Below are 67,936 nucleotides of genomic sequence, written 5' to 3' on the forward strand. Positions count from 1 at the left end.
TCAGTTTTATGCTTAATATTTCTTTGATTGCCCTGGAAGATAAAATACATAATTAGATAGAAAAAAGGGAGGCTGTGTTTTAACCACTGTCAGGATTGTTTTAAATGCAACCATGAAATTTTAAAACTCTCCCATCCATCTCCTTGTGCAGCTGAACTAAATTTCCCTCCCGTCTAATTGTTTGTCTTTTTCATAATTTAGTTTCTAATCTCTTCTTCTCATGCTCCTTAATACTTGCTTCTAAATTATTCAGAATTTGATCTGCATCGACTTTTTACCAACTTTCTCAGCCTCAACCAAGCCTTTTGCCCTTCTTTTTACTAATATTCTTATTGTCACTGTCATTGTGACTCTCATCTTGATCCCCTCTATCTCTGGGGCTGTTATCCGGAGAGCCCCAAAGCATAATCGCTTCGGAGGCTCTCCAGGTGGTTAGATCACAACTCCCATCCTCCCCAGCCAGTTGATGATGGTGCAGACTGCAGCCCAACACACCTGAAGATCAGGTGTTTCAGAAAAGCTGAACCAGGTTCTCTGCTTGCACTAGGAGAACCTCCACTCTCTGCACAGTTGGCTGCAGTTCGATCGACAGGTGATTGCACACTTATTTATTGATATTATGAATATTTGATGCTGCCTTTCTACAGATCCACCAAGCTGACGTACAGCAGTTGCACTGATAAAAACAGGACCATCAATAAAAGCATCCTGAAAGATTTAGAACCATAATAAATTCACACAAAACAATTTTAACAGGCCCAAACAAAAAAAGCCTTTCATTCTGAAAAAACAAACGAAGCATTTTGTTCTTCGGTGTCTAGTGGTTACGTGACACCCTGAATCCTTGTTTCCAAAGCTGCGCCAAGTGTGGGTCTTTACAGAAACTCTTCATTCTTCCTCTGTACCCAGAGACTACAGGGGTGGGGCTGGGGCTGGGGGGATCTTCTGGCCAGTGCAGCTTGGCGGCCGTCCCCTTTCGCTTTGGACCGGGCGGCTATTTTGGGCCATGAGCCCTCCAGGGCAGGGATTGCCCAACCCATGCGGGGGTTGGATTCCTGTTTGGCTGTTTGTTCCTCTTGCAGCAGATCCTGGACCCCCAACACCTCCCCTGAGAAAGGCTTGTTGTGCTGAAGACCCGGTCCTCGGACTTCCCAGGGACCTGCTGGAGTCTTGCCTGCAAGTCCGGCATCAGGAGGGCAGTGTTTTCCTCGGGGCCTTTTGGAGACTCTATGCCGGAAGGTGGAAGGAACAATGCCAGCAGTTGGCATGGTGGGGTGGGGAGTATGGGTCCTTCATAGCCTCCTTCTTGATAAACTGAAACCGCATGGGATGGACGGTCTCACCAGCAGATGGATTCACAGTTGGCTAAGCAACCGTGGTCAATGTGTGGTCCTTAGTGGTTTCTGTCCATATAGCAGGGGGTTATGCAGTGGGGTACCTCACGGTTCTGTCCTGGGTCTAGTCCTCTTCAGCACCTCTGTAAATGACCAAGATGGGGGAGAAAAAAATGCTCATAACATTTTTAGATGACACAAAGTTGGGGGGATTGCTAGAACCTCAGGAGACCAGCTCAGGGTTCAAAAGGACCTTGATAGACTTGGGCTGAACAAAATGTTGGTCAGTGGTGAAAAATGTTAACTTCTGCACTTTGGCAGAGATACAAGAGAAGGGGTCCCTGACTGAAGAGAGTAAGGAAGAAGACCTTGACGGAGATAGTCCAGATTTGTTACCAAAGTCACATAGCTTAAGTCCAGAATGATCAGGAAGTATGTGGAAATGGCTCAGACACCCCGCTAATTCACATGGGTGTAAGAAGGGGCAGTCATCCAGCATAATCCGACTAGCAAAGTTCTGTTATTTGAGCCACTCTCAATAAAAGTAGTTTTAGCCTTACCCTGGAGTGGATTCCTGGTCTGGTCTGGTCTACCTGGCGGGGCTGACACTGACTCAACAGCAGCACTCGTAAGAAGGAACTGGGTCTCCTGGTGGACCACAGATTAAGTTGGAGCCAGCAATGTGCCACAGCTGCCAAAAGAACCAGCACAATCTTGGGCTGCATCAACAGAGTTTAATGTTGAGATCACAGGAACTAACAAGTCCACTCTCTGCCACTCTGGTCAGACCATACCTGGAATACAGGATCCAGTTCTGGTCAGCACAGTACAAGAAGGATGCTAAAAGCTGGAAAGCATGCAGAGAGGAGGGACAAGGATGGTGAAGGGCCTATCTGCCAGATCCCAGGCAGAGCAGTTGAAGGAACTTGGCTTGAAGAGGAGAAGGCTGAGGGGAAATGCAATGGCCGTCTTCTGATCCCTGATGTGATGCCACAGGGAGGAGGAGGAGGTGGATTCTTTCTCCAGAGCACCCAAAGGTAAGACAAGAGCTGGTGGGTGGACACTTTGCAGAGGGGGATCCAACCTTGGAACCTGGAGGAAGTTCCTGACCACCCAGCTGTTATGTAGTGGAGCAGCCTGCCTCTCAGCCTCCCGGGAGGTTTTCGGGCCAAGGGTGGGCAGCCTTTTTTCTGGGATGGTCGGAGGGTTCCTGCCCTGGGCAGGGGGTGGACCAGATGACCCGCGGGATCCCTTCCAACCCAACAGTCTGTCTACCCCTCCTGCTCCTCATAGCCTCCCCTCCGGCAGTGGGGCAGGTCCCTTTTGCAGTTTAAGCCCGCAGGCAGTTTGGCTCCGGGGGCAGGGCAGGGCAGGGCAGGGCAGGGCAGGCAGCCTCGGCTGGGCGAGGAGCGCGGGTGGGGATGGGGGCGCCAGGCAGGGGTCCTTTCCTGCCCAGTCCGGCCCACGACCCCCGGGGGCAAAGCCGGCCCCCACCTGCCCTCCGCCAGTCTCCGGGCGAAGCCTTTCCGCAGCCTTATTTTCCCAGTCCACACCGCCCCCGCCCCGCAGCCCAGCAGTCCTCTCCCTGCCCCGCTCTGCTTCCGACGCCCGCCACGCGATGCCCTCCCAGGGAGAAGACTCCCGAGCAGAGGCAAGTCCGGGCAGACCCGCCCCGCCTTCCCCCCCGGGGGGCCGCGGGCCGGCGAGGAATGCGCGCGGGGTCTCGGGGGAGGGCAGCCCGGGCAGGGGCGGGGGAGGCGGACTCACTCCCCGCCGGCCCCTTTTGTGTCGCCAAGCCAGCCGAGCGTCTCCGGAGCGGCCCCCGACGCCGCGGAGTTCAAACGCCGCCGCGCCAGCTGGACGGAGCTCTCCAAACAGCCGGGCCGGGCCGTGGGGCGGAGGAGGGGCCGCCTGGGAAACGGCGGATCCGATTTCGCCCTTTGTGTCCCGATTCCCGCCTCGGGAGGGGAGAGGAGGGGGGAGCCGAGAGGGGAAGCCGCGGGTTCGGGCCGGCGCGGCCGCCGCCTGGAAGCCAACGCAGCGGGAGCCGCGGGGCCCCAGCCTGGGGGCCTCCCTCTGGGCAGAACTTTCCAGAAGGAAGGTGCGCCCGGCTCGGCCTCCCGGCCAAAGAGGCCGCCTCCGCCTCGCCTCGCCTCGCCTCGCCCACACCCCCCGGCCCCGACCTCAGCCGGGCTCCGCTTTGGCCCCGGGCGGAGCAGCGGCGGGTCTTCCCGGTCCCCGCTCAGCCGCCTCGGACTCCGAAGCAGGGAGGGGCGCGCTCCCCTGGCTGGACCCGCCACCCGAGCCTGGCCTTTGCCGTGGCCTCGAGGTGGGCGAGCTGGGCCCTGGCATCGGGGGCGGCGGCCGGGCCTTCCCCCAGCCCACCCACCCCCCTCTCTCTCTTTCTCGGCCGGTGCTGCGTTTCGGCCATTCGTGCCTTTGCCCTTCAGGGGTCGGTAAGAGGCTCCAAGACGAGCTGGCGCAGCGCAGAAGCCCCATGGATTGGTTTTTACTCTTGATTCTTGCAAACTTCCTGCTTTTGATGCTCGTGTGTAGTTGCCCATATTGAGAGGGGGGAGTCCCATTCAGAACCTGAACCCACTTTGGAGGAAAAGATCCACCTCTAATTTGTGGCAAAAAAAAAGTCAGGAGGAGCCTGCCTGGTAGCACCATTTCAGAGTCACAAATTTAACAGAAAGGCCGCTCCCTTCATCAACTGCCAAGAGTGGCAGGATTGAAATTGGGGTGGGGGTGAGGGGAAGGGAGGGGAGGGGGGAGGACAGGTTGGTTATGCAGATGTGGGTTACATATAACCCTCATCTGCCTGGCCAGCCTGGCCCTGCCTCATCCTGATTTCCCTTCTGCCTCTCTCCTGCCACTCTAGGCATCTGATGAAGGTTGCTGCCGCTCAAGAAAACTTCTGCCTTTTAATAATATTTGTGAGTCGGAAAAGATGCTCCCAGGCTCCTTCCAGTGTTTGGCCACTGTTCAGCAATGCATCTCTCCTCCTACAAGGTCCCTAATTTCGGAAAAGGTCTGAGGGGAGGGGGCAAGGGGGCAGGGAGAATCCTCTTCTGCTGGAGACGGCTCTGCTCCTGCACCACCTCCTGCGTGCATTCAGCCCTATTCCTACTGGCCTCAATAGCAGTGAGAGGTGTAGCCTTTTTTGTGTTTTTTGTTGTTGTTGTTTATTCGTCCAGTCGCTTCCGACTCTTCGTGACTTCATGGACCAGCCCACGCCAGAGCTTCCTGTCGGTCGTCAACACCCCCAGCTCCCCCAGGGACGAGTCCGTCACCTCTAGAATATCATCCATCCATCTTGCCCTTGGTCGGCCCCTCTTCCTTTTGCCCTCCACTCTCCCCAGCATCAGCATCTTCTCCAGGGTGTCCTGTCTTCTCATTATGTGGCCAAAGTATTTCAGTTTTGCCTTTAATATCACTCCCTCCAGTGAGCAGTCTGGCTTTATTTCCTGGAGGATGGACTGGTTTGATCTTCTTGCAGTCCAAGGCACTCTCAGAATTTTCCTCCAACACCACAGATCAAAAGCATCGATCTTCCTTCTCTCAGCCTTCCTTATGATCCAGCTCTCGCAGCCATATGTTACTACGGGGAACACCATTGCTTTAACTATGAGGACCTTTGTTGTCAGTGTGATGTCTCTGCTCTTAACTATTTTATCGAGATTGGTCATTGCTCTTCTCCCAAGGATTAAGCGTCTTCTGATTTCCTGACTGCAGTCAGCATCTGCAGTAATCTTCGCACCTAGAAATACAAAGTCTTTCACTGCTTCTACATTTTCTCCCTCTATTTGCCAGTTATCAATCAAGTTGGTTGCCATAATCTTGGCTTTTTTGAGGTTTAGCTGCAAGCCAGCTTTTGCACTTTCTTCTTTCACCTTCATCATAAGGCTCCTCAGTTCCTCTTCGCTTTCAGCCATCAAAGTGGTATCATCTGCATATCTGAGATTGTTAATGTTTCTTCCAGAGATTTTAACTCCAGCCTTGGATTCCTCAAGCCCAGCATGTCGCATGATGTGTTCTGCGTACAAGTTGAATAGGTGGGGTGAGAGTATACAGCCCTGCCGTACTCCTTTCCCAATCTTAAACCAGTCCGTTGTTCCGTGGTCTGTTCTTACTGTTGCTACTTGATCGTTATACAGATTCCTCAGGAGGCAGACAAGATGACTTGGTATCCCCATACCGCTAAGAACTTGTTATGGTCCACACAGTCAAAGGCTTTAGAATAGTCAATAAAACAGAAATAGATGTTTTTCTGAAACTCCCTGGCTTTTTCCATGATCCAGCGGATATTGGCAATTTGGTCCCTAGTTCCTCTGCCTTTTCTAAACCCAGCTTGTACATCTGGCAATTCTCACTCCATGAACTGCTGAAGTCTACCTTGCAGGACCTTGAGCATTACCTTACTGGCATGTGAAATGAGTGCCACTATTCGATAGTTTGAACATTCTTTAGTTTTTCCCTTTTTTGGTATGGGGATGTAAGTTGATTTTTCCCAATCTGATGGCCATTCCTGTGTTTTCCAAATTTGCTGGCATATGGCATGCATTACCTTGACAGCATCATCTCGCAAGATTTTGAACAGTTCAGCTGGGATGCCGTCGTCTCCTGCTGCCTTGTTATTAGCAATGCTTCTTAAGGCCCACTCAACCTCCCTCTTCAGGATGTCTGGCTCTAGCTCACTGACCACACCGTCAAAGCTATCCCCGATACTGTTATCCTTCCTATACAGGTCTTCTGTATATTCTTGCCACCTTTTCTTGATCTCTTCTTCTTCTGTTAGGTCCTTGCCATCTTTGTTTTTGATCATACCCATTTTGGCCTGGAATTTACCTCTGATGTTTCTAATTTTCTGGAAGAGGTCTCTTGTCCTTCCTATTCTATTGTCTCCTTCCACTTCTGCCCATTGCTTGTTTAAAAATAATTCCTTATCTCTTCTGGCTAACCTCTGGAATTTTGCATTTAATTGGGCATATCTCCCCCTATCACTGTTGCCTTTTGCTTTCCTTCTTTCTTGGGCTACTTCTAGTGTCTCAGCAGACAGCCATTTTGCCTTCTTGGTTCTCTTTCTTTGGGATGTATTTTGTTGCCGTCTCCTGAACAATGTTGCAAACTTCTGTCCAGAGTTCTTCCGGGACCCTATCTACTAAGTCCAGTCCCTTAAATCGATTCTTCACCTCCACTGCATATTCCTTAGGAATATTAGTGAGCTCATATCTAGCTGATCTGTGGGTCTTCCCTACGCTCTTTAGTCTGATCCTAAATTGTGCAAGAAGAAGTTCGTGATCTGAACTACAGTCAGCTCCAGGTCTTGTTTTTACCGACTGTATAGATGTCCGCCACCTTTGGCTGCAAAGGATGTAGTCAATCTGATTTCGGTGTTGTCCATCTGGTGAAGTCCATGTATAAAGCCGTCTCTTAGGTTGTTGGAAGAGAGTGTTTGTTATGCAGAGTGAGTTGTCTTGGCAAAATTCTATCAGCCTATGTCCTGCTTCGTTTTGTTCTCCCAGGCCATGCTTACCTGTAATTCCAGGTGTCATTTGACTGCCCACCTTAGCATTCCAGTCTCCCGTGATGAAAATAACATCTCTTTTAGGCGTGTCGTCCAGTAGGTGCTGCAGATCCTCATAGAACTGCTCTACTTCAGCTTCTTCAGCATCTGTGGTTGGGGCGTATATTTGGATCACTGTGATGTTAGATGGCTTGCCCTGAATTCGAATTGAGATCATTCTGTTGTTTTTTGGATTGTATCCAAGCACTGCTTTAGCCACTTTATTATTAATTATGAAGGCTACTCCATTTCTTCTGGGGTCCTCTTGTCCACAGTAGTAGATCTGGTGGTCATTTGATGTGAAGTGGCCCATTACAGTCCATTTCAGTTCACTGACGCCCAAAATGTCTATCTTTAAGCTTGACATCTCACCAAGAACCACATCCAATTTGCCCTGGCTCATAGATCTTACCTTCCAGGTTCCACTGGTGTGTTGATCCTTAGAACATCGGCTTCGCCGTTCACCACCAGCACCGTCGGCCGCTAGCCGTCCTTTCGGCTTTGAGCTAGCTGCGTCATCACGTCTGGGGCTAGTTGAACTCATCCTCTGTTCCTCCCCAGTAGCATTTTGACCAACTTCCGACCTGGGGGTCTCATCTTCCGATGGTATACCGACATATCTCTGGTTGTACTGATCCATTTAGTTTTCACGGCAAGAATACTGGGGTGGGTTGCCATTACCTTCCCCAGGGATCACATTTAGTCTGACCTCTCTGTCATGACCTTCCTGTCTTGGGTGGCCCTTCACGGTTTAGCTCATGGCATCATTGAGGTGCTCAAGCTCCAGCACCACAACAAGGTAACGATCCTTTGCTGAAGTTTTTGTGTTTAGAGTGTGTTAAAAATACTTTACAAGCCTTGCCTTGTCACCACTGCAACAGCCACTTAGGATGGGCCAGAACAGTCATCCCCATCCTTCACATGGGAAGACTGAAGTTGAGGAGTTGGCACCAGGAGTCTGTGGCAGAAGTTTAAAGGGGGGATCAAAATTGCAGAGTGAGAGAATCTGCTTGATGCGGCAGATTTTAAATGCTTCCCCCTCCTCTGTGGTCCCCAACCTGTGGGGCTTCCTGTACTGGTGACCGCCGGCCCACTTGGGGGTCAGGGACCCGCCTGCCCTTAGAAGTGGCCGCAAAGGATCAGAACCCCATTTGTTGTCTACCTTTTCCCTTCAAATGTGTTGGGACCAATGTTCCTGCATTTCCCAGGAGAGCTCTGCCTTATGGGTACTGTAGTCCCAGAGCATCTGAAGGCAGCTAGGTTGGAGCAGTCAGGACCATGGCACAAACCAGGACTGGCATAAATGTGATTTCCTTTCCTTCCTCTGCTGTTGGCAAAATTACTCCTCAGGCACCAATGTTTTCCCTTTTCTGATGCGCCTCCTGTGTTCAAAAAATGGGGAAGGTGGTGGTGGAAGCAGAGCAGCCACCAAGGGGTGCAGGAGCATAGTGGCCCGCTTAGCAAACAGCCCAGCGGGCTGGCAGGGGGCCAGGCTGCCAAGGCCTGGCTGCAGAGCCTGGACAGGGAGCAAAACACAGGAGGGGCTGGAGGAGGAGCCTCTGCGCTCCTCAGCTCTGCAAAGCGGCTGCGCGTCACCTCCACGCAGCCAGTGCTCCCCGGGGTAAAAGAGGGTCTGTTTCGGCAGGCCACGGAGGACAGTGGCTTAAGAAGGTGAGGGTCTGGGCACCCTTCCCACCTGGTGTGGTGCATCTTCCCAGTTGGACTCACTGCGTGAACAGGCCCAAGACGAGATCAGCAGGGGTTTCCTCAAAACAGTTATGTTTTTGGATGACCCTGCTGGTCAGTGAGATTCCCAGAGCAGAAAACCCTGCCTCTGTGGCTATGTTCACATGACACACTAACCCTTGTACCCACCCACAATAGCTGTGTGACACCCCAACAAAGCCCCCTCTGCTGGCTTCTGGGATGGCCTGCTTCATGCAATGGCGGGGATCCCCCGATGCTACCCCTTTATGCTGCCACAGGTGCCGCCTGGGCACCAGTCCTGCATGGCCCACAAATGGGGGCTGCCCTGGGCAGGGGTGAAGGCTGATGCAAGGGAGCTGGGTGGGCAGGCAACGATGAGTGTGGGGCTGCCTCCACCTGGCCAGACTTCTCTGAAGTTTTGCAGTGGGGGCGGGCAGGGGTGTGCCTTAATCCCAGTCACTGGGGCTCAGACTGACCGCAGCAAAATGATCCGGATGCCCCCAGTAGCCCTTTGGCTGACTTCCAAGCCCTTTCTTCCTCCTGGACCCTGCCCTCTAGAGCCACAGGGTCAGGTTTACCTTCTCCAGATGTGCTGGGCTTTCTTTCCAGAGGTTGGGTGGACTAGAAACTACGGATGCCTCAGTGAAGAGATTGGTCAAGGTGGCCCGAGAGTGGGGCCAGTAACTGGCTGCAGTGACGGGCTCTTACAACACCCCACCCGCCCCTCGGAGCCAAGTGAAGGGTGGCCTGTGTTTACACCATGGGCCAGAAATGGGCCGTGCCTTGGGGGAAGGTCTCTGGGGCAAGCATTGCCCAACGCACCCAGAGGGCACCCTCTTGGGGAAGGCTTTTCCAGGAGCAGAGCTTTCCTCCTCCCCACCCAAAGGAATTGAATCCTGCAAGAGTCAGGACAGGTAAAAGTAGTCAAAGTTTGGAATTCACTGCCCCAAGATGCGGGGCTGGGAACCTGCTTGGCTGGCCTCACAAAAGGGCTGCGCCAATTCAAGGAAGTTGTGGGGATGAAGGGCTCTTAGCCTGGATGGCTGTGGGGCTGCCCCTAAGGGCCACCTGCTGGGAGACCGGTGGGCTTCCTCAGGCCGTTGGTGGGCCCCTGGGAGGACAAGCTGATGGATGAGATGGAACGGGGCCCCATTCAGCAGGGCCCGTCTTCTGTTCCGATGTTCCTCCCAAATAACCCTTGAAAATGTTTTAAATGCTCACAAGTCGAAGGGGGTGTCACGGTTGCCTGCAAGTGCTTCTCAAGGGGGGGGGGGTAGGTTGCCCCAAATGGCCATGCAAAGTGGCCATTGTGCCACATGCAGCATCAGTTTCATGCAGCCAGCTGGAGGCCATGATGGCCAGCAGCTCCTGGGGCTGAGCCTCGGAGGAAGACCCCACAGCTCTCCTTGCTGGGCCCAAGTGGTCATCTCCAAGGGAGGACATTCTGCCTTTCCTTCTGCCTCAGGGGCCTGAAAAGGACTTTTACAATTCCAAGGACTTTTGTACCGCATCACTCAAGCGTGCAAACGAGCTGACCCTTTTTCCAACCGCCAACTCCCCTACCCCAAGATTATACATCAACCTCCCTCAGCTGCAGGGCCCTGGTGAGGAAGAAGCAGCGGTGTTAAAAATTAATTTCTTTTTAGAAAGTTCCACATTCCGCCCACGCATTCAGCTTGTCTGAACAACTTATTTTCAAGCGGCCCAGTCAGTTTCACTTCCCTTCTTTTCATCATAGCCGCATCGGTCAGTTTCAAAAATATTCAGATCTCCCGCTTTGGAACGGATTCCATTAAACGTGAACCCATTTTCCTCGGGAAATATCTGACACGATCTTTAGGATGATGGAATCACCGGGCAGTTTGAAGGGGAGGTGCGGGGCAGCCAGGGCGGGCTCCTCCGAGAACCGCAGAGTGAGGAGGAAGGGTCTCCGGTCGCCCACCACTTCCCCGGCGGCAGCGGGAGACGTCGCCGAAGGATGGGGCGGAAGGGTCCCTGCCGAGCGCGGAGAGGGGGCGAAAAGGCAGAGCCGGGGACCCCAGCGCCGCCTCGCGCTTCCCGGCCACGGGGGTGGGGCGGCGGCGAGGGGCTCCAGAGGCCCCCTCTGGAGTATTAGGCTGCGGCTCCCATCATCCGCAGCCGGGCAGAACCGCACGGGCCGCCGCGGGCTCCCGCGAGTCGCGCTCCAGAGAGAGGGGAGGCTAGCGGCAGCCCGAGGCACCTCGGCCCTCTGCACGCGCTCAGAGGCTGCCCCCCAGCCAGGGCAGCGGGCGCCCGGGCGCACGCAGGAAGCGGCGGCCGGAGCGGGAGGCGGCCTCGGCGAGCAGGCTGGCGGGCAGGCGGAAGGGGAGGGCCGGCGAGGGAGGAGCGAGCGAGCGAGCAGGCGAGCTGGCTGCGCGGCGGGGCTGCAGCGCCGAGTCCTCGCCGGGCCTGAACTTTGCTCCGCCGCCGCGATGCGCTGAGACCGGGGCGCCGCGCCCGAAGCCCACCGGATCGCCGCCGCCGCCCCGCAGCCCGCACCTCTCCGCGGCGCGCGCCATGGCCGCCCGGGACGAGGAGCGGCCCCCTCCCCGCCCGGCGCCCCCGGACCCGCCGCGCTGCTAGGCGCCCGCCTCGCCCGCCTCGCCGCGGGGCGAAGCGGCGGGGGCGGCGCCCGGGGGTCCGCCCGCCGCCCGACCAACTCCAGAGGGGCTCGCGGGGCGCCCGCCCAGCTGCTGCGCCGCGGAGGCGCCCCCGCCCTGCCTGGCCGCCCGGAACCCGGAGTGACCTCGGCATAACTTTGGCTGGCCGCCCCGGCCGGGGCCCCTCGCCGCCTCGCCCTCCTGGCGCGGGACTCGCCGCCGCCCCCGCCCCCGCCCCCGCGGCGGCCGGCTGTCCCCGCGGGAGCGAGTCGGGCACGGGAGCAGGGCGGCGGCGGCGGCGGCGGCGGGAGAGTCCCCCGCGGCTGCCCGGTCCCGCTCCGCCGGCCTCCCCTGCTCGGCCGCCGCCGCTCCCGCCGCCGCCGGGCGGCCCCTCTCCGCCGGCCCCTGGCTGCGCCCCGGGCGCTATGGCCATGGTGACCGGCGGCTGGGGCGAGGCGGACGGCGGCGGCGAGACCAACGGCGTGGAGAAGGGCTACCCGCGCCACTCGGAGGACGACTCGGCGTCCCCGCCCGGCGGCCCCAGCGACCAGGAGCACGGCGGGAGTGGCGGCGGCGGCGGCGGCGGCGGCGAGGACGACAAGGCGGCGGTTCCGGTGGACTGCGTGGTGTGCGGCGACAAGTCCAGCGGGAAGCATTACGGCGTCTTCACCTGCGAGGGCTGCAAGAGCTTCTTCAAGCGCAGCATCCGCCGCAACCTCAGCTACACCTGCAGGTGCGCGGGGGCGGGGGCGGGGGGGGCTCCACGGGGCTCGGCGCCGCGCGCCCTGCCCGGGCCTGCCGCGCTCCTGGCGCCGGGGCGGCCGCCCCACCTCCAGACCAAGCGGGCGGAACAGGCCGCGCCGCCGGGAAGGCCTTCGTCGTGGAGGGGGAGGGCGGGAGGCCCGGCCTCTGCGGCTGCGGGTCCAGGAAAGGCCGCCCCCGCCCGCGGCCGCCGCGGAGGCGCTGCTGGCCCGGGGAGGGCTCAGCGGCCAGCCGGGCTGCGGCGGAGCGGCCTCGTCTCCCCCTGCGGCCGGGGCGGGCTCATCTCGGGGACTGGCGTTGCAGGGCACTGAGAAGGAGAGGGTGGCATGCATCCCCCCCCCCCTTTTGCATGTCGCCTGTGCTTTCGGAACAACCCGGCCTGGCTTTGCGCGGTCCCGGTTTTCTACGGTGCTGCAGGGAGCTTCGCCAGCCGGGACAGCCCCTTCGCCGGGCAGTTGCTTCCTCGTCAAGGGCCACATCAAGGCTGGAGGGGGGCAGCCTTTGAGGACCGTCCACTGTTTTAGATGTTTTGGGTTTGCAAGGCAGTTTCCTTGGCTTGGCCACAATTGTGCCACAAAGGGTCCGGGGGCGGGGAGCCTCACGCAAGCGGGCCCTGGGGCCTTGGGACACCCACTCCTGCCATCACCTGGCACTTGATTGGCCCCCAGAAGCCGCCTGAAGCTGCAGGTGCTTTGCCAGTCACACACCTGCTGCCCAGCTGAGGGCATGTGGAGCTGCCAGGAGAAGCCGCTTTGCTGTGCTGCAGGTGTGCCCCTAGGGGCCCCCTCCTGGGTCCCCGGCTGCCTTCCCATCCCCCTGTATGCGTCATTGCCCTACTGATGCCATGTGTGGCTGGGCAGTCATGTGGATGGTGGTTTGTTTGGCGTGGAAGGGATGTTTCCCCAGTTGTCCTGCCAGAGGGGGTGCATTTGAAAGGGCCACCCTTAACCGGCCATGTCCCTGTATCTCCTGTGCCCCGTGGGGGAGTGACCATCTGAGCGCCTTTCAGCAGAGCCAAGAGGGCAAGGGGGCGAGCAAATTTGGCAGGGGGGCCTGCGGCTTGGCTCAGGGCGGGGCTCTGGACGGTGAGCCGGACGTGCTCCTTCGGGGAGCAGCGAGGATGGGGCAGTTCGGGAGCTTCTGTCTTAGATGGTCAAAAATGGGGCAACTTGTTGGTCTCTGGGATGTTTCCTGGGGGTGTCAGAGGATTCTCAGCTGGTATCCCCCCCTCTACCTGCTCTTGCTTCTGTTCCCCACAACTGCCTCCCCACCCCCAGGCTGGGAAAGCGTTTTGTTTCTGAAAGACAGGATGGAGAAAGGCTGGGGTCCTTTCAGATGCTGTTGTTCTGAAGGTGGCGGTGGGGAGACACATCACACCCCACCCAGCCTGTTCTCTTGCCCAGGATTGCCTAAAAGAGACCCCTTTTTCCCAAGCTGGTCCTTTGTGGCCCTCTGCAGGCAGAGATTACTGAGGCCCTTTCCACAGTGTAACTGCAGATCAAAGTATTGTGCTGAAGTTAAGGCTCTAGTTCTCATTGTGCAAGGGGAATCCGTTATCTCCTTTTCTTCCTCAACTGCTTTTTTGTGCTCCCTAGCTAAGGATGGGAAGGGGGCAGCACGGCCAAGACCAGATAGATTTCCGAGAGCTGCCGCCCCAGTGGTCTGGAAGGCACCTGATTAGCAAAGGCTGTCTGTGCCTTGTGGCAAGTTTCTAGACCTCATGGTGTGAGTCTTGAGGTAGAAGCAGCCTCCCAGCCCATTGCACAAAATCTCTGCCCCGAGCAGGATGGGAGCTTTCCTGGCCCCACTTGGAGATTGTGGGTATCAAACTCGATGCTCCAGCTGTCATCAGGGAGCCCCTGCTTCTGCCCAGGCCTGGACTGTGCAGGCCTTTGTTTTTGTGAATGAATGGGAGATTCCTGCCAGGAAGGGCCTCGGGGGTGTCACCGGCACAGCATTTGCTCTGCTTGGAGGAGCCCAGCCCTCGGCATCAGGGCCCCGGGCCCCGGTCTGCCCTGCCCCGCCCCTTGGGGCTGAGCACCCTCTAGCCTTGGCTGCTGGATCCGGCACAGGGAAGGCCCACTTGGGAGAAGCAGGGGCCCTGTCAGTCTGTGTGATAATTTGCTTGCGGTTCTACTGAATTCCCCCCAGTGAAGGCCAGATCCTCCCCCCATGATCAAGAAGGGGCTTGCAATGGGTGCGCCCCACTTTTAGCCCTTCGGGACCCAATGGCTGCATCCACATGGGGGGACAAGCTTGTCTGTGGCTGTGTGCAAGTGACTTCCCTGAGCCAGTTTTATGGGTTTGCGCAACCCAGCGAGGGATAAACTGGCCGTGCAGGCTGAGTCCTCCAACGGACACGTCCATCTGTCATCCTCTTTTATTGACGGATTGATTTGCTGCCCCCCTTTTCTCTTTCTTCAACAATGAGAGAACTTCAGTGGACTAGTAGTACCTGGAAAGCCTTTTTGGGATTATGAACTTAACGGGCAGAAAAGCCGCAGGGGAAGCTGTGTCAGGCCGGTAGGGGTTTGGAGCTGGGAGTCCGGGTTCAAGCCCCCCCTCCAGAATGGAGGCTCCCAGGGTGAGCCCAGGCAGCTCCCCTCTCTCAGCCCGGCTGACCTCGGAGGGCTGTTGCGGGAGGAGGTGGTGCCTGGGCAGAAGGAAAGCCGTTAGGCAGAAGAAGAGCCGAGCACCATGATGGAGGTTCCCAGAAAGGCTGGCCTGGACGGATGAGACAAAGGCAGAAGGTCAGACCAGCCTCCCCCCAACCCATCGTTCCCAGCCAACTGGCTGGGGCTTATGGGAGCTGACACACAGTTGGAGTGAAGGGTCTGGCCATTTGGAGCCTCTGGGCAAAACCTGTCTGGGCTTCTCCCCGCGGTCTCTCCAGGGGGTTGGGAGTGGGAACCGGCAGGGGAGCTCCCCTGGGTTGGCCCAGCCTCGCTGGACTTGATATCCAGTGCCAGTCTGAGCTGCACCCATCATAGTTCCTCAGCAAGCGCCACCCTCACTTCTCGACTCTTCTGCTTCTCGGGGTGCTCTGTGGCTCGCTGGGGCAGGGCCACGCACTTGGCCCACCCGAGCAGGGCCAGCAGATTCTGTCTGCCTTCTGTGCCTCCTCGTGCCTGGCCTCCTAAGCCCAGTTCAGGGCTGGCAAGCGGCCATGGTCCAGGCTGATCCCCAGCCTGGTTCTGAGGCCGAGAGACGCAAAGCCGCAGACTGGATGTCCCCCTTGGGGCGTCCCTTTGCCTGGAGCTTTGCCTGTGGAGGGAGCCGCCTGAGGAAAGGGTGCAGAAGGACAGCTCCCTCTCCTTGCCCATTGCGGGGTTTAACAGAGGGGTGGGGACACTTTCGGCACTGGGGGGGATGCCTTCCTCTGTGCATTGTATCCGAGCGGTTCCTGGACGGAACGCCCTCCGGCCTGGGCCTCCCAAGCAACCGAGCATCTTGTGGGCCTCATTTCCATGAAGAATTCACTCCTTCGGATGGAAGGGGGAGGCCTGGGGGTGAGGGGGACGTCCGAGTGGGTGGTTTGGGCCTCTTCCATCCCCAAAGACGGGAAAAGAGAGTAAGCTGACCACCCAAAGGAACACAGCAGCGTGCCTGCTTGCTTCTTGCCAAATCCACCCAGGCCTGGGTCTTTGGGGGGCAGGGGGTGTTGGCTATCATAATCATGGGGGTGGAAGGGACCTTGGAGGTCACCTAGTCCAACCCCCGCCTAAGCCTCATCCCATCTCGGACAAACAGCTGCCCAACCTTTTCTTGACAAGCTCCTGCGATGGAGCGCCCACAGCTCCGGGGGGTGATCCGCTTTCCCCGCCATCTGGCGATTCCTGCAGGAAAGTGGGCCTTTCCACCTTCCTCCCACCTTTCTGATCCGCAGTTCTGCAGGTGACTCATCTGGAGAACGCAAAGCGCGCGTGTGAAAGAGGGAGAGAGCGTTCTCTGCTGTGGTGTCATGCCTACCGGCTGCCTCTAGGATTCCATTTCAAGGCCTGCACGAGGTCGCCGGTCTCTTAAAACACGGGGGTCTCCAGTTGCCATCGCTGTCGAGAGGGCAGCCAGAGAAGCCGACTTCGAATCGCTGCTGGACAGTTTTGGTTGCTCTCCCCTTCAGGGCTCACCCTGCGGATTCCTGATGTGTTGCAGGGACGAATGTTGTGTGTGTGGATGCCGTTTGGTCATTCGCCCCGACCTCTTTCCCAGTCGAGGCGGCAGGTGTGTTGATGCACACACAGCTGATAAAACCTCAGCCAGAAGAACTGCCTTTTGCGGATTTTCTCCCGGGGGGTGGGCTTCCTGTGAATGTGTTTTCATGTGATGAGTTTTTAATGGACAGGTGTTAATGTTTTCATTCATGCCTCATGTGGGCTTTAATTTGCATTTTATTAAACGCTGTTCTGCGGACAAAGGAAGGATATCCCTTCCATGAAATAAAACAAATTTGACTTGGTGCTGCGGCCTGCCAAGAACGGCTGCCACGTCGTGGTGTCTGAGGGAGGTTTCACCAGCCCAACTCTGCTCCCCGCAGGGTGGGAGCCGACCGTCGCCAGTGCTCAGGGGTCCTTCCTGTCAGGGTGAGCCTGCCTTTCCCACCCCTCTGTGGGGCAGGAGGAGGGCAGCCCTTGGACACGCTCTGGCTGGCACGATTGTAATGCCAGGGACGTCCCTGAGCCGTGACAGCTTGGAAGAACCCCCCGGGTAGTCAGTGTGGATGGGTTGCGTTTGCCCTTGGATGCCGGCACAGAGATTTCCGATGAATCTTATCTACTGGCTCTTCCTTTTTTTGAGCGGGGCGGGGGGAATCTTCTGACGGCGCACGGATATTTGGGGAGAAGAAACCTTCCAATCTGCTGAGCTCAGGAGTGGGTGGGGAGGGTGGCACGAGGAGCTTCTTCACTCTGGCAGGACCCCTGAAAAGGAGGCCTTTTGGAGAGAGAGAGAAGTGGGGTTGTTTGCAAAGCGCAACGCTGCGCAAGGCGGGCAGGTTGAACTGGGCGGGGTCCTGAAGAGGGCAAGCCCTTTGCTGTGGTGGCGGCGGTGGTGGCTGCAGCTGGGAAGGGATTCCCCTGGGTCTTTCCTGCAAATCCAGCAAAGCAGCTCAGAAGGTTAAACAGGCTGAAAGTAAAATGAAAATCATCTGCACATGGGAAGGAGGAGGGGGAGATGGTAAGAGAGGCTCCATGATCTCCTAAGCAATCAGGAGGGCCTGGCACCTGCTTTGGGCTCTGCCAGCCCCTTCCTGGCAGGTCACCCCCCAGGAATGGGATGCAGCTCCTGCAAACCAGGGGGGTCCTCGTGCTGGCCTGCCAAAGGGGCCCGGTGCATCCAGGTGGGCGGCGAGGATCAGGCAGGAACTTGGGCAGGGCTGGGCTGTCCCTGCGCCTCCCAGCAGCAGGAAGATGGGTTTTCCAAAAGGTGATTCAGGCTGGACGTCTGGCCTGGCCCGTGCCCTGGAGTTAAGAGGCGTCCAGCACAGAGTGGCCCCCTCATTCCTCACGCAGATGTTCCCGGTTCTCCTTCGGGAAGCGCCTCGAGTTCCTCTCCCATAGTTGGCCTGCGATGAGTCTGGACCGTCCCAGCCAGGAAGCCTAGCTTCAGGCTTAAAATCGAATAAATTCTGGCCGATGCCACGAGTGTTTGGCGGCAGCAGCAGCCGGCTCATCCGGGCGTCCGGTTTCTCAGAAGAGCTGATAGAGTCGGGGAGCGTCGAGGCCTTGCAAAAGCAGGAGGGCTTCCAAGACGAAATGGCAGCCTGAAGTGCTTCAGTTCCTCTGCTCTTTTTTTGTTTGTTTGTTTTACCCCTCTCAGTTTTCTGTTTTGGGACCTCCACAGCGAGCTGGCCTGCTTGTTTGTTTTCCCCACTTCTTAGGGGCTTCCCCCCAAAAAAAATAATTACCCACCTGTAAGCACTGGGGCCTCGCCTTGTGCCACCAGAAGGTGCCCCGTCACTTCCAGAAAAATCGGCACCCGGAGAATTAACTCGCTTTGCCGTTTGCAAGGCTCGCTCCCCTGAAACCGGGCGGCCCCCAATCAGGCGGCCCAGCTTTGCTCACACTTGGCAGAAAGCCCCCTGGAAGAGTCCCCAGTTATCTGGCAGGGATACCTTTGGGTTAGCAGACCCAAGCTGGGGAGGAAGAAGAAGGCAGGGCGGCACGGCTGCGCACCAGGAGGCGCCATCCACACCCTGCTCTCTGTAGCGGCTCTGAAAGGCCACTCTTCACGCCGACCCCAACGTTGGTTCTCCTCTTTCGTTTAGCAAATGTATCTCTCTCTCTCTCGTTGCTTTACTTTTATGCTTTTCACGCATGCTTAACCAGCAAAGCCGGTCACGATGTTCTTCCGCTGCCGCGCAATGCGCTGAAAGGGAGCCAGGCCCTTTCAGCCCCCACCCCCCAGTTGCTCATTCCAAGCGGGGCAGCTGTGGCCCTCTGTGCCCCCAGCCGCCACCACACGTCTCCCCCCGCAAAGCTGGGAGGTAGTTACTGTTTCCTCTACAGCCAAGGATACTTAGAAGCTTTTCTGCTGCTCAGCTGGAGTCCGGCTGGCACTGAGGATGGAGGCCGGGCTGATTTGCCTACGTAAAACTGATCTGCTTGCAAGTTGGGCTTCTGGGGCTGGTTGGCCGCCCTAATGAGCTCATTAGTGCAGCCCCCTCCCCCATGTGAAGGAAGGATGGGCACAGTGGGGCCCCCAAGCACGCGCACACACCCCCCCCCTACCAGGTCAGCCTGGCTTTGCACCAAATGGAGCCTCTTAGCCTTTTTAATTTTACTTTTGGATTTATGGAGGGGAAAATCTTGGGGGGGGGGTCCTTTGAAGGAGACCTACACCCTCCCTGAGCATTGGCCAGAGCCACATTCTCTTGCTTCCCCACAATCCCATTCCCAGGTGGATGCGGGTGAAAAGACGCGAGAGCAGTTTGGAGACGCGATTGGCCTCTCAGCTCGCATGACGTTAAGAACCAGCAATATCTGGAGCTGTGTAAATTTCCCCCTTGATTCGGTTCCCCCGGAAATCTGTTGCCAAGCGTTTGTCTCTCTCAAGGTGTTGGTTGCCCAAACAACGTCAGATGGCCGAGGGTTCCGTCCCCTTGAACTTGAGTACAAAGTTCCCATTGTTTTCCGTTTTAAATAAAGTCGGAGAGAGAGCCTGACCAAGGGGCATTAATGCTGCTGACTTTGGTTGATCCTGTTGGTTGGTTCTTGTGCGTGGAATTGCCCAGCCACGGATGTGCCTGTTGGGGGCTTGACCTTCCTTTCTCCCCTCCTATTCCTGCGGCTGGGCCCGGATGGGTTCTCCTTCCACGCTTTCCGAGGCTCAGGTTGTGCAGCCGGGGGTGGCGGGGAACGCATGAGTGCTGGGGGAGCATGGTGAAACTCCAAAGCCACCCCCCCACTCTGCCCTCTTGGGCCTTGTGAGACCTTCCGGTGTTCAAGGGAGAGGTCAGGAGCGCTGAAGTTCCCAAGAGGGGCAGAAAATGTGCGTTCTTCGAGTTTGGGTAATTTGTGAATGCCAGGAATTTGGATTAGCTGTAAGTGCAGCCCGTTGTTTGTTTGACGGCGCTGGTCATTGCCTGTGGCTGCTGGCCAGCTGTTTCAAGGGTCCGGATGTGGCTGGAGCTGAAGCCGTGCGACACAGAGCCCTTCCCCCTGTGCCCCCCACCCCCCGTGGCCTTTCTTTTGGGGAGAATCTCAGCTCGCTCTTCAGTCTTTCTCAAGGCCCTCCCGCAGGTCGTCCTGTCCCTGAACATGCATGAGGGATGACTTGGGTAGTACATATTTGCAACAGCACAGAAATATGTTTTGCAAAATAATCAAAGGGCAGGCCGCCTCCACAAAGCACGTGGCAAACAAGGACTGACTATATCGCGCAGCCGTCGACCCGCCCCGATGCAGATCAAGGGAATTCAGAGAAATGGAATGGAGTGTCCAGAAACTGGACAAAGGAGACTGGCCAGCCAGCTGTCCCCTTGCTGCCCTTCGGTGCAGAGGCTCCCAGTAGCGTTTTGAGTGGCTGTGGCACGTTTTGCAGCTGTTGCCCGTCTGGTTGTGTTAAGGAGCCCCACCCTGAGCAGCTAGTGCTTTGGCTCGGAAGAGATGCCACTTCACCATCCCCTTGCAGCTGCCCATCCTCTGCCAGCATGGTCCTTGCACTTCCTGGGGATGATGGGAGTTGTTATCCAGGAAGGGGACAGTGTTGGCCAATATATGGGGGGCATGGCTATAGCCTTCTCCTGAAAGATAACGAGAGAGACAGTCTGGTGTCGTGGCTGAGGCACCAAGCTAGGACCTGGGAGACTTGAGTTCTAGTCCCGCCTGAGGCACGAAGCCAGCTAGGTGACCTTGGGCCAGCCACTCCCTCTCAGCCCTAGGAAGGAGGCAATGGCAGACTACTTCTGGAAAACCTACCAAGAAAACTGCAGGGACTTGTCCAGGCAGTCTCTAAGAATCAGACACGATTGAACGGATTAAAAAAAATTAAATGGTATTGTTATCCTGTTTTAAGACCTCGGTGCTCCTTTCCAGCAGCTTCCAGAGCCAGACTCGCTGTTCCCACTGGAAAGGGGCAGCAGGGACCCCGGAAATGGGAGCAGCTCCTCAGCCAACCCAGAGAGGTTTCCGCTGCCGTGCTGGGAAGCCTCCCTCCATGGGCTGCAGTCTTGCCTCCTTGGGGAAAGGGGGCTGAACTGAGCACAGCAGGCTGAGGATCCCCCAGACCAGCGGACTGCAGCCGCTGCCAGGAAGCGGGCCTTGCTCCCTCCAGGCCTTTGGGGTTGCTGGCCTCGGGACTTCCCCAAAGTGCTGTCGGCTCAAACGCCCTCCTGGCAGAGGGTGGCGTGCGAAGGCCTGCCGGAGGGGCTCCAGTCCCTACAATGGGCAGTCCCGGGTCAGCCTTCCTGGAGAGCCTTGTTTTTAAAAAAACTTGAATGGAGGGACAAAGGAGTCGAGTTTCTTCAACCTGGTGGGCCGGGGTGGCCTTTTCCTAAGTAGATGGGAAGGATGGTGGCTGTAGTCCAGCCCATCAGATACACTCTGGTGTCCTCGAAGAAGTCGAGCTGGGTGCAGTGCGGGAAAGGCAGGTTTCTAAGAAGGGTTGAAGAGGGATGGGGAGCGTTGAGCTGGATCTTGGCTACGCGGTGGAGTATCAGCTGAACTTGATTGGAAGGAGGGTGTGGTTTTCACTCCCTTGGGCAGCAAAAGGTCATGCGCATGTGCAGAGTGCGCAGCCTGCTCTCCTGATGCATCTGTGCCACTGAAAATTGTTGCCTTCACCCCCATCTCTGCTACTGCAGATGTTCACAGCCCTTCATTCTCATGCATTTAGATGATTTGGCCCAGCAGCAAACAGGCCTGGAAGTTAGGAATGGCCGGGCCTTGTTAGTATCTGGACGGGAGACCACTAGGAGATCCCAGGGTGGTAGGGAAGACTGGGAGGCAGCAGAAACATCCTGGAAGCAGCTGGTTGTAAACCCCTTCCTTATTGCTCCCCAGAAAATGGCACGGAGATGTCTGCGTAGTCGCCAGGAGACAAGCTCAAGGGAGACTTGGCTTTAGGCTTTAAACTCTGCCACTTCTCTCTGTTTCCGTCCGATGCCCGGTGCTGTTGCTCCTGTGGATCACATGTGTCCTGGACTTGCACCAGAATAGCACCTCCTCTGTGGGCGAGCATTGCAGCATCCCTCCCCTGAAACCGGCCTTTGGCTGCTGTGCCACAAATGACAAAAGCAGGTGCTCCGGTGGGGTCCTTCAGAGGGATGCAAATGTGCGGGAAGTGAAGGAGGCCAATTTGGCATGGGGGGTGGGTCCCAGTGGGTGCGCGCATGAAGGGAATATGGGGAGAAGGTCCAGATCGGCGGACTGGCTGATGGCTGAGCTGGTGTCTTTATGTCTCTGCAAACCCAGATTTTGGAGAAGTTGTGCAGCTTGAAGCGAAGGACGGCTGTCTTTGGGGGAACAAGCATGCTCCCCTAGAGCTGGTGGCAGACGGGTCCCCCGGTGTCAGGAGCAGCATCCTCCTGGCCCCCAGCAGCCCCGACGGGCCCCATCCTCACGTGAGGAGCTTTGCAATGGGAGGGGGAGGTCTCTCGGCGCAGGCAGTTTGGGGGACGCCCTGTGGTCTGGCCCAGGGTGCTCTTGGGGTTGGGAAGGGGCACGCCCAGAGAGCCCTGCCCGCCCAGGGCCGACTCCCCAGCTGGAGGGAGCAAGGGCCGAGGCGGCCTTCCCTGCCCTGCCCCCCCTGCCCTGATAGCCCTTCCCCCATTGCTCCTTGTCTGGGCAAAGGCTCCTTGGAGGAATTGCTGGGATTCCTTTTCGCTTGCAGGCGCTCGAGTGTGCTTTGCGAGTGGGGGGTGCATGTGCTCCTGGCGTGGAGCAGGGAGGCCACCGGCCTGAGAGGGGTGTTTCTGGGCAGATTTGGAGTGGAGGCAAAGTTAATCCATCCCGGCGGTCACTGGCCAGCTCCCCCACTTTGTACCTGCAGTAGCTGGGCAGAGGCTTCTGAGAAGGGAACCGGAGAGGTGCCAACGCACAGGCCTTTCTCTGTTCCCCGGTGCCTGGTTATCCTGGGCTTGGTTGCTCTGGGCAGGGTGGGGAGCAGTTGTGGGATGCTCCTTCGTAGCCTGTGTGGCGATGGGCATTGTGGCCATCGATGGGATTGGGGGTGAGCCCGCTGCTCGCTCTGGCAGGCTCCTGACAGTTCCCTGGATGGAATTATAGAAGGTGCATCGAATTGGGCACTCTCGTGGTACCCTGGAAAACACCCCTGCAGGAACCCCGCCACTGGCATGGCTGGACCAGCGGCCTTTGGGGAAAGAACTGCAGTGAGGGGAGGTGTCCTGGCTAAGCAAAGACCATGCCGAGACGAGGAGGAAGCCTCTGGTGTTTTATTTAACTGCTCTAGTAGACAGAAAATCCTACCAAACTGAAGGAGTGTGGGAAAAGCCAGACAGAGAAACCCCAAAACTCAAGGCGGTTCTCTTCTGAGTTTCTTTGAATGACAGCTCCAAGTCTCTAAACTACGCTTGTGTTTTCCCCCCTGGATAGGGGCGCCCTCCTGCCCACCATCAGTGCTCACGACAGGAGGATTGTGTGGTTCGCAGCAGAACTCCTGGTTTCAAGGCTTGATAACTTCAGGCAAGATGCAGGACTGGCCACCCCCGGCTGGTGCTCTTAATTCTGGCTTTGGTTCCCCCCATCCCTGGCCAGCAGGGGGCCTGGAATCCCGCCCCGCCCCCCCTGCCTGGAGGCCCCAGCCGGGGGTGGGGGAGAGAGGCGATGCCAGATGTTGACTTCGGACATTCCTGAGGAGCAGGGGATGAGCCCCCGTGCAAAGGCCTCAATTGCCTCAGCCAGACCAGCTGGCCACATTCCCACAAATGGCCTTGTCTGGGTTCCCCAAAGCAGCCTGGTTTTGCAGATCCGGCTTGGGATTGCAAATGGGCGTTCACTGAACTGCCTTCTCGGAGAAAAAGTGATGGTTTAGCGATGGGGGCCAGCTAGTCTTCCTGCCCTAGGGGCTCCAGGATCAATGGTGCACCGCCAGGAGGAGAGGCAGGGTTAGCCTCTGAGCTTTGGTGTCCCCGACCAAGCAGCATTTTTGGAGCCAAGCACCCCCGAGATAGAAGTGAGGCCTGCTTGGGGGTGACCCCAGGGGAAGGGTGACTTTCCTTGGACCTTTCAGTCCGGCCCTGATGGTTCTGGGTCGAAGCGGGCTGTTTTGCTCCCACTTCGTTCTTGAGGTGCCAAGGGGCCTGGGTTTTTTTCATCGGATCCTTCAAATATAACAAGTTAATGCAGTTCATCTTGCTGGGCAAACAGCTTATCATTGCTTTTGATAAAGAAATGCTGTCCCTTCATCCTGCTTTTGCTTTTGCGTAGCAAATCTATAAACCTCCCACTTCCTTGGTGGGAATCCTGCTTCCTGCCGTCCGTCCACTGCCATCCTGCCTCCAGTCTATTGCGCCTGTGTGTGCTGAAGGCATTCTGCTCCTCTTCCTTCGCAGGTCGAACCGGGACTGTCAGATCGACCAGCACCATCGCAACCAATGCCAATATTGCCGGCTGAAGAAGTGCTTCCGCGTCGGCATGAGGAAAGAAGGTGAGACCTGCCCTGCTGGCCCGGGGGCCCCTGGGCAGCTCAAAAGAGGTGGCCATGTTGGGGGATGGTCCCCGGATTGTCTGTCCTTCCCACCGGCTGCTCCCAGGGCTGCTAATTCAGCCCCTCGGCCAGCTGGGTTTGTACCCAGAAGCGTTGGGCCCGGAGAAGCGAAGCCAGGGAGCAGACCGTGGAGGGGGACAGGGTGCCAAGGGCAGGCTAGGGCTCAGGCAGAGCTGTGCTGGGGGCTGAAAGCCCTCCATGCTCCATCCTGCCCTGGAGGATTCAGCGGTCAGCGGAGGTGGACTGAGCAACTCCCCACCTGGAAGCCCCCCCATAAGCTGCAGGTCCTGTCCCTGCCAGAAGGGGGCGGCCATTTCTCTGTAGGCATGACTGGCGAGGCTGCCCTGGGGAGATGCTCACGTGGGCCTCTCCAGAGCTGCCCTAAGGCCGGGCCTGTGGAGTTCAGGGTAGCATTGTTGAGTCCTGCAGAACCCCATCCTTGGCTCCCTGCCCAAGTGAAGGCCCCTCTGCCACACACACACACACACACAGAGTTATTACCTAGGAGCACCCCGGCCGTTAAGAGCCAGAGGAACAGGCGCCAACCAGCGAGGTCCTGCCTTTGCTAGTCGGACAAGCCGGAGCAAGAATCTGGTGCTCGCTGAGTCCTAAAGGAATGAAGTTAGACTGGCTGAGAAATTCTCAGCCAGCCCTTCCTTGGGGGAAAGAGGAAACCTCCCCCCCCCCGCTTGTTGGAAGAGAGCGGCTGCCAGCTTAGCTGTCCGGGAGACCGCTGGGCCCTCACTCGGCTGTGCCTCTGCTCCGGTTGCCCATGGAGGGACTGACCGTCATTGCTTGGCACCAGCACCTTGCAGGATCAGGCCAAGGCCCAGTTCTGTGGCAGCTGACCAGGGGTCCAGAGGGAACCCAGAAGCTGGATTGCAGGCAGTGCCACTCTCCCTGTTGCTCCCCTGCATGTGGGCTACAGCCAGGCTGCTCTGAGGCACCCGGTCTTGTGGATGACAGAATGTGGGGAGCTGCCCTCTGTTTGAAAAGCAGTGGGGCTATTTCTCCCCGATTTGAGGCTGGAGGTGACCGGAAACTGGTCTGAATGCTGCATTAGGCTTCACCAGGTGTAAAAGTGAAAGAAAGAAAGAAAAGCTGGCGGGTGGGGGGCTGTGGGAATGGAAGGGAGTCCTGGAGAGGCAAAAGAGAAGGGGGCTGACCCCACAAGGCAGATCCAGCTTGGTCCGATCCAGCAAAGAGGCCTTTGGGAGGAATCCATAGCAGGGCCCTGTGTCCCCCCAGGCGTGAGATGCCAAGCCTGCTTTAAACCCCTCCCACCAGGCTGCAAATCTCTGCCAAATGCAGTAGGGGAGTTAATTTGCTTCTACAGCGTGTATTGAAATGCCGTGTTGCTCAGCATGATGGTGGTGGCATGGGGGGGGGGGGCTGTCCACAGGCTGACCGCCTGTCCTCCTGCCATTGCTGGGATAGGGACCCATTAGCAAGTGACTGGATGGGGCATGGGCTAACTAGAGGGCAGAGTTGCAGCTGCCAAACCAGGGTGGTGAACCAGTGGGGAATTGCGGCCTACGGGGGCTGCTCTGGGGCCCAGGATTTGGCCTCCATCATGGAATTAAACTAGAAAATGCAAATGAAGTGGTTGGAAGTCAAATCAGTGCCTGGGGTGGTACCTTTCCTTGCTGCCCCCCAGCCTGCTGCTTCCTAAATTTCCCGCCTGCAGCCCTCACACACTGGGGTCACCAGGTTGCAGAAGCCAAGCATGAGCCAGAGAGGGGGAACAGGGTTCTTAGAGCCCCCTTGCTTAGGAGCACTTTACCTAAGGAGGACCAGGTGCTCAGGAAAGGCCCTGGGGAAGGGAGGGGCATGGCCTGTGGGGCATCGTTCAGAGAGGGTCTGAGCTGCCCAGATTGTGCCATGGAGGGACTGGTTCAGCAGGTGGTGCTTGAAGGGCACAGCTCCCTTGGCTGCAAGAGGAGGAGGAGCACCTGCGGGGGGGTGGGGGCGCACGTGACCCAGCTGTGTTAAAGGTCGCAGCTGGAAAACAAGGCCAAGTTGGGGAACAGCTCCAGAGGGCTGCCTGCCTGGGATCTTGGCACGTTTCCCGGGCAAATGCAGGCTTTCTCCAACCGATGCTGAATCAGGGCCAAAGGGCACCTTCCCAGCATGCAGAAGCTGCCCTGATTGGAGGCCCACCTGCACCCCCGTTGACCTGCCCGTCTTTCCTCCCCAGCCGTCCAAAGAGGCCGGATCCCCCCCAGCCACGCGAGCACCAGCCCCAATGCCCTGCACAGCGGGGACTACTTCAATGGGCAGCCAGTCTCGGAACTCATCTCCCAGCTGCTGCGGGCCGAGCCCTATCCCACCGCCCGCTTCAGCTCCCAGTACGCCCAGCAGGGCAGCGTGATGGGCATTGACAACATCTGCGAGCTGGCAGCCCGGCTGCTCTTCAGCACGGTGGAGTGGGCGCGCAACATCCCCTTCTTCCCGGACCTGCCCGTCTCGGACCAGGTGGCCCTGCTGCGCCTCAGCTGGAGCGAGCTCTTTGTCCTGAACGCCGCCCAGTCGGCCCTGCCGCTGCACATGGCCCCCTTGCTGGCAGCCGCTGGCTTCCACGCTGCCCCCATGTCTGCCGACCGCGTGGTCTCCTTCATGGACCAGATCCGCATCTTCCAGGACCAGGTGGAGAAGCTCAACCGGCTGCAGGTGGACTCGGCCGAGTACAGCTGCCTCAAAGCCATCGCCCTCTTCACGCCAGGTGAGCTGCCCCCCCAGGCTGCAGCATCCGGCTGGCTTTGTCATGCACAAGGGGTGTGTATGGGTGTGTGAGAGGAAAGGGAATCTGTCTCCCGTGCCAGGCTGGGCCCTTTCCAAGCGAACCAGTTAGACCTGGCTGGCACTTCGAAGCTGGGATATCTGGAAACTGCACAGATTTTGCATGTGATAAAGTCAACTCCTCCCCGCTACCCACATTTGGGGCAGGTCAATATCCCCCCCCCCGCCCCCGCCTTGCCTCCCACTTATCCTCCCACAGGATTTTCTCCTTTAGCCATTATTTCCACTGAGGACTCTTTGGTTAACAACTTTATTTTAAGTTTTGCCTAGACCAGAGAGTGGAAAAGCCGAAGCCATCACGGTTGGAAATAAAACCAGGGAGATTTCTGCCTGACCTGAGCCCGATAAAAACCAAAGCCATGGGATTGTTTAAGGGTGCAGAGTTCATGGGGAAATCCCACCCGCCCCCCAGAGAAGTTTAGAGAGGCGAAGTTTTGAAGTGGCCTCCCAGAGGAAGGTTTCACACAGCTGTGTGCAGAGTGCGCCCTGCCTCTGTCACCTTTTGTGACACGACAGGGGGGCTGCCGTGGCCTGGGCAGCGGGGGCTTTGTCCTGCAGTGGGTCTCCGTTCTACAGCCTGCGGAACTCCTTGCCTTAGGATTGGGCTGGGATGCCAAATTGACCATGGAGGCAGGGAAGCAGCAGGGCTTGAAAAAGGGTGGTTGGTCTGGCCTCAGACGTTAATTCCTGCTCTGAAGCGATGGAAATGTTCCCCAGCAGCATCCCACGCGCACATCTGTGTGAAATGGGCTGCGCTCTGGAGGAGGTTCGGTGGTTCTGCCCATGCTCTGCCCCTCCTCGCCCCCCAGTGCTTGAGGGGGAGGGTTTAGATGTGAAGGTCCCCCACCCGCTACAGTCTGGGTGTCCCTTCCCTCCTCTGACCCCTTACTTCTTTTTTAAAAATGGTACCTTGCTCCCTCTCCCTGCCCCGCTTTTCAAGCTGGCTTGGAATTAATAATAATTAATAATGGGTTACTTAGACGCCCCCTTGTGCCGGGGCAGGGGGGCTTGCAAGGCATCCGAGCGGCACAGCCTCCACTTCGGAGGAAGAAGCCGAGGGCAAAGCAGAACGAGTGTGTCTGTGGGGTGGGGGACAGCTGTTGCAAACTGGCCACGTGGGGCCACACTGTTTACTGTGTGCTGTTGGTGGTTTCTCTGTTGTAAAATAGAACAACATAAACTATATGGCTGCTCAGAAAAGGACAGCTAGTAAATATAACACTAGCTGAGCTTTAAAGCCTTCCGAGCCAACCACCTAACGCCTGGGGAGCTGAGAAGCGGGCAGACGCGTAGGTGGACGTGGGAGCCCTAACTCTGCCGAAGGACACAATTCCCACCCCCCATGCCTGCTAAGGGAGGGGTGTCTGGAGAGGTTTTGTCCAGCTTAGCCGTTTGGCGAGGAAACTATTTTTCCTGCCACCCAGCTTAGGAATGGGGGGGCTGCAGGGCTCGCTGAATGTCGGCTCAGTGACCAGACCCGTCGCTTTCACTGAAACTCAGCTGAGTAGCCATAAAGCTCGTCCCCATCCTCGTCGGGAGATGTTCCTCCTCCAGAGGGTCCCCAGAACAGGGCCAGTCTCAAAGGGGAGTTTTCCAGCCGACATGGCCCACCCCCACCCAGCGGTGCCTGTCCAGGGAACGACATTGCTTCAGGGCCTCTCTAAGTTGCAGCCAATCTCCGGCCCCATCACCTTTGCGCCTGCTGGGCAGGGCTTGCAAGAGGTCTGGTCAGGCCGAGCAAGGCCTCCTCCTGCCGGCCTGGGAGGGCCTGGATGGGATCGGCCTTTGCACCCTGTGGGGAAGAGGAGGCTCCAAAGTGCAGGCAGGCCCCCCTCACGGAGGAATAAATCCATTTCCACACAGTGGTGGATCAGAGGCATCCCTTTACCCGGATGGAATCTGGCTTGGCTGGCCTGCTCTCGAGAAACCCCAGGCAGGACTGAAGGCTCAGATGGCGGGGACAGAGGAGTGCGGCCGGGATGACGTGCTCAGACCACGAGCCTCACCAAAAGCATCTGGGCCTCAGTCCTCAGTTGTCAGCCTAGCTCCCCAGGCGTTGGAGGAGGAGCACAGCCGTGTTAGTCTCTGGCAGTGGTTTCCAACCTTAGCCGCTTGAAGGTGCTTTCAATAAAATGTGGGTTGGAAAAGGTTCGTCCAGACTCCTGGTTTGGGGATCCCATAGACCAGTGGTTTTCAACCTTAGCCACTTGAAGATGTGTGGACTTCAACTCCCAGAATTCCCCAGCCAGCCGGCTGAAAGCCACTGGTCTATGGGATCCCCAAACCAGGAGTCTGGACGAACCTTTTCCAACCCGCATTTTATTGAAAGCTTCTGCCTCTTAACCAAATTTGTGAGTCAGAAAAGGTGTGACCAGACTCCTTTGGAACAAACCCAATGGATGCAATGCAAAGGGCCACCACCCTTGACAGGAGGGCAAAGGGCAGAGAAGGAGGAAGTGGGTGTTTTGTTATTTATTTGTTCAGTTGCTTCCGACTCTTCGTGACTTCATGGACCAGCCAACGCAAGAGCTTCCTGTCAGTCGTCAACACCCCCAGCTCCCCCAGGGACAAGTCTGTCACCTCTGGAATATCATCCATTCACCTTGCCCTTGGTCGGCCCCTCTTCCTTTTGCCCTCCACTCTCCCTAGCATCAGCATCTTCTCCAGGGTGTCCTGTCTTCTCATTATGTGGCCAAAGTATTTCAGTTTGGCCTTTAATATCATTCCCTCCAGTGAGTAGTCTGGCTTTATTTCCTGGAGGATGGACTGGTTTGATCTTCTGGCAGTCCAAGGCACTCTCAGAATTTTCCTCCAACACCACAGTTCAAAAGCATCTATCTTCCTTCGCTCAGCCTTCCTTATGGTCCAGCTCTCGCAGCCATATGTTACTACAGGGAACACCATTGCTTTAACTATGCGGACCTTTGTTGTCAGTGTGATGTCTCTGCTCTTAACTATTTTATTGAGATTGGTCATTGCTCTTCTCCCAAGGATTAAGCGTCTTCTGATTTCCTGACTGCAGTCAGCATCTGCAGTAATCTTCGCACCTAGAAATACAAAGTCATTCACTGCCTCTACATTTTCTCCCTCTATTTGCCAGTTATCAATCAAGTTGGTTGCCATAATCTTGGTTTTTTTGAGGTTTAGCTGCAAGCCAGCTTTTGCACTTGCTTCTTTCACCTTCATCATAAGGCTCCTCAGTTCCTCTTCGCTTTCAGCCATCAAAGTGGTATCATCTGCATATCTGAGATTGTTAATGTTTCTTCCAGAGATTTTAACTCCAGCCTTGGATTCCTCAAGCCCAGCTTGTCGCATGATGTGTTCTGCATACAAGTTGAATAGGTAGGGTGAGAGTATACAGCCCTGCCGTACTCCTTTCCCAATCTTAAACCAGTCCGTTGTTCCGTGGTCTGTTCTTACTGTTGCTACTTGGTCATTATACAGATTCCTCAGGAGGCAGACAAGATGACTTGGTATCCTCATACCACTAAGAACTTGCCACAATTTGTTATGGTCCACACAGTCAAAGGCTTTAGAATAGTCAATAAAACAGAAATAGATGTTTTTCTGAAACTCCCTGGCTTTTTCCATTATCCGGCGGATATTGGCAATTTGGTCTCTAGTTCCTCTGCCTTTTCTAAACCCAGCTTGTACATCTGGCAATTCTCGCTCCATGAACTGCTGAAGTCTACCTTGCAGGATCTTGAGCATTACCTTACTGGCATGTGAAATGAGTGCCACTGTTCGATAGTTTGAACATTCTTTAGTGTTTCCCTTTTTTGGTATGGGGATATAAGTTGATTTTTTCCAGTCTGATGGCCATTCTTGTGTTTTCCAAATTTGCTGGCATATAGCATGCATTACCTTGACAGCATCATCTCGCAAGATTTTGAACAGTTCAGCTGGGATGCCGTCGTCTCCTGCTGCCTTGTTATTAGCAATGCTTCTTAAGGCCCACTCAACCTCACTCTTCAGGATGTCTGGCTCTAGCTCACTGACCACACCATCAAAGCTATCCCCGATATTGTTATCCTTCCTATACAGGTCTTCCGTATATTCTTGCCACCTTTTCTTGAACTCTTCTTCTTCTGTTAGGTCCTTGCCATCTTTGTTTTTGATCATGCCCATTTTTGCCTGGAATTTACCTCTGAAGGAAGTGGGTCCTCCGGGGGAAATAGCCCCCCCTCCCAGCATTTAGCAGGGTCAGCACCCAGGAAGCTGGAAACAGGAGCCAAAAATAGTGCATTAATGAGTCAGCAGGTGACTGGGCAGGGCAGATTTGAGTGGAGAGGCCCAAGTTGAGATGCTCAAAGGAATGGATCCGGTTCATAATGAGGAGAAGCCTAACTCCAGCCCCAAAGCTTTGGGTTCAAATACATTTCATTTAGGAGAAAGGTCATAGTGGGGCTTGGCTGGACACAAGGACAGGCGCCACCTGCTGGCGGAGTTGCATGTGTCTGCTGGCTGCAGAGCCAGATGTGTCTACCCTGCAATGGGAAACCTGGACTCGTCCTTTGGGGAAACGGGGCGTGCAACGTCAACACCTTGTGGCCGAATGGAAGTTGGCGCCAGAGGCTTTTGCACAGGCCGTTTCACCAAGAACATCTGAGTGCTGAAAGCAGTAGGGGCCCTCGGTCTTGCTGGAATGCTTTGGGCAGTCAAAGGCCTTCTCCAGGCCTGCCCAGACTGTTCTGCATGCAAAGGCAGGCAGCTGCCGCTGGGCTGCGCTCCTCCCAGGGGAATTGAGGGTGGATGCCAGGCTTGGTCTCTGAACCATGCACTTGCCAGGGCTGGGCACCGTTTGGGGTGCAGCATCCTGGGGGAAAATGAAAGCAGCCAGGGGGGTGCCCTGCTTTGGCTGCATGCCTGCCTGTCTTAATATGCCATCCTAGTAGCTGTTCTCCTGCTGCCTTGGAGGCTTTAGAATGGTGGAAGTGAATGCTGGTGCACTTTGGTCGGGCAGGGAGAAGAAGGCAGGGCATCTCCTGGCGGCCCTTCCTGCCCACCAGGGGGCAATCTTCTCTGGCCAGCTGCAGGGCAAGTGAACAGCAGAGAGGGACAAGGTGGACTGGCACAAATGGACTGGCCCTCCTCAAGCTGGATTGCTGGGCATCCTCCTTGGCAGAGGATGGCCCTTTGTGGCTGGCCCTTGGCACCCCCCCCCTCAACTTTGCTGTCATCTGAATAAGGCACCCAGGGTGGGCTGGCCCTTGGCAGGGAAGGACACGGCGCCTCTTGGCTGCCAACGCAATTCAGAAAGTCTCAGGGGTCGAGCTGTCTTGACTGCCATTTTTCTTTTGTAGGAAATCAGATGGGTAGCTCTAAGTTGGTGTTTCTCAACCTTGGCCACTTTAAGATGTGTGGACTTCAACTCCCAGAATTCCCAGAGTTGAAGTCCAGGTGGCCAAGGTTGAGAAATACTGCTGTAAGCAGTGCCAGTGTGGGAGGCAGGCATAATCCAGTGCGGGTTTCTGGAATGATCTGGAGAAAAGTGGTTGCCCAGATATATTCAAAAGCCTTGCACTGGATCCAGAAATCAAGCCCAATCCCCTTGAAGGCCAGTCTCTCGGTGGAACATTCACACTCCCATGATGATTAATCAGGACCATGAGGACTAGAATGCTTTAAGGGAGAGCCGGCAGTGATCTGCCAACCGGGCTGAGCACCACAATGCCAGCATTTCAGCCAGAGGGAGCGGTCCAGCTGGGGGGGCACACGGGGTGGCTGCTGCTGGCCCTCATCTCTTCCTCTGCCCTCCAGACGCCTGCGGCCTCTCGGACCCCGCGCACGTGGAGAGCCTCCAGGAGAAGGCGCAGGTGGCACTCACGGAGTACGTCCGCTCGCAGTACCCCTCCCAGCCTCAGCGCTTCGGCCGGCTGCTCCTACGTCTCCCAGCGCTGCGGGCCGTCCCGGCCTCCCTCATCTCTCAGCTGTTCTTCATGCGGCTGGTCGGGAAGACGCCGATTGAGACGCTCATCCGAGACATGCTGCTTTCCGGCAGCACCTTCAACTGGCCCTACGGGACTGGGCAGTGAGCCCTGCCGGGCGGGCGGGCACCTGTGCCCGCAGGCCTCCCGACAGCCTGGATGTCCGTTTTCGGCCGCCCTCCTCCCTGGCTGAGACTTTGAACGATGCGATTTGTGGTGCGATTTGGCTTTCGCAGGACCCACCTTTGGGGAGGGCCAAGGCTGGAGAGGCTCCCCCTCAGCGGCTGAGAACGAAGGCCTCTTGCCCACCCGTGCCAGAGAGACCGAGGCGGGACGGCCCTGAGTCGGCGGTTTTTCTCTCCTTCTGAATGGCCCCTTCTGCTTCTTCCGGGTTTCGTCCCAGCTGTCCCCGTGCCACATTTCCAGCTGAAGCTGGAGGGGGGCCTTGGTGGTCCAGGGAGGGCTCCGCCTCCCACCCCCCGTTGATTCTTCCCAGCATTCGCATGAGCACCTTGGATGGGATCCGGAACAGCTTGCTGGCTGTCTGGCAGCGTTCCAGAAGCCCTTTGGGTCCAGCCACGTCTCTCCCTCCATCTGTGTTCTGCCCCCTTGGTGGGGGGCTGGCAAGGCTCAGAAGGCTCCCCAAAGAGGCCAGCAAGTTGAGAGTGCGGGGTGGGCACAGCCGGCTTGCAGCCCCAGTTTGCGGCTGCAAAGGGCCTGTTGAGGGAGGGGCACCGTCCTGCCCACTTGTGTCCCCAAACAGCGACTGAGTCACCCCAAGGCTGTTCAAGCCCCCACTTGCATGGTGTCCTCATGCAGTCACGCCGCCCCCTTCAGGACCCCTGTGCCGCCCCCTCAGAGATTGCCCTCCCATCCTCGGAGAGGAAGCGCCAAAGAGAACAGGCGTCTTCAGAACGCTCCCCAGGCAAATGCAGGGGCTTCCTGCCCTTCTGCATCAGGCCCAGAATTCGGCTGTTTCGGGAGCTGGTGGCATCGGCTGAATTGTGGCATCTGCATTTAAGGAGCTGGGGCCCCATGAGCAAAGGCCACACTGGGACACGGCGTGCTGTCCTCTGCGCACGCGGGTTGCAACTGGCGGTGGAGGGTGCCCTGGCGTGTGTGGCGGGCCTGGGGCCTGGCCTTGCCCTGGTGGTGCTGGCAGCCTGGTCCCCAACTCTCCCAGGGGCCGTGTGGCCCTTGGCCGGTCAGCAGGGACAGCCTCCGCCTGGGCAAAGTGGTTGCCCCCGTTGGGCAAATTCCCTTGAACAAAACCTAGTGGGAGGCTGTTGATCCTGTCAGTTAGCTGCTGCTCTTCCTGCGCCCCCCATTTTAATTTCTGCCTTCCTTGTTCAAGGCCCCCCTCCCTCTTTTTAAAATCCGCAATGGAAACCCTCCTCCCCTGAAGCAAGGCTCTGGCAGGCTGTGTTTCTGCGGCCTGCCAGCTCCCCCGTTTGTGAAGACGCTATGCAAAATGTTGGACTGCATGCCCTCGGAATCGACGCGCGAGCCCACGGCCATTTCCCTCTCTCGCCCCGGTGTTCTGGCGGCCTTCGCTGGATGTCAGTTTGACTAAAATCTGTTTTCTCACTTGTGGCCTTCCCCCCCCCCTTTTTTTGTTCTTTTCCAATTACCCAACCTGCTTTCCGATCTCCGTGTGTATATGATGGTCTCGTCAAAGAGCCTGTGATGGAAATTGCCATTGAACCCATTTTACAGATAGAGGAAACTGAGGCCAAGAGGCTGGCTTTTCTTAAGTCACTGAGAGTGGTGGGACTCGATCTCAGGTCTCTGACATCTAAAGTACCAATTGTAATCTATGCAAACTTTCCTCCCTCCAAATTCCAGATCAAGGAAGCTCCAGTTCTGTGCTTGGAATAAAAATATTTGGGTATCGGATGTGCTTTATTTTAACCTGGTTGGACAAGGGGTTCTCTCCAGTGGAAAAAAGGGGTGCTGGACTTCTCCTCCAAAGTGGAAGCAGGTCAGGTCCAGCCTCTTCTGGCAGAGGCCAGGTGCTGCAGACCCTGCTGGCGAGGCCCCCCTGTTCTCCCCCCAGCCCCCCTCAGGTCCAGCTGCCATGGGGCTCAGGTGCCCAATTGTAGCTCAGCAGCTCTCTGGATGATGGTTGACCTGCTCCCCACCCCACCCCGTTTTAGCCAGTGGGCAACAGGACTGGTGTCAGACTGATCTGTTGGGTCCTTGCGGGGTGGTGGTGGCCTTGTCCTCATTGCTCGCTGTTGGGGGAACCTGAATGGGGGTCCCCTGCTGTGTGACACGCATCAAGAGAAGCCAGCCATTTCTGCTCCCCTTGAAAGGAAGGACGTCCATCCCGGTAGCCCAGCGGAGCCTCCACAGCCAGGACTGGCATCCCTGGGCCAGGGGGTGCTTTGCCCTCCCCACTCCCAGCTTATCAAGAGTCTGAACTGGGGAGCTGCTGCTGCTGCTGCTGCTGCACGTGGCTGCTGCTCTTCAAGCTGGGGGAGCCGGCCGCTGGGCAGCCAAGGAGCCGGTGCTGTTTTTTTTGTCCTTGGCCTTCAAGGACAGTGGCGGGGCTGAGGACACTCGCCTTCCAAGCTGTGGGGCAAATCACCAGACTTCACCTGCGCCCCCAGCCGGAAGCGAATCAGCCCCCCCCCATTTCCGGGCTGGACTTTGGCCGTGCCCTCCAGAGCAGCAGAGGCAACGCCTCCCTGGGCCCCCTCCTCCGCTTGGCAGCTGGCAGAAAGTGATTGGGTCTCTGGAGCGTGGCTCCGATGGGGGGATCCCTTGGTCTGGGCACTGAAGGAAGATGGGCATACCTCCTGCTGGACCCTGGCCATCTTGCAAGGCCTGGTCCTGCAAGTGTGAGGTCATGAGCCAGAGGTGAAGGGTTGCACCCTCTCAAGGCTCATCAGCTGGGCTTGGCTGTTAGAATCTCAGGGAGCGAAGAGGGCCAGTTGAGGCATTGCCAGGGACGCTCTTCTCGGGCTTAAGGGGCCCACCCTCCTCCAAGGTTTCTGCAGGCCCAGGCCCTTGACCCTGTCCTTGGGGACAGGAAAGGTGGTTGAGCCACCCCAGGGTGTGGACCCAGGAAGGGAGGCTGTGTAAACAACATTGATGCTTCCTGCTCCTTGTAGTACGTGGCAGCCCTTTGAGGTAGGCCAGGTCAAGGAATGGGCATGGCTGGCAGGGATTCCAGGAATGCTCTTTATAGCCAAACCTTGAAAGCCTGCCAGGGTTTCTCTTGCTCCATCTCATGCCAAACAATCAGGGCAGGGTTACTCTTTCTCACCCTTGATTCTGCTGCAGGACCAGGTAACCATTTCTGAACCCCCTTGCTTGGTTCGTTCGTTCGTTCCCCTTCTCCTTCCCAGGACCAGGCTTACGTTCCGTCACCCTGCGTTTCGAACCACACCAGAACAGAGTAGCCAAGGGGCCCTGCTCCACGCTTAAACAGGGCAGGCGCAGGGGGCGAGAGCGTTGTTGCTGGTTCGGCTTGGCTTTGGGGAGAGGCAATGCCGGGATACGGTGACCGGTCTGCTGCTCTGGGGGTCCCTGTTGCACAACCCCAGCCAGCAGCAGAGCAAGGTGACCCAGACCCAGGGCACACAGGCCTCGCTCGGAAACATCTACCAGGGAAGTCCAGAGGTCAGCTCCACCCATCCACAGGCCATCCAGGAGCTCTGCCAGCCTCACCGAGAGCAGCCTGGGGGCTGCAGGGGGGTTGAGCCAGGTGCACCGTGGACCGATTCTGGTGCTTGCAGATGAACCGCGGTGGGCTGTTATGGGGAAGCTGGGAGGGGGCTACGTTGTGGTGCATCCAGGAGGGAGGCAGCAGTGCCTGGGCCCCCCGGCTGCGCACTCTCAGGCGATCCTTGGGGATCCCTGGCAGAGAACGTTGGGCTCCTGGGAAGTAATTTCACATCCAGGCCTTGCCAACAGACACAGACAAACAGCCATGAGTTTCCCCACATTTATTAAAGGTACAGCTTTACTATTAAAAAAAAAAAAGTCTGTCCCCCCCTCCCCATTTTCATGATATGTACATCCCCTTCCCCCCACGGGTGGAGACCCCGCATGGCTGTGGCTCCTGGGGGCTATTTGGCCAGCGGGTCTCGAGAGCAGGCCGTTTCTGAGCTCCTGCTTGGCTCCAAACACAGAAACCCCTTGTGGAGGTGGACCAAGAAAAGAGGTTCGTGCTTGGGACCCCTGGAGGGCTTCTCCCTCCCCATAGAGCTACCCAGAGCCGACTCCTCGGCTGCGTTTTGCAGGGACGGGAGGCAGAAATGCAATCTGAGGTGGCACCGCAGAGACGGGGCGTGTTTCCAACAGCAGACCTGGGGGGGGGCTGTGCTCTCCACCCAGATGCCGGTTGGCACGCCAATACGGCACAAGGGGGAGGAGGAAAACGCCAAGGACCCGCTGTGACTCCCAAGTGGGAATGCAAATGGGGGGCCGCAAAGTGTGTTGCTTTGCCCACCTCCCTGAGCGAGCAGCCGCTTCCTTTTTCAGACGTGACTTTCCAGGAGCAGCTGAATCCCACCCGGCAGCTTGGGATGCCAATCCACGCATCCGAGGAGGAGGATTTGATCTTGAGAAATGTGCATGCTGTAAGTTTCTTCCTCTTTAAGGTGCCACAAGCCACTACTTGCGGTGTTGGGGTTTCATCCCGCCCCCCTTCTCCCTGCACACTCCTCCAACTTGATTTGCCCCAAACAGAAGCCCCACGGCAGCTGGAGGTTCCCAGAAAACCACCTGGAGGCTGCTACGAAAGAGCTTTTAGTCAATGCCCGCCATCATCTCTGCTTGCCCAAGAACTAGAGACGAGTTTTTTGGCACAGGAGAAAAATACGTCAGCATCGAAAAGGAAATTCACCAAACGGAAATGGAAACCCCTTGGTGGGAGGACTAGCAGGCTTCCCGACCTCTTCGGCATCCACAGAGTCCCGGCAGGGCCCCGAAAGCCGTGGGGTCCCTGGGGCTTCACTGACTGCCCCAAGGACGGAAAGGAACGGCCGGGCAAGAGGAAGGGCCGCTGCGTGGCGGCTGCCAGTCAGTCCTTCGGGGCCCCAGAGGAAGCTGGGCCCCGGCTCCTCTCACCCAGGGCCCCGCCCCAGCTCACCCTCGGTGCTTGTCGTACTCGCTCACCATCCGCTTGATGTGGAAAAGCTTCTTCCTCAGGGACTTGTTCTCCATTTTCTTGCTCTGGTACTCCGGAGTCTGTCCCGGGTTCAAAGGGAGAGAAGCCTTGTGTGACCGGAGCTGCTGTTGTCCCCACAGCCTCCAGCAGGGCTGGACAAGATCACCCCCTCATGGCTGTTGTACTGTAACTCCTCCCATCCCCAGCCCCGACTTGGAAGACCCCGGGCCAGTGCCCCGAGGGGCGATCACGGGCGCTTTGGCAGTGCCCTTTAAATTCAGAGCAATCTGGAGTGGGAACTCGGCATGCACTGGTGCTCCCCTGAACTGCTGCCGAGCAGCAACTTCCTGGCCCCGAATGTGGGGCCAGAGGGCCCAACCCAGCCAAGAGTGGGCCGTGTGCGGTGACCAGACCAGACTGGGCTGCCGTGTGGAGGGTAAGACAATGACCTTGACGGAGATAGGGGAGAGAGAGAAGGCTTATGCCCAAGTCGTGCAGGAGGTACGCAAAGCCGTCTCCGACAGAGACCTCCCCAACTCACAGAAGTGTAAGAGGGGGAGGTCCAGCACAGTCAGGCTTGCCAGATGCTGTTATTTCAGCTAATAAAAATTGTTTTAGCCTTCCTGTGGAGCCAACCCCCTGGTCTGGTCTGACAACCAGCTTGCAAGTTTGATACGTAGATACATTTTCCTCCTGTCACTCTGGCAATGGATCTGGCCCATCCCCGTCAAGGTCACCTTCTGTGTTCTCTGCATGCTGCCAGAAGTTGCACGTGCTGCTACTTCTGCGAAAGACAAGCATGATGTGCACCCCAATGTTCAAGCCCCTTTAGGTCCCCATTCGCTGAAATGGGGGGGGGTCTCTTCTGATCTCCTCAAAGGCCTTGCCCTGCTGTCTTCCCCCTCTGGATCCCGATTCTGGAAGCAAGCTGGGGGAACGAAAGAGGCCCAGGGTTCCCGGTGGGGCTACGTAAGGGGGCAGAGGAGTGTCTCTTCCCTCCCACCGTTGCATTTCTGTCCAAATGAGATTCCCCCGCCACATGTAAAGGCATCCCTTCGGAGCCCAAAGGGCCAATCTGCCTCTAACCCGGGGGCAGTTCTCGCAGCTCTGGGCCTCCCAAGGGCCCCCCATTGCTCGCGATCCAGGCCAGAGTGGCTGGGGATGATGGGGACTGGGAGCAGGGCTGCTACGCAAGGGCACTCACGCGCTTCAGGTCCTTCAGGCGATTGTACTCCTCCGCCACTCCCTGCCAGAAAAACACCAGAGTTGGGAGAGGAACAGACCGGGGGACACAAAATAGAGCTTCCACGTTCAGAAGCAGTACAACTCAGAGCAAGCCAGGAACACTCGTGGGCAGCTGTGGGGCAGGAACCTGCCAGGAGCTGAACTCTTGGCCAGCAGCCCTCTGCACCCAAGTCAGCAGCGGAGACGGCAGCCCAAGGTGGCGAGCGAGGCCTGGGCTGCTGGACGGGGCTTTGGCACTGGCCGGGGTAGTCTGCCGGGGGCCTGGAGAAGCAGGCTGGGTTAACGAGGGCAAGGCTAGTGGGCCCCAGACAAGGGTCTAGCCTGCCCCTCGCTCGTCCCATGCTCAGCTTGCAGCCTGCATGATGGCAGCCAAGGGCATCCACAGGGTTGCCAGGAGGCCACTGTGCAATGGAACAGCCTTTTCCACAAATGCCCGGGAAAAAGCAGGCAGACCTGGCAGCTCAATTCCACAGCAACAAGCCAACCCCGCCTCTGTTGGGGAACTGTGGCCCAAAGGGACGTCTTGACGGGGGCCTCCCCGGCAGCTGCTCCCTTTCTCAATGGGAGCGCTGGCCCTACTCCCTGGGGGCCGTGGCTTCCCGTTTCAGGGGGCCCACCTGGTACTGGAGGGTGTCCTCTGGCAAGAGGTCCAGTTGCTTGCTGAGCTGGTGGATCTGGTCGTTGATGCCGTCCATCTCGGCACAAAGCTGCTTGTAGTGCTTGAGGTCGGTGTCAAAATCCTGCTTGTATTTCTGGCGGGCGTCAGCGGATGTGATTGGTGGGTAGTGGCTGCGAGGAGAGGCAGGGGAGGCTCAGCCCAGGGCCGGGGGCACAAGGTCACCCCTGAGGCTAACCCCACCCTGCCACTGGCAAGAGTGGCAAGCGGGGAGCAAGCAGAGGAAGACCCAACGAGGGGCCATTCTTCATCCTTGCACCTGCAGGGTTCGGAGTTCCACTTTCTGGACAGTGAGGGAAGGCTGACCCATATGGAGGGCACACTGCAGGGCACAATCCGTGAGCCCCAAGTCAGAGAACAGCCCCAGCGAGGCCGAGGGAGGGCCTGGCCTCCGGTTCCACCATGGAGAAATGGGGTTCTGTCTACATGGCGATTCAATGGGCTCCCCGAGATTCAGACCACTCACAACTGTAACCTGCCCGCATTCCCTGCCTCCTCTGGTGCCCTTCCTGCTACCAACTCTCTCGTCCAGGATGCCCACTCCCTCCCTCCCCAGCAGCTGCTACCAAATCCCAGGGCCTCTCCAAAATCCCTCCATCGGCCTGGTCGGCGGCCTGCCTTCCCCTCCCTCCTTCCCACCTCCAGGTCCCTGGTCTCCAAAGGCCTCTGCCCAGGTCTCTGCCCAGCTCCCCGGGGCTTTTGGCCCCCACCAGACTCCTCCCCCCCCTGCCCCGAGGGGAGAGGACCCTTAACTTGGGGTTGAAGGTGGCCCGCAACCCCCGAAGGCCGGGGCCGGCTTGTTTTGACGGTGCAGCTGCCCACCCCGACGACCCCCAGGGGGAGTTCTCCCCCTGCAGCCCCTGCGACTTCTTGCACCAGGAAGCTCACACGTGACCAGAGAGTCTGTGCTTCCCTTAAGCCGTTAAAAGGAAAAATCCATCACGGTTTTATGGCTATTCTCGCATCTTTGCAGGACCAGGGGAATTGCTCCCCAGGCATCAGGACGGGACCCCCCGGAGGAAGCCGCTCGAGGAAACAAAACGCCCAGCTGGTTTTCTGAATGTTCCATGGTAACGCGGCTTATTACCACGATGTGCCTCGCGTTGCCTGAACTGTGTTGGTAAAGCCCAGAGAGGAATCCGACAGCCCTTCAGCTCTGAGCCCGCCCCCCGCCGCCCGCCCTCAATTCCTCTTGGGTCTCCCATCCCGGCTCCCTCCCTGCAGGGCCCCCCACGCGGCCCCACCTGGCCCACTCGTCCGGGTCCTGCTCGTCGCTGGACTCCACCGCCGTGGTATAGTCGGTCTCGTACTGGGACTCCTCCAGCTCCGGGTTCCTCCTCCGCCCCCTCCTGCCCCTGCGGGCGGGCGGCTTGCTGGGGGTCTCCTGGGTTTTCTCTTCCCAAGTGCTGGAACTCAAGGTCCGAGCGCGCTTGTCCGCGGATGCGTGGAAAGGCGGGCTGGGGAGGCCAAAGACCACACTGGAAAGTCAAGCTCCGCTTTACTGACAGCAGCATCAGTAACAGAACCTTGCAGGTCTGGCTGTGCTGGACACCCTCCCCACGCCCCAGTGAATCTGGGGGGCGTCTGCCTGGTCCGCGCCCAGATATTATCTGACTTCCCAGGACCTAAAGAATATTTCAGCCCCCTCTGCCTAGCAAGGGTTCTCGCGTCCTTCTGCCGAGACCACCTCTGCCGTGGTCACTCTACAGTTCCACACGGGACCCGCACAGGCAGAAATGGACTGCATCTCAGGAGTGGAGGGCGTGGCCAGGAGAGCACTGGGCCAACTGCCAGAGGAGGACCCCTCTGTCAACAGCTACCGGCCAGTACAGCGCAACAGAGCCCCCTTATCCAGAAGCAGTCTACCCCTTCCCAATAGCACGAGGTGAACAGACAGAAGGTCTGCTTGTGGCACTGCCTGTTCCCTGTTGATGGGCTCACAGGCTCTTCCTTGGCTCTGTCCCCCAGGGCTCTTCCCATTACACAGGGGCAGCAACGCCCACCTGGCAAAGCAGTCTGCCGCTAGAGAAGTTGGGGGGACAAGCGTTGGCCCAATCCCGTTCCAGGGCTCCTCTCGGGTCCAGAGGGTGAGAAGCCCCCCAGCCTCCCGGCTCACCTGCCCTGGACTTCTGCGTAGTCCCGCTCCACAGCTCGGTAGTTGGAGGGGCTGACGGGAGCATTGACGGGGCTGGTGGGCTTCTCCGAGTACGCCATGGTGGCCGAATCGGTGGGGCTGGCCCGGTCGTCCACGTTCTTCACCTGCAGAGGGGCAACAGGCACTCCTCAGCTCCCCAGAGGCCCCCAAGCTTGGGCTCCGGAACGTGACCCCTGGCCCCAGCCTCTCCCAGCCTCAGGTGGAAACTATAGTTCCCAGAATCCCCAGCGACGACCATGGCTTCCAGTAAACTCAGTCGGGATGTCTGGTGCCCCCAAGTGGGAGTTTCCGCCACAGGAGGCACTGGGCTCAGCACACCCCAAAAAACCATTCCCCACCCCTTGGAGGGCAACCTTTCCAGCCAAACAGGCAGAGCTGAACCCCCACAGCAGATGGAGCAAGGGCTGGAAAATGGAAGCAGGGGAGGAGGTGGGGGGCCTGGGGGAGGCAAGAGATCACCGCAGCAGCATCTTCCAAGCCACCCTTGTGTGGGGGAGTCAGCCACATGCCAAGGCTTTTTACGTGTTCGGCCACACTGCCCTGAGGCAAGCCCTGGTTTCCTGCACAGACCTGTCCCGCTGGCCCAGCCCCAAGATCTGTCTGCTGCCATCCTGACCAGGCTGGGGCTCTCCCTGCCAGCCACCCCTTGGCTGCTGCGCATGTTCTGGCTCTGACCACACAGCCCCGTGTCTAAGACCCACGGGGCCTCCCACACCTTGCGCTCGTCCCTGGCATTTCCATGCCTGGGAAGGAGTGTGGCTGTGTGCCAGCCCGGAGTAGCAGCAGCAGCTGTCTTGGCTGCGTTTCGAGGGGGCAGGCGTGCCTTCCGCAGGAGGGATGGGCCTGACCCCCCCAAACCTCTGCCCTCTCCTTCTGGGGTCTTTGGGGAAGAGGAGTTTGGATTGCAGCCAGCGGTGAGCCAAAAAAGCAGCAGTCTGGCCACCCCCTTTCTGACTCACAAATTTCATTAAAAGGCAGCAGCTTTCTTGCGTGGGAACCAGACTCCTGATTTCTGGTCATGGCAGACTAATCTGGTTTTCCTTCTACCAAGTCCACCGTAAGACACAAGAAACAGAGTTTGGAACTGGGCTAGCGCTTCTGCGCATCGCTTGGAAAAGAGCATCGGGGAGGAACTTCCCATGTCCTGCACGCAAAGGTTTTGCTCCTTTCTTCAGGGGCTCAGACGGCCGTGAAGCAGCCTTGGCGGAGAGGAGGCATCTTGGGGAGCCCACAGGACCGAGCCCGGGCCGATCTCAGCACCCCTGCCATTGCCACGTCAGCCTGACCCGTTGCCTGCGCTCCCTTCTCTGCTCAGGGCCGAGGCTGTTCCTTCTCTTGGGACCCGCTTGGATCCCTGGGGTGGGTCCTCCCCATCCTCCAGTCCTGGGGCTGCGCAAGGCTGAGCGCTTCCCCTCCTCCCCTCCCAGTGCAAGCCAGCGCAGGATGCCCTGATGCCACCCTTCTCTCAGGGGGCACCCTTGACCCAAGGAGATGCCCTCTGTGGTGCAGCCCTTCCCACCCACTGCCCCCCAGGGCTGACTCTGCCCCAGAGGGACACATGGCAAGGCTTGCTAAGGTCCCGGGTCAGCTTGGAGCCTTGGGAAGCGGCTCCCCACTCCCTGCTCCCTGTCCTGGACAGAGCCCCACAGAGCCACGAGCCAAGTCCTCCTGGGGGGCTGCCCTTCTTGCCCTTGAGGCCCCGGGATCCTCCTCCTTGCAGGCCTGTAAAAACTCCGCCCCTCCTGAAGGTGCAGCCAGAGGTCAAAGTCCAGTGCCCCACCCCCAAGAGCTCGGCCACCAGACGCGGTTCCTGAAGTGGGGGACAAATGACCCCTGGGGCTGGAACGCCACTTTCGTCTTGGGGGACGCACAAGCCAAGCCCTTGCGCCTTGGGTCCTGTGGGGCCCCTCCGCCCCAGCTGGCCACCTGATGCCCTGTGAAGAGCAGCGGCACCTTGGGGGCGGCCTCAGCGGTTAATCATTGATGCGACCGAAACCAGAGAATGCCGTAAACAGCGTGCGGAGAGAGACCTCTCAATTTCTCTCTCTCTCTCTCACGCGCGCGCACACACACACACACACACACACACAGACTAGCGTCTTCAGCGTAGGTGGCAGGCTTGTGAAAATGTTGCTGTTGTTACACATCAGAAATCGGAGGGGGGAGAAAATTATGGGTGAATTTAGGGAAATAATCATAGAAGAAATGTCAGGAGGGAGGGAAGGAAGGAAGACATAGATGCGTAAAAAGCAGCGGGAAGGAAACTGATCGAAATAGAAAAGGAGGCCGGGCATTTTCTCCTTGGTTCAGCCATGCAGACCAGGAACAACAGGAGAGGGTCACCCAGGCCTCTCCTCGTAACCACGATGGTGCCAAAATGTTGAACTGGGCACTGCAATGCCAGAAACAAGCTCAGCTCTTCTGTGGCAACTCTGCGGAGGGGCAGAGTTTGCAACACACGCTTTCCCCTGTCCCTGCCTAAAAAGGCCTGTGGAGGATAAGCTTCATTCGTGGGTCGCACAGGAAGCCCCCCCAGAAATGATTGCACTGTTTGTGCAGGGGGAGGTGTGCACACAAAGCGGCCCCATTTTTCCCTTCCCAGCCCAGGCCCAGCCCAAATTCTCAGGAGAGGGGAAGGCGTGGACGGCCAGGCGCTGCCGAAGGAGCCCAGGGTGTCCGCTGCAGCTGCCCTCCCGCGGCTGGGGTGGGGTGGGGCTGTGCGCAAGAGAAGGCCACCCGCCACCCTTGCCCCACTCACCCATTCCTCCACGTTGGGACCCTCCTCCAGCACCGGCGGCCGGTCCCAGTAAATGTTGGGCTTCCCAAACCGCCAAATCTTCTGGCGCGTCTTGTGGGCAAAGAAGCAGTTGATGCAGAGCAGGATCACCAGGAGGAAGCCGCAGACGATGGCGACGGCCTGGAGGTGAGAAAGCCAAGAGGAAGAGCTAAACCCCCTTCCTCCATTTGAAATCTCCTGCCCCTGCCCCCAAATTCCTGGCAGCCAACCACTGCCCTGACCCGAAGGGGCTTTTGGCTCATGCTCAGTGACTCCATAGCCCGAGGGATGGGCTCCTTCTCAGCTGGAGGAAATTGCACCTGCAGAGCAAGGGGGCCCCTCCGAGCCCTGCAGGCATCCCGCGCAAGCCACGAGGACACTGGGCACATCAGCAGGGGACAATTAGGCAATTCATGACATCCTGGCACATGTGAGTTCACTGGCTTTCCTTGGACTCCTTGCAGACTGTCCCATATCTGCACCCTTCACCTCAAAGATCCCAGCGCTTAATCACGACAAATGAGACAACCCATTTTCTGGGTCAGCACCATTCCCTGAGCGTAATGTGCCAAAAGGCTTGGGGTTTGCATGGCACCAAAAACACTAAGCAGGGCTGAAACTCCCTACACTGCGCTTGCTGTGCAAACAAGAGGACTTTGGCGATCCAGGTCGGCACGTCAGGCCCAGAGAATTCCCTGAGGCTTGTCAAAATGGGCCAGCTGGAAACGAAAAGGTAGAAATAGGAAACTTGAGCGCCCCCAACCTGAAAGCGAAGCTTCCTCGCCTAAACCGGGGCATAAGAACATTTCCACCCTGCCTGGAGCGCTCACAAAACCAGCCAACACTCTGTGTCCAGATACAGCTCGGCCACTGTGCAGGGCCCTCTAAATCAGGGTTCCTCAACCTTGGGAACTCTAAGCTGTGCGGACTTCAACTCCTAGAATTGCTGGCTGGGGAATTCTGGGAGTTGAAGTCCGCACAGCTTGGAGTTCCCAAGGTTGAGGAACCCTGCTCTAAATCCTCCCCAAACCTGCTTCCCTCCTAGGCCAAAAAACTTCATTTCCGCACAAAAAGAGTTTCTGAGTCCAAGCTGGTTGCTCCTTGGATGGGACACCAGAGTGCAAATAAAACGAGGAAGTCAAAAAACCTAAGGTGGCAGTGGCCGCTTCCTCTTGGTGCTGAGCAAATGACAGGGCCATGCCCTGAATGACGGGGCTGTGCCCCAAAGACTGCTGGCCATGGGCTAGTCTAGCCTGGGCACCAGGGGATGCCCCATTTTGCACCAGCTGGAGCTTCCAGGCCCCCCTTGAGAGTAGCTCTGCACAGAGCACAAGGCAGCAGTCCGCCCGGTGTGGCTGCTGCCGCTGCTGCTGCTCCATCCAGCTCAGGAACAGCCAGCACAGCTGATGCGCTGGAGCATGGGCTGCCAATGCCCCTTTCCCACCCCTCTCCCTGGGGCCCAGAGGCAGCAGGGGCCAAGGAGCACTCCCAGGCTGCCAACCCCGAATGCAGAGCTGCCAGGCCAGAAGTGGAGACAGGAGGCAGCCCAGCCACGGTCCGCACAAGGACTGAACAGCTGAGCACAGAAAGGCCGACGCCCCCCGGGGCGAAATGGACCGGACTTCCTCGGATTAAACATTTGGAATAATTTCTAGCTTTGCACATTGGTGTGTCAATTAGCCTCTGCAAATTGCACGCACTTCCCCACGCCTTCTTTTCACACCCTAAACCCACGAGAACAGCTTGGTCTCCACAATTTGCATCCCAGAAAGTATTTTTTTACTTCTTAGTACTTGTGCATAATGTCCCCCAAGGGGGCCAGGTTATTTCTGCAGCCTTGTAGAGATCTCACAATTGTATTTGTGGTTTTCCATCTATTTCTGGGCTGTAGCTGCGGAAGAGCAGCTTCAAATGCCCAAACCCTATTCCTTAACCGGGTGTGTTGTTTGCTTCCCTTCCTAAAAACCATGAAATTCCATTGCAGCAGGAATCTCCCAATTATCCAAGCGTGTTGTGAGCGCTCTCACAAAATGGCTGCCACAAAGGGTTCGCCACGTCTGGAATGGTGGGCGGAGCCAAAGCAGAAGAGAAACCGGGTGCCTCGACCCCCAAGATGCTCTCTGTCACTCCAGCTTCCCTTTCTCCTGGGGTGGGGGGCCAGGGGCAAAGCACTGGCTGCCATTTTTATTTCCTAGGGATGCTGACGAGACTGGCTTGGGGGGGTCACGGGTGAAGAAATAAAGATGTGAAAAGTGCCCACAGAGCTGGGTATCAAGCAGTTCCTGAAATCTTCTCTTCCATATTTAGAAGCCATTTGGGCATTCTCTGGAAAAGATGCCAGCTGGAAAGGGGCATGGCTGGAGGATCACAGGGTGGGGGCAATGGGGAGGGGCCATATGGGAGGGGTGTGACCAAAGAAGGAAGTACAGGTAGACCTTGCTTAATGACTGCCCTGTTTAGCAACCGCTCAAAGTTACAATGGTGCTGGAAAAGTAACCTTGTGGTCAGTCCTCGCACTGATGACCATCACAATGACCCTGTGGTCATGTGATCACCATCTGCATGCTTCACAGCTGGCTTCCAACAAGCAGAGTCAATGGAGAAGCCAACAGTAACATTGTAAGTCACAGTCACGCAACGTCTCGCTTAATGACCGCATTGTTTAGTGGCGGAGTTGCCAGTCCCAATTGTGGTTGTTAAGCAGAGACTACCTGTAGCACTCCAACAGTAGGCTCACTGACAATACATTGTGCAAAGAATATGTTCCCCCTCACAAACCCCCTTATCTCTTCAAACAGAGGCTGGACTGTCACTTGACTGCAGCTCCTGCAGTTAAAGGGGGGTTGGACTAGATGGCCTCTGATGACCCTTCCCGTTCCAGCTCTATGATTCTACCAAAGGTCTTTAGGAAAGGAAACAGCAGCTTCCGATTACACACATCCACCAAGGTGATTCACCAGCCCAGCAGCCCCATCCGTGGGCTGGATAACGCCGCTGGGCTTGATGGGTGGACTTATCTTGTTTGCTCAACTGGGTAGTTTCGAGGGTGCTGCCGGCCCGGCCCACTCGATAACACTCTGATTGTTTTCTGCCAGAGCCCGAAACCGATGCCCAGATAAGCCCTTTCGCTCTTGAACAAAGAGTTCCTCGTATTTGCTTTCAACCCGTGTGACTGTTTCTGATGTTGGCGTTTCAGGGCAAGTGGCCGATAAAAAGAGAAGCGGTGAAAAGTCGTGGCAGGCTGCTGGGCCGCTCCAACTTCCCCACTCGGTGCCCAGCCCTGCCAAAAGGTCTGGGTACCTGAGCCTCATGCGGAGCTGGGCCAGCCCCACCTGAGGCTGAAGGGGGCCTGTGCCCTGGCAGGGCTGCCTGGCAGCTGGGTCGGCTCAGCCAGACGGAGCCGTGGCAATTCCCAGGACACAGCAGCAGGGCGAAGGGGTGGATCCTGCCCTGGCAGGGGGCCCAGAGTGGGGGTAAAGGGCTTCCCCAAGAGTCTCTCCGGCCTGGCCTGGCCTGGCCTGGCTGCTTCCCCGCCCACCAGCCGGAAGCAGGGCCACAACGAGGCCCAGGGAGGGCGCCCCATCTTGCCCTGTGTGGGGCTGCCCCATCCCAAGGTGAGACCCCTGCGCTCACCTCCTGCGGGTCCACCATGCAGTAATGGTAGAGGTACTGGTTGAAGACGGCTCCCGAGGTGTACACCTGGTTGCACAAGGCGAGCATGGGGTTGGCATTGTAGTAGCTCCCCGACATCTGGGCCTGGGGATTGACCCCCATGATGTAGACGATGGAGGCAATCAGCATGAGGAAGGCCAAGAGGGCGCAGACCACGATGGCCACCAAGTAGAACCGCCTGGACCGGGCCCCCCTGGACTTGGTGAGGCTGGTGATGGCCAGGGCCAGCAGCGCGATGAAGCACAGCACCGACATGGCAATCATGAAGCCGCTGGCCGAGCGGGGGTTGGTCATGCCGCCATAGTAGCCCATGCCATAGCCGCCGTAGTAGCCGCCCAGGCCTCCTCCGTAGCCGCCATAGTAGCCGCCCAGGCCTCCACCGTAACCCCCCCCGTAGTAGCCCCCCATGGAGCTGCCATAGAGCCCCCCGTAGCCGTAGTCCCAGACGAAGGTGGAGGCCACGCAGGCGAAGATGGCCACGCAGAGCAGGATCCCCACGCCCTCCAGGATCTTCATCACGCCGGGAGGGGAGGTCCACTTGTAGAAATGCTGGGGCTGGTCCTCGATGTAGTAGGAGCCCGGGGGGGGTGAGTGGACGGCGTACCCATAGTCCTCCCCTGGGGGACCGTAGCTGGGGGGGCTGTCGTACGGCTTCTTCGGGCTGTACATCCTGTGCACACAAGCTGGGGTGGGACCGGCCGAGAAGCTCCAAACGCTGCAGCCGGAGGGGGCCAACAGGGCCCCGTCAAGGTCCTCGGGAGTGGCTGAGAGGCTGCCGGGCCACGTCTGGCCGACACTGCCAAAGAGAATTGAAATAGACATGAGCCTCCCTTTCTGCTACCGTGGAGGCAAGTTCAAGAGTCCTGGGCGGATTCTAGCACCATCCCAGTGTGGATTGAATGAGAGCGACCGTCTCCCCTACTGCCAGCAGCAGAAGTCGGGGGGGGGGGGGAGATACTCAACATCAGTCCTTCCCCCAAGGTCTCGGAGGAGCCAAGGGTCTGGAGACCACCTGCACAGTAGCGGGGGGGCGGAAGAGTTTGGGCACCAGAAACATGGCACGTTGGGAGCTTTAAAAAGTCTATTTTGCCGTTTTCTTCCTAGGCGGTTGGCATCGTGCGGCCATGAAAAAGAGGGGGAAGTGGGAGGGAGACCCCCGTCCCTTGGCATCATGCGGCTGTTCCTTTCCCAGCGTCCCAGAGAAGGGAGGAGGGAAGGCAAGGGAGATGGCAGTGCCCATCCCACTGCGCTGCCAGATAAGGCAGGCCAACTCTCCTTTGCGTCGACCTTGGCACTGGTGACTTCACCAGCTTGGCAACAGGGCGTTTCCTGGCCTGGCCTCCTCTCGGCGTGTCTGTTCGGTTTCCCAGTCAAGTTGAAAGCCCCAGGATGGCTGCCTGTCGCCCAGCCAAGCTCTTGGAGAGCTTCAAACGTGAGCAGGTGAAAAGGAAGAGGTTCCCAAATATTTAGACCAGAGGAGAGGAGGTGAGGGCGGTGGCTGAAGTATCACAAAGCCCATCAGAGGGGAGGTGGAGCCCACATGCTCCTCCCTGGTGCTCAAAAGGCAGGGCTAGAACCATAGGGCAGGAAAGCTGTCCCCGGCAAACGCCACAAGATGTTTTTCAGAACAGGAAGAATTCAGCTTGTGGAGGAAGGAACTGCTAACTGGCGGGCGCCTGAATGGCTGAAGGCTGCGCCTGGACAGATCTGGGGCTCCACATAAGCCCCAGGCCATGGGGTCTTCAACCTTTCTATTCCTGCCCCAGATGAAGGGGATCATTTACTACATTTGCAGATGACACGAAACAGGGAAGAGTTGCTAATCCTTTAGATCAGTGTTACCTTGGAACTTTAAGATGGGTGGACTTCAACCCCCAGAATTCCATGGCTGGCTGGGGAATTCTGGGAGTTGAAGTCCACCCATCTTAAAGTTCCAAGATTGAGAAACACTGCTTTAGATGAAATTAGGAGACTCAAAAAGATCTAGACAGGCTTGAACAATGGGTTGAAACGGCTGGGATGGGATGTAGCAGAGAGGAACGCCAAGTTCTGCATCTGGGTAGAAAAAATGAAAGGGAGAAGTCTATGATCGGAGCACTCTGGCTAGGCAACAGCACCCATCCAAGGGACCTGAGTGTCCTGGTCAACCACAAGTCAGCATGTGAGCCAGGAGTGGGGGCAGCTGCTATTTTGGGGTGCCAAAGAAGCCTTTGGAAGAGATTCGTTGAAGGGAGGTACTTGAGCCTTCAGCTAACTAAGTGGCGGTCGTAGGGAGGAGGGGGTGAACTTGTTCCCTGTCACCTAACAGGGCAGGATGAGATCCAGTGGGTTGAGACTCCAGTGGGAATAGATTCTGGTTAGGAATTAGGAGGGATTTCCTGGCAGGAAGAGCTGTCAACGAGTGGAATAGGCTGCTTCATGAAATGGCTATGACAAATGGGAAGCCATTTGTCTGAACTGGTTAAGCAGATCCTGCACTGGCAGGGGCCAGACTAAATGACCTCTGAGATCACTGCCAAATATATGATTCTATGTTTCTAAAAGGAGTCACCATTGGAAGATCTTTGTTGCATATCCTGAACTGGGCAGGGGGTTAGATTGGATGACCTTTAAGACCCCCTCCATCCTAACTCCATACTTCTATGTGCAACCATGGGAAACAATGGCTGAGGAAAAGCATCCTTCACCAAGAATGAAAAGATAACGCAAGAAGGGTGAAATGAGACTGTGGATTTACCTGTTCTGAGTTCAGGTAAAAACGCTATCGCTGTTTCCATACTACCAACTACCGGGCAATATAATTTGCGTACTCATACACACACAAATACGTAAGTAAGTTAGGACGCCTCCACCTTTCCACAACACAGATATTAGTCCATTCCTAAAACAAGTCGAACTAAGTTTCAGAATCACCTGGGAAAATCTGTCTCAAGAACTGCCGGATGGCAAAGGGAGAATCTCTCGCCTCTGCTCTGGATCCCTTCTCACCTGGCCCATTCAGCACTGGGCTGTGTCTCTGTGCCCCAAGGCCTGTTCCCATGGCACCAGATCAAGAAAGCCTGAGGATGATGCGTGGCAGGGAACGGGGGTGTGTGGTCTGCTCCACAGCCTGCCTGCAGCCGCCCAGGACAGGTGCCAAAATGGAGCGGAACAGTGGCCCCCTCACTGAGAACTGCCTGGACCTGCCGCTGCCAGCCAGAGGTGGCTGGGAATGCCAGGCACGGCCTCCGAGCCCCAGGCCTCTCTGCCCCTGCATTCCAGCCTGGCACTGGGGAGAGGCTGGCTTGGAAAACGCAGCTTCCTTGCCCTTTGATTGCTCCGCTCGCAAGAGGTAGAATGTGGCTTCCCCGCCAGCACCAGTGGTGTTTCTAATCCTCTTTCAGACGGACGGAAGGAAGGAAGGAAGGAAGGAAGGAAGGAAGGAAGGAAGGACTCGTTCTAGAGAAGGGATCTGCCCTGCTGCACCGAATGAGGCCAAGCGGGATCTCCCCAACCGAGGCTGTGCGCCCACTGGAAAGTTCTAACCACAATGCGGAGACCCAGCGGCTCCTCCTGGTGGCTGCCCAGATTATGACAGCTCCTCTTATTTGGGGGAATTCAAGACTTGAAGGACAGCTGCCGTTTGGGGGAGGCCACAGGGAGGCTGGGATTTGGCCCAAACAGGTGGGCGAGGAGGAGGAGGAGGAAGGGCGCAGGGACGGCTGCTCTCAATCACGCTGCCCCAATTTGAAGAGGGTAGAAGTTCTCCCTGCACAAGGCCCTCTCCCTGGGCCAGTCCAACAAGACAAAGCTGGATGGCACAACCCTCTCCCCAAATCCCTGGGGCAGGGAAGCCCCCCCTCCTTGCGTAAAGGGGCGGTGCTGGCTGTTCCCAGGGTGGGGGGAGGGCTGCTTACCCTGCCTGCTGTCCAGGTCCACTCGCCTTGCTGAGCTGCTCCACACCAGAACGCCTGCCGGCCAAACCCCTCCAGGCTGCTTTGCAACTGTGTGTGTGGGATTCAAGGTTGTTCCTGGAAAACACAAAGCGAGAGACAAAGGTCTGACTGTGCTTCGCCTTCCACTTGATAAATAAGTAATTCCAAGGCTTTTTCAAGGCAGCAGCAGCTGCCCAGCAGCCCCTCGAAGGCCCTTCCGTGCAGCCAAGAGGCCTGCGGGAGGGGCCTCCTCTGCTCCCACCCCCTGAGGAACCAAAGTGCTTCCACCAGCCCTGCTGGGTTTCACCCTGTGGGTTGAATTTTAACACAAGAGGCAAGTCTCAAGGGCAGTTTGCTGTAAGCCGGGAAGGACTGCACCCAAGAGGGCCCTTCCAGCAGGACAGACCGGCCCACTAAGCTCTGAAGGGGCAGGCCTGACTTGCCCCCCCGAAACACCTCTGCCAGGCTTTCTCCATCGGACCAATGTCCCCCAAGCCCTGCTGGCTTGCAGCCCCTGCTCTTTGGCCATGTGGGGCCACAGCCCAGCCTTCAGATGTCTGCTGGGCCTCCAGCTGAGCCCGGAGTCTCTTCTTCCTGCCAGGCCCCCCAGGGGCAGTTTCTCAAGTGTAAAGCACTTGCTTAAGCTTGTCTGTGCCCCAAGGCCACTAAGTGGGCAGGTGTTTTCACTGGACCCCCATTTGCAGATTCTCCCCCAAGGCCTCCACCTGCCGCTTCCAGAGACCGGCGCTGTGAGAAAACACACAGGGCTGCTCTGAAGCCCCTAATTCTGGACCCCTTTGCTGCTGATCAGGGAGTCCCGTTTATTCTTTTTTGCATGAGGCAGTATTGACCTAGAGGGGGCTACCTAGGAAACAGCAGGATCCAGACCTGGGGGCAAAATCCTGTCAATGCCTACAAAAATGATGGTTCAGGAGGAGGAAAAGCAAATCTATATTTTCTCCTCCCTATCTCAGCTATAAAAGGAATGTTGCCAACAGTCACGAGGAAGGGAAGATTATTGTTTGATTTATTTTACAGCTGCATTTATAATTTTAACTTGTAACCTGCCCAAGGTCTTTTGGGCCGGGCACACTGTAAGAACTGTAAAGTAAATAACGGGCCCTCCCAGCACGGAAAAGCTCCAGGGCCAGCAAAGAAGCGGCACCGCGGGGAAAATCAGGCCTGGGGGGGCCCAACTGACCTTGCAGGGCAGCCAGGGAATCGGGGAGGGGGCCAATGGGCAGTTCTTCCCTCACCCCAATCGCTAAGAGGCGGAGGCCAGCCCTCCCCCCCTGCCGGCGTGGAAACTGAGACGAACTTCCCTAACTTGAAATTGCCCTTTCTCCCCCTCCTTCTGGCGGAGACCCCAGACCGCAGTATCGCAACTCCAATGTGCTTGGACTGAGACCACCCCCCCCCCCGCCTCCGGGAGCCCCCGGCGGAGAGATCCGCACAGCCACGGGTCCACCTCTCGCCGCGCGCTCCCGCCCGCCGATCGGCCAAATTCCTGAGAGCCACACGAATTGTGTGTGCGTGTGCGTACGTGTGTCTTTGAAAGACCTCCTCCGGCTTTGGTGTACAACGCAGCGCCGAGCCGGGCTGTTGTCCTCCGCCTGAGCTCGGCGGGTTGGCATTCAGTGGCAGAACATGAAAGGACTTGGGGCGGGAAGGAAACCTGGCAGCCTCGAAAGAGAAGGCGGCGGAATCGCTGGGGTAGAGCTTCCTCCCCCTCCGGCCCCTCTCCCCGGCTGACCGCCCGCGGCCGCTTCGGGGCCTTTCTTCTCGGCTCCAGCAGCGGAGCGAGAAGGGAAGCCGGGAAGCGGCCCGGTAGCTGAGGCCCATCATCCTCAGCCGCCTGGAAGTGACGGGGAGGGAGTCCAATGCCCCCGGGTTGAAGAAGTCCGCTTAGCTTCGCCCAGCGCCCCTCACATTCCCCCACTTTCTCCATGCCCAGGAACGGAGGCGGCGCGCTGGTTTCCAATCAGCCGGAAAAGCTGCGGGATCAGGCCGAGGAGCGGCGCTCCCTCCCGGCGAGGGGCTCGCCCGGCCCGCCCGGCGAGGCAGGCAGGCAGCGTCCCCGGCGCGGAGCTTCCGACTCTCGGGCGCGTCAAGGCGCGTTTCCAGCCGGTCCCGGGAGGGAAGAGCGCTCGCGGCTCAGCCCCGGCGCCTCCTCCCGCCGCCGGGCGCAGCAAGCGGGACCGAGGCGGGCAGCGGAGGGCCTCGCCGCCACTCGCCCGAGCCAAGTTGCTCAGGGGGCGGCGGGAAGGCAGGCGCGGCTCTTCCCCGCCGACGGGACAGGGGCGCTCTGGCTCCCGTCTGGCGCCCTCCGGGCTTGCAGATCCGCGGGCAGCACCCCTCCCCGGGCTGCGAGGGTCCCTGCGAGCCCCGTCCTCCCCCGGCCCCGGCGTCCGTCTTCCGCGCCTGGAGCGCCCTTGCTGCGGACGAGCTCCCCAGGGGCTCCGGGCGGGGCGGCGGGCGGCCCTGGTGCGCCCGCTTCCGCGGCTCCTCCCGCTCAAGGGACTCCGAGCCGGCGCCCGGGCCAGCAGCTGCTTCGCCCACCGGCGCGCGTCCCCGCCCGCCGCCGCACACCTGCCACGATCCCGGCCTCACCTTGCTGCGCCCGCGGCCAGGCCCGGGCAGTTCCCGCAGGACTGGCGGCCTCTGGAGGCCTCGGCGCCGCCAGCGGATTGAGCCAGAAGGGGCGGCTCCGCGGCCCTCCCCTTTCCCGGAGGCCCGGCGCACTCACGCCCCCCCCCCCCCGCTGGTTCCACCTGGCTGGCTCCCCGCCCCGCCCCGAGAGCGCGGCCGCCTGGAAGTTCCGCGCCGGCGCCCGCGCGCGCCCTCTTCGGCGCCTTGGGGCAGGATTGCGCGGACGCCTGCTTGCCCGCCCCGGGATGGATGCCCTCGCCGGCGCTGGGTCCCGGCCGCCGCCTGCCCCCTCCGCACCAAAGACAAGCGCCCGGGCCGGTGCTGGCCGGGCGAGGGCCGGGAGCGGCCTGACGCGGAGCACCGGCGACGAACCCTGGGGACCCCCCAGCGCTGAGCCGCCTCCCAGTCCCTCCCCCCCCCAAGAAAGGTCGGCGAGGCCCCCCAAGGCTTCGGAACTCTGCAGGCCTGGAGCGACGGAGACCGCGCCTCTTCACTTTCGAAAAGGCTGTGGGTCTGCTCTCCGCAAACGCCGGGCCGGCCGGCTGGGGTGTTGGGAACCCTAATCCAAGGCCCCGGTCTGGAAGCGGCTGCTGTTGAGCCCGCGTGCAGCATCAGGCCAGGTGCTATCAGCTGGGCCGAACTCGGTTAGGTTTACAATACTGGCTGCTTTTCTAACGACTTGCTCCGAGCTCCTCTGGTGGGGCAGCACGAACTGCAAATCTAGAAGGTGGGTGACCTCAGGAACCGGAGTAGGCGTGGAGGCCTTTGTGCTCTCTGAGCTGGCCGGCTGGCTTGCAGAAATTGCAGTACCCGACTAGGCAACAGGTAACTAGGTAACTTGTAACTTCGCCGGTAGGTCTAGTCTACACACAAACAACCCATCTCAGAGCGCACCAAGGACTCCACAGTTCAACCCCAAGCTACGTATTTTCTGAGTGTGTTGTGTGAACACACTTGTGCAAAGCTAGAAGAGCCAGAGGGGCAGGGGCAGTAACGCAACATAACCATCTTACCTGAATTGACTCCTGCCTGACCCCCCACCCCCACCCCCGACAAATTACTCCTTGGTTTGCTGATAAGGGTTGAAATCCTCCCTCCTGTTCTGCCTCCTGCTTGGGCAGGGGAAAACCAGGACAGCTTCCTGCTTTGCTGCTCTCAGAACTGGGGGGGGTGGGGGGGGATAAGATCTTGCCATTCTTTGTCCCTGGAGGTGGGCATGACCAGACTCCGCAGACCACTCCCCCAGCAAGCAAGCGCCTTTGCCTCCAGTCTCCAACTGGAGGGAGGCTGGCTTTGGCTGCTGTTCTCCTGGCCCTTGATCTAGCCGGGCCTTCTGCATTTCCCACCTAGTTTTGATTGAGTGATTTCTTGATTTTATTTAAAAGATGTATATAATTTTGGTGGCTGAGAGTTGGGTGCAGAAGCCTGGAGGCCTGAAAACTGGCCCTCTCCTTTGTCCATTTTGGCAGGGATTATTGAAAATGCCACGGGCTGCCAGAAGAACGGCCAAAGCAGTTTTAGAAGGAATACGACCAGAACGTTCCCTGGAGGCAAAGATAACTAGGCTGAGACTCTCATCCTTTGGGCACATCGTCACGAAAGACCGAGCGCTTGAAAAGGGCATCACGTTTGGCAGAGTCGACGGCCGGCAGAAAAGAGGAAGGCCTTCAAGGCGACGGATTGACAGAGTTACAGCAACAACGGATGCAGACATTGGAACAGCCGGGCACGTGGCGCAAGACCCAGCAGCATTTTGTTCTGTTATACGGAGGGTCACCGTGAGTCGTAAACGACTTGACGGCAACTAAGAACAGCAACAGCCTAGACCACTTCCACCCACCAACCAAACCTTTGCCCTGGGTTTTTCCCTGGCCCACCAGAGCTCCAATGGCTTTGCAGGGGCTGTTTTTCTCTGCTCAGAGCTTCGGTGGAATTGTCCAGAAAGACAGTCTTGGTCATTTCACCTTCTCTTTATTTCTCTCGTCTCAGAAGGAGGCACACGGTGCTGCCTTTTTGTCTCTCCCGTAAGGAATGTGAAAACAGTGCTGGCTCTGTGCTCAGGGGCCCAGGGGAAGGAAGGGCCACCACCAAGCCCCCATTTCCTGTTAGTGGCCACAGCACGCAGACTGGGCTGGATGAAGGGCAGTGCCCTGGAACGAAGCCCCGAGAGCTGCCCTCCCTCTGGAAAGGGGAACGGGTGGACTCTGAAAGAAGCCTCTGGGAAGGGGAGGTCCAAGGCCGAGGGCTGGGCAGATGGGGCACCCCAAAGCTGCCCATGGGGGCCAGACACGGATTGATTACATGCCATCAAGTCAATGTCAACTCTTAGCGACCACATAGGTAGATTTTCTCCATGGTGATCCCCCCATAACCCGGCCCTTCAGGTCTCCCAGCGGTGACCCCATCGCCCCCAAAACTGAGTCCCTCCCGCTCGCTGCTGGTCGTCGTCCTCCTGGCTTTCCTTCCGCCTTTCCCAGCATTATGGACTTTTCCAGAGAGCTGGGTCTGTGCATCACGGACGCCACCTCCTTTCCACATGGCAAACCCCAGCACATACCCCCTTGTGGCTGGGCCCAGGACCCCTGGGCGGGGCGGCTCTCAGAAGAACAGGGAGCGCTCACACGGGTCAGTGTCAAAGGCCTGGATCTGAGTCTTGAGGTGGGAAAGCTTCTTCCTGAGATACTGGCAGCGCTCTTGCTTCTCCAGGAATGCTGGATCCTGGGGGGGGGGGGAGATGGGGGGAGCAGAGGAAGAAGGATTGTTCTTGAGGTAGCTGCTTGGGTCAAAAGCAAACATGTTTTCAAGGTCAGCCTTGTGTGACAGGGACCCCGAAGGCAAGGGGAACACCTAGGAAAGAGTGTCTAGCCCTCCCCCCACACCCGAGGTTTGCATGGGAGGGCTTGCTTATTTATTTATTTATTTATATATTTATTTATCTATCCACTTATTTCTCTATTTACAGGACTTATGTGGCCCCCATCTCATACAGTATAATGATTCTAGGCGGCTCATGACAGTCCCTAAAAACAAAGATGAAAGCAGAAGCACCCTTCTCCCCAGGTGCCAGTCCAAACAGCCTCCTGGGCCCCCCGGCTCTTTCAAGCATTCAAGGTCTGACTCCCCCCACTCCCAAGCAGGCCAGGAGCAACGGCCTCCCTGAAGCTGCGATGTGGGGGCAGAGGAGCAACAGGGCTGCAGCCCTCCTCCTGCAGGCAGAGCATGAGACCAGCTTGGGGGAGTAAGCCGCTCCCCACCACCAAAGGGGGGAAAAAAACCCAATTTTTTTCCTACACCTACACCAGCCATTGGGTAGCTGGGAAACCTCTTTACCTTCTTCTTGCTTCTGTATTCCCTCCACACAGCAGAGATGTGGCTTTGCTCCTGCAGAAGAAGGGATGTTTAATTCCTCCACAAGGCCCAGACCCTTCCCCAAAGCTGCAGATTTGGGGGAAGCTGAGGGCCCATCCAACCCTGGGTAGCATCACCAGGAAACCCACAGGCACTTCGGCTCAGTGGTGTGACAAAGCACAACTGGGGCAGCCCCTCAGCAGACCTGCCCAAGGGGGAGGACATGAGGGCGCCAGAGCCCGTTCCCTGCCCCTTGGGACAGGTGGCTGAGCGGGCACTGGCATGCCGTGTGTGCAGCTGTGTCCTCCAGTCTTTTCCCCCATCCGCTGCCCAAGGCAGATGGTTCGCTCTGCCCAAGGGTAGCATTTGCCTTCTCCCCAGATGGGGCCTTCAGGGGCTACAGGCGGGTGCTCCTGGGTGCCCCCGGCCCTTTGGGTGATCAAAGTGCTGCCTGGCCCTGATGTCGCCTCTCTAGAAAGAGTCAGGCCTTGTGGGCCTGAAAGCGATCCTGCTTTGAGAAGCAAATTGCAGAAGCATCAAGGGCCTCGCAGGCTGAGCATGAAACAAAGGGGTCTGTGGGCTGTAGGGCACAGAGCAACCTTCCAGAGGAAAGCAGCTTTGCAACAACACTGCAACAAAGTGGGCCACCTGTGAAGAAAAGTCCAGATTTTCCTGCCAGAAGTGGTGACTGAGTGTGTTGGGTGCAACAGCAAATCACAATTGCACATCCCTGTTGATGAATTGTTCAGCCCCTGCCCCACAGAGGACCCCACCTCCCTCCCCACGGGTTCCCCCCTTGTGGCATCGCCTCCAGATTTTGGCAGTGCTGCCTATACAGCACAGAATCCATTTTCTTCACATCCTTTGCTTTCTGAATTTAACCTATATATTTTACGGTATGGTACAGTATTATTTGAGCTCCTGACCCCACCCCGTTTCGGAGGGTACCTCAAGGTACACCACTCGAAGCCCAGCAGCACAGCCTATTGACCCACCAAAGCTGCACCCCCCCCCCGAGTCCTTCCTAAATTTAAAGCTGCAGATTCAGAGGAAGCCGAGGGCCCATCCAACTCTGAAAACTGAAGCCAGTTTGCCCAGGACACAGGCTGAACTTGAGAATGTGCAATTGGGGCAGCCAAGGAAGTTCGCTGGCTTTCAAGTGTAAACGGCTCTGGGGTGTAGTGTGCTGAATTGTGCGTGTAGCTCACCCTGTAAGCAGCTGGTACTGATCTGTATTTGGAAAAACTCTTTTGAAAATATATTATTTAGTATTTATGATTTACTGAGCCTCTCCTATTTCTAACCTAAATAAAGTTTGCTATGTTCTTAACTCAACAGGCTTAACTATTTCAGATCTATCTCTAGCACGTTTGAGCAGCTCAGCATATCTATTCTTGCATTTTATGGAGACATTCATTTGCCCTAAGGCCCAAGCACAGGAAATTGCTCCATTGATACATGCAAAGAATTATGACCTCCTTATTCTGTGGATGGGCTGGCAACTTGGACATCAGGGCATCCAACTCTTTAAATTTCTGCAGTGCGGCATGGATTTCATGGAACAGCTCCCTGTATTCTGAATATTGGTCGTTGAAGATGGCCTTGTACTTCTCCCGCTGATCCAGACTCGTAATGGCCGGGTACCTTCTGTCCAGGAGGAGAGATAAGAAAAGCTTCATCCATCATAGGCAGGCATTAAAAGAGCACCTGCTCTGTGAAGACGTGAACTGATGCCATTCCTGCAGTTAGTAAAGGTAAAGGTTTCCCTTGACGTAAAGTCCAGTCGAGTCCGACTCTAGGGGGCGGTGCTCATCTCCGTTTCTAAGCCTTGGAGCCGGCGTTGTCATAGACACTTCCGGGTCATGTGGCCAGCATGACGACACGGAACGCCGTTACCTTCCCGCCGAAGCGGTACCTATTGATCTACTCACATTTGCATGTTTTCGAACTGCTAGGTGAGCAGGAGCTGGGATTAACAACGGGAGCTCACCCCGCCGCGCGGTTTCGAACCGCCGACCTTCTGATCGGCAGCTCAGCGGTTTAACCCGCAGTGCCACCGCGTCCCTGCAGTTATCCCCTCTGAATCTCACAGGGCTCCACAGCTGGGGGCGGGGGGGGGGGCTGAGATCACCCAGGCTGGTCCCAAAGGGCTTGCCACTACGGTATCCTGGAGGGCTGCCCAGCGGGCAGCTGGTGGTATGCAGACGAAGCTGGAGGAGGACAGATGCGCTGTGGGTCCAGCTCAGCAGAAAGGGGGAGCTGTAGAAAAGGTTGGAATCGGGGCTGGCTCTCCTGGGCAAAGAGCAAGCCCAACTGGCATCTGTTCTGGAGGTGGGCCCCCGTGCCCAGACAGCCTCCTTCCTCCCAGGGCACCCCTGAGGGTGGACGCCCCTCCTTGCTCATCTCCAGAGGACATTAAGCTCTGGGGTTTCCAGCAGACCTGAGGTGTCTGCGGAAAGGGAAGGGGTAAAAAATCAAGAAGGTGACTTCCATCATGCGGCTGCACTGCAATCTTGACTTTTCGACACCCTCCCATGGATGCCTTTGGCCGCGGCATACCGAAGCATCGTTTGCAAATGGCTGATGATTTTGGCACTCTGTTTTCAATACCTTGAATTGAACCAGCCCTCCTTTAATTGGCTTGAATGGCACCAGAATTTAAAATATTTCTCCTCTGCTTCGGTTTTGTTTTTAACAGTGAAAAGCTGCTAAAATAAATAAAGCTACGGGCAAACCCCAAGCCCTCTCTCTCTGGTACTTACACCATATAATCCGGGACGACCAGCGGTTTGGGGTTGTGCCCCATCGGGATGGCCTGGTGGTTTGGTACCTCCGGGCCTTTCTCTGAGAACATGACGTGCTTGGTGACTCGGCCAGCCGGACGCCCTTTTTCCCGAGGGACCATGTGCTCAGAGGCTTCTGGCAGGAGGACAGGCTGTGGCTGTGGGAGGTGAGGAGACGGAGAAGGCAGGGACCTTGCCAGGGGCCCAACAGGCCCCGATCAGGAGGAGAATGCCTGCAGCCTTGCTACCCCCAACCCTCTTTGCCGTGGGTGGAATTTGCGGCTGTAGCCCTACAAGGCAGCACCAAGGATGCCTGTTTGTTCATGGGACGGGGGGAAAATCCCCACTTCCTGGCAACTGGCAACCTGGGGGCCCCTGACTGCATGGAGCCCCAGCTCCCAGCACACTGGGAATTTTCCCCTAAATTGCACAGCCTCTGTAATTGTGAGGTGGGGGTAGGGCTGCTGCCCACCCAGTTCCTCTCCAATTCCATTTCCTGAAGGTTCTGTTGCCCAGGATTGAAACCAGGAGCCCCTGAAGAGGCAGAGGCTCTCCCATCAGCTGGCAACTTCCCCTTGAGTTACCCCCCCCCCGCCCCGCCCATGCCCTCCAGCAACTCCTCACTGACCCCCCACCCCTTTCCCGGAAGGGTCTTACCGGGACCAGCATCCTCCGGACAGCTTTGTGCTTCCACATCTTGAGACAGACAAGGGAGCCCATCAGGTACAGCAACGTGGTGAGGAAGAGGAAGGTAATGGCGGCCACTTGTCCCCCTTCGACCCGGCACAGAGCCATGGCGAGGGGGCTGTAGGCGAAGACCGAGTAACACAGGCCACCCCGGTTGACGTCATTGACATAGGCGATGGCGGCCGCCAGGTAGAGCAGGAACATGAACAGGTTGAGGGCAAACTCTGTCCAGGGCCACCAGTGGGCATTAAGGAGGATGGTCCGGTAGTACATGGTCACCCCCAGGCCCAGCAGGATCACAGTCACTAGCCACACCAGGCTGGCCACCACCAGCACAAACGGGGTCATCGGGCCATAGTAGCCATAGTCCGCTCCAGTGAGGCTGTTGTAGGGAAGGAAGCTGCCGCCATAAAGTTGGGACCACTCATAGTCCTTCTGGATATAAGCTGCAGTACAAGCAAAGACCATCCCACCCAGAATGAGCTCCAGACCCCCCAGCAGCCTTAGGAGGCCAGGCCAGGACTTCATGTAGGCATATTTATTATCATAGGCCTCCAGCTTCTCCTTATAGCATGGTGGAGCTGTGGAGGCTCCACCTTGGCTCGTGGCTGTCACAGTCTTTCCAGATGTGGAAGAGGTGGTGGCATCTGAGGGGGGTTTCTTACAATCTTCCTCGCCCTTCCTGTCACTACTGCTGGCGACATCCTCCCCATAAAGCTTGGTTCTCTGAGGACCTTCCCAAACTGGAGTCCCCAGTGGGGAGTTCTGGAAACCTGGAGAGTAGGTCAAGGGAGAAGGTTCTTCCCCAGGCCACCTCCACCATCTCCTGAAAACGTTCTTCCAGGATGGAGGACAGAAGCGTCGGACAGGCTTCAGAGACACTTCTGGGTCCTGAGCTCCGCCAGGGAAGGTTGGCTGGGCTGACAGGTGGAGATGACCACGTGGGGAGCGGTGGAAAGCTGGAGAGCTGGACCAAGAGCTATTTCCAGGACCATCTGTCCTTGGTGCCCCTGGACAGAGATGGCTGGAGGGAAGCTGCGGGTCTCCCCCTGGGCCCACCAGAGGCTGTCTCTTTGCTGCTGCAGCCGAAAGAGGCTTCTCGGAGGCCATTGCTCCAAACATCTGGACCACGGAGCTTTGCGTGGGGAGGGGCCTCCCCCGTTGCCCCTCACAGCTTGGCTGAATCGTGTCTTCAGGGCTAAGCAGCCGATTTGGGAAGAGGAGAGAAACAGAAATGCCAATCCTAGCAGGGAGAGCCTTCCTTGAGACCAGTCAAATTAACAAAAAAAGAAGTCAGCCTTTTCAGTGATGCTACCATAGAAGAAAAACCTAAAAACGTATTTCTCTGCTGTAGCCTTCTCCCGCAGAGGCTGGCTTTAACGTCCTGTCTTGACTTTGAGTATCTGTGCTGTGTTTTTATCTGTGGCTCTTACCATGCAGACTGAGAGCTACATAATGTAATTGTGCTCAATTGCATCATTGTTGGGTTTTATTTTCCGCTTGTGATTTATATTGTTATAAACACCTAAAGGGCAGCTTACTAGAAATGCATTGGTGAAATCAGGAGATTAAAAGCTGCAGCAGAAAAAGGCACACCCCTTTTGTGATGGTCCTAAAAAATGGATCTCAGGGATTTGGACGATTCGGGCTGCTTTTCCAAACTGGGATTCGTTTTGATTTGTTTTGATTCCTTGACGTGCTTTTTATGGGAGTAACAGGGGCCTGAGCTGTGTGGGGTGCTCGATTCAGTTTCTCAATGAAGCATTTTCTGGGCTGAGATAATACTCTGGAGTATTAGCCACCCCATGTGGAAGGTTCATATAACACCCTAAGCCCAAAAAACTGTGGGGAGTAAAGAGGATGACCTTGAAGGACAGAGGGAAGATCTGTTATCACGCAGCAAACAAATGAGCGAGGCTTGAGCCCAGACCAGGAAACCCCCCCCCCCAATTCACATGAAAAGAGGGAGGAAGGGAAGCACATTTGCACTTGCAGGTTTCTGTTATTACAGCTGTCCTAATAAAAGGAGCTTCAGACACCACCACCACACCACCCCCGTGTCCGTTTCTTAGTCTGGTCTACCTGATAGGGCTGGCACTAGCCGAGGTTTGCACGACTGCTGCACGGGTCCCCTGACCCAGTCAGCCCCAGCCAGGCTTGTCCTCAAGGCCGACCGTCTGTTGGAAAGGGAGAATCGCCCCCGCCCCGAGGGACAGTCCTGGGCACAGAGGAGTGGGTGCCGAGGCATCAGAGGAGCTGGTGTTTGCCAGCTTAAAGAGGTCTTTGCCTTTTGGGGGTCCCTCCTTCCCTGCCGCCGGGGGCAAGGCCAGCCAGCCCTGGGCCTTCAAGCCCCGCTTCCTTGGGGTGACAGCGGAATCACTCCCTCTCCTCCCAAACTCAGCCCCCTCCAAAGGCAGAGAGGTCGGAAGGGCAGCTGGGCACTGCCAGTCACCCCAGTCACTAAGATGTGGGGGGGGGGGAGCACCCAGCCCTCTCAGGTGGGCTCTTCACAGCCTCCGCACCATGGCATCCCCCGATCAACAGGAAGCAATGGCGGATCAATCGGTTGAGTTGCAGGACAAGGGCCACTTATTTGCCTCCCTGCTGTTGCTTCGTTTGCTTAGAGAACGCTGATAAAGTCTATTGAAAGAGCTGAAGGGAGTCAAGCACTGAAAAGGAGGTTGCATTCAAAGGCTTCCCCATCTCCCTTGCCCGTCACTGCCCAGTGGGGCCCGAGGGGTCCGGAGGGCTCAGCCCAGCCTCTGCCTCCGAGGACCACCCCTCTTGGGAAGAATCCCCCCACTGGCTTTGCCCACCTGCTCTGTTGCACCTCTGTCCCACCTTTGCCCCCCTTGCCAGTCCCCCTCCCAATGAAACACCCCCAACCCGGAGCCTGCCACATGTTGAGTTACTCTGCCTTTCACCCCCCCCAATTCTTGGGGCTTTCGATCCTTCAGGATGGCAAGAGGTGCCCTGTACCTTCCGCCTGCTTGCAGTTCCCACTCCAGAGGGGAAGGTAGGTGGTGGGATCAGGACTGGGCTGAGAGACCACTTCAAAGGCCAGTGAGGAAGGAAGCGTGCAATTTCCTCCCTGCTTTCGCACAGCCAGGAACAGGCTCCAGGAGACGCCGCATACCCAGCCGGGCGCTGCTGTTGGCGCAGGAAAAGATGTGGGCTCCGAGGCGGGCGTGTTATCGGCCTCCGCGGAGGTTAAATATTAACGGCAGTCCAGCCAGGAGGCTCCCCTGGAGAAAAGTGCCAGGCCAGGACCGGGCTGGGCAAGGGCAGGGCAGGGCAGGAGCCCCTAGAGCGGGTTCCCCTGAAGGAGGGGCCTCCCATGCCCGGAATTTTCCTATTCCATTTCAGGACCAGGATGCCTGTGGAGGGCACCCAGGTGGTCTCGACTGCAACAGCCACCTTGCAGGGGCCCATGGATCCTACGACCCATGCTCTGGTCTGGAAAGCAGCGAGGAGGAGGGGGCCGCGGCGGCCCTCCCTGCCTCCCAGCAAGGCCGCCTCCGGCTGCTTCCCTGCAGCCCTGCCCCGGGAGGGGGTTTGGTCTGCCTGGGGAGGGAGGTGAAGCCCCTTCAGGTGATCCGGCAGAAGGTCTCCTCCCAGCCGCCCCCGCCCACTCACTAGGGGGTGGACCGGTCAAGGCACGGGAGAGCCCCAGGGGGAGACCCGGGTCCGAGGCCGTCCAGGCCTGCAAAGCCCGTGGGTGATCCGGGCCCGGTCTCCGGGTCTGTCTGCCTCTTTCCCCGCCCGGCCCGGTCCGCTTGTTCTCCCGAAGTCCGCATCCCGCGCCCGGGCCGCCACCAGGAGTCTGGGCAGGAGAGGGGCGGCCCGCGGCCCCGGTGGGCGGCGCAAAGGGCGCTCGGGGCCGGCGGGGCGCCCCCTCCCCGGTCCCGGGCAGGGAGGCGCGAGCGGCCTCCGGTAGCTTCGGCGGGGCTTTGAGGAGAAAAGCAGCCGGAGCCCCGAAGACGCTGCGGGTCCGGGCCCGCCCGAGCCCGGGGAGGACGCGGCTCTCCCGCCGCGGGCGTCGGGGGGGGCGTTTCCACTGCTAAATCGACACCGAGCGCTGCCCCCGCCGGTGGCGATCCACCTCGGCGGCCAAGGGGGCCCCGCTGACCTCGCCGGGCAGTCCCGCCGCGCCGGGGACGGGCCGGCAAGTGTGCCTGGCGGGGGGGGGGCGCTGCTGGGCTCCTCCGAAGGGCTTCGCCTCCCCGCGACGGGCCTTCCAGGGGACCGACGCCCTTCCCGCTGCTTCTGCAGCTTCCGTAGGTGGGCAAAGAGCTGCCACACCCCAGCCCACCAGGGAGCACACGCACGTGCACGCCCACGCTCACGCGCGCGCGCACAGTTTGCACGAGGACACCTGTGAAGCACAGCATGGAACATTCAGTTGCAGCAGGGCAGGTGGTTTTCATTTCTTCACAGGCGTAGCGTGCAAGTGCACAAAACCACAGACATCACGCTAGTCACTAACTGCCCTGAAAGCAACAAGCTCTGATGTAAAAGACCAACCTCTGGAACGGGGGAGGGGGCTCTTGGTGTTTCTACGCCCCCCAGCAGCCTGCAGGGCCTCGGGGTCAGAGCAAGGCCAAACGGATGCCCCCAGGCACAGCCAGCAGTGGTGCCCCTCCCTTGCGTACCTGACGCAACATTACGGCTCGGCAGCGTTAAGGGCACAATAGCTGGGTTTTTTCCCACCCTGTGGTGCCCTCTCCCCTCAGTAACCGAAGCATGGGCTTATTCTGCTTGAGGGTTCTTCATCCGGGGCCGGACTGAGCCTTGTCACTGGGCATGTAAAGCATGGGCAGAATGGCGGAAGCTCCTGGTGCACAGGCAGATCAAGAACTTGAATCCAGAAGTGATCTATTCCTGGGGCCAAAGAAGTTACCATGCGGTCCATTTGCATGCCCTTTTTATGCAGATTCAAGTAGTCTGTAGCACAGGTAGTCCTTCACTTACCACCATTCGTTTAGTGACCGAAGTTACGGCAATGCTGAAAGAGTGACTTATGACCGGTCCTTGCACTTATGACTGTCGCAGTGGCCCTGCAGTCACATGATCAAAATTCAGGCGCTTGGCAGCTGGCATGCATTTACGACAGTTGCAGCATCCTGGGGTCACGTGATCACCATTTGCAACCTCCCCAGCTGGCTTCCGACAAGCAAAGTCAATGGGGGAAACCAGATTCACTTAACAACCATACGATTCACTTAACAACAGTGGCAAACAATGTCATAAAATCTGGCATGACTCACTTAAGACCACCTCGCTTAGCGATGGAAGTTCCGGTCCCAATTGTGGTCATAAGTTGAGGACTGCCTGTACTTCTTTTTCAGTGTCTGATCAACCTCACACACAGAGCCGAACAGCCGGTAAGGTATGAAACCTAAGAACATGCGCTTGCCACAGTTTTTCCAAAAACCATACAGAACATTAATACTATTTTAGAAAATAATTCTTAATGTTGTGCTTGGGGTAAATTGTCATTATAAGGAAAACACACTTTTTGAGGTATACTACAAAATTAAAAGAAATACAGTTCTGAGCTCTGAATAAGAAAAAAAATGCATTGACCTTTCAAATGTTTATTTAAAAATTATATCCTGTTCTGGAGCCTTAAAAGGGCTTACATAAAAAAATTAAAACCCAAACTAACTCCCAAATAAGAAATCAACATGCAAAATAAAATAGCAAGTCTATTTTAGTGCTTCATGCACAACTCTTTACATCTAAATCGTAAAGTTGAGTGAGGCAGGCCTTTCGGTTATTGCCCATCACTTTCAGGGAGAGATGCGGCTTGCTTTGAAGGTGTTTACGAATGTTTGGGCGGCTTCGCCAAGGGACTCCTTAAGCCATGAGCCGTCTACGGATATCTCCTCCAAGCATTGTTCTGGATTGTCTATTAAAACAACAATGCTGCACAAAATCAATACACTAGAAATTATTCATATGGTACGTTCATAGGCATTATATGAATCAACTCTCAATTTCTTATCATAATGATTCCTTATCATAATCA

General features: G+C 57.5%; 3 protein-coding genes across 3 annotated transcripts; 1 reads left to right on the plus strand and 2 right to left on the minus strand.

Annotated features, from left to right (window-relative positions):
• The first annotated feature begins 11,618 nt into the window (after positions 1-11,618).
• Positions 11,619-34,772, plus strand: NR2F6 (nuclear receptor subfamily 2 group F member 6). The gene is made up of 4 exons (XM_063291030.1): positions 11,619-11,964; positions 24,001-24,095; positions 26,353-26,877; positions 32,715-34,772. Exons 1-4 carry the CDS (start codon positions 11,657-11,659, stop codon positions 32,987-32,989), a joined length of 1,203 nt encoding a protein of 400 aa, XP_063147100.1. The 5' UTR covers positions 11,619-11,656; the 3' UTR covers positions 32,990-34,772.
• A 3,098-nt stretch (positions 34,773-37,870) lies between these two features.
• On the minus strand, positions 37,871-49,274 carry LOC134488555 (occludin-like). The gene is made up of 7 exons (XM_063291036.1): positions 48,486-49,274; positions 44,835-44,993; positions 42,038-42,180; positions 41,166-41,378; positions 39,863-40,034; positions 39,205-39,246; positions 37,871-38,080 (listed from the first exon to the last, which is right to left on the minus strand). Exons 1-7 carry the CDS (start codon positions 49,191-49,193, stop codon positions 37,979-37,981), a joined length of 1,539 nt encoding a protein of 512 aa, XP_063147106.1. The 5' UTR covers positions 49,194-49,274; the 3' UTR covers positions 37,871-37,978.
• Positions 49,275-57,186: 7,912 nt separating this feature from the next.
• Positions 57,187-63,015, minus strand: OCEL1 (occludin/ELL domain containing 1). The gene is made up of 5 exons (XM_063289694.1): positions 61,843-63,015; positions 61,198-61,376; positions 59,911-60,082; positions 58,418-58,468; positions 57,187-57,805 (listed from the first exon to the last, which is right to left on the minus strand). The coding sequence occupies exons 1-5, from the start codon at positions 63,013-63,015 to the stop codon at positions 57,686-57,688; spliced, it is 1,695 nt and encodes a 564-aa protein (XP_063145764.1). The 3' UTR covers positions 57,187-57,685.
• Positions 63,016-67,936: the final 4,921 nt, after the last annotated feature.

The sequence above is a fragment of the Candoia aspera genome, chromosome 1 (assembly GCF_035149785.1).
Source record: "Candoia aspera isolate rCanAsp1 chromosome 1, rCanAsp1.hap2, whole genome shotgun sequence".
NCBI classification, from domain to species: Eukaryota; Metazoa; Chordata; class Lepidosauria; order Squamata; family Boidae; genus Candoia; species Candoia aspera.

What these genes read in the sequence shown, in the direction of transcription:
- LOC134488555 (XM_063291036.1), bottom strand. Translation starts at nt 49,193, where the DNA reads ATGTACAGCCCGAAGAAGCCGTACGACAGCCCCCCCAGCTACGGTCCC. An exon ending in GCATGGTGGACCCGCAGGAG is followed by an intron (nt 44,994 to 48,485) that starts GTGAGCGCAGGG and finishes TCTCACCTCCAG; the next exon opens with GCCGTCGCCATCGTCTGCGG. An exon ending in GCCTGAAGGACCTGAAGCGC is followed by an intron (nt 38,081 to 39,204) that starts GTGAGTGCCCTT and finishes AACCCGGGACAG; the next exon opens with ACTCCGGAGTACCAGAGCAA.
- NR2F6 (XM_063291030.1), top strand. Translation starts at nt 11,657, where the DNA reads ATGGCCATGGTGACCGGCGGCTGGGGCGAGGCGGACGGCGGCGGCGAG. An exon ending in CGTCGGCATGAGGAAAGAAG is followed by an intron (nt 24,096 to 26,352) that starts GTGAGACCTGCC and finishes TTTCCTCCCCAG; the next exon opens with CCGTCCAAAGAGGCCGGATC. An exon ending in CATCGCCCTCTTCACGCCAG is followed by an intron (nt 26,878 to 32,714) that starts GTGAGCTGCCCC and finishes TCTGCCCTCCAG; the next exon opens with ACGCCTGCGGCCTCTCGGAC.
- OCEL1 (XM_063289694.1), bottom strand. Translation starts at nt 63,015, where the DNA reads ATGGCCTCCGAGAAGCCTCTTTCGGCTGCAGCAGCAAAGAGACAGCCT. An exon ending in GTCGTCCCGGATTATATGGT is followed by an intron (nt 60,083 to 61,197) that starts GTAAGTACCAGA and finishes CCTCCTGGACAG; the next exon opens with AAGGTACCCGGCCATTACGA. An exon ending in AATACAGAAGCAAGAAGAAG is followed by an intron (nt 57,806 to 58,417) that starts GTAAAGAGGTTT and finishes CCCCCCCCCCAG; the next exon opens with GATCCAGCATTCCTGGAGAA.